Genomic DNA, 72,089 nt, shown 5'->3' with positions numbered 1-72,089 from the left:
AAGCAGAAAAAGCCGGGAGTGGCACTGTGGCTCAAGTGGGAGAGTGTTCCCCTTGAGCTGAAGACCAAAGAGAAAGCGCCCAGACCCAGATTTCAGGCACCATGACCGGCCAAAAAAAAAAATTGCTAACAAACATGAAGGAAAGGGTGGTATGAGAGGAGTGAGAATTTTAAAAGGGATGACATTGAAGAGGTATTGTATGCATAAACTGTTTTGTTGAATGGCAACTCCTTTGTACAACAACCTAAAGGAAATAAAAACCTATTTTTAAAAACTGCTCTTTTGTGTATAGAAAAGTTCAGAAATTGAGAGAGATTCCTAAATTTCTAAAATCTTAATCCTAAATTCCTCAATATCATGGTCACTTTGGCCAAAGTAAATAACCTTAAAAGCAGAGATTTGGAATTTTGTGTAAATAATCACAGGAGTAAAGTAAAGACTTCATTTCCCATTTTGATCATGCTGAGAGTAATCCAGATGATGTCAATCACTTCTGGTCAGTAATAAGTACTGAAGGATTTATCTATGGAGGAATGTATAATTTTTTGGTATTTGCTTACCGTTAGTGAATATTTTGCTCATTAGATCATTTTCACCTGTTTAATATAATCCCTCACATTGAGTTTATGATATAACTTGATGAAGTTTATCTACTTTGGTCCCAGATGTCAAAATAAAATTGTATTTTTAAATTTGATTGTACTTATTATTTTTTAGGCCAGTCTTGGGGCTTGACCTTAGAGCCTGGGCAGTGTTCTTCAGCTTTTTTATTCAAGACTAGTGCTTAAGGACTTGAGACAAAGCTCTATTTCCAGATTTTGGGGTTTAATTGGAGATCAAATTTTCACAGACTTTCCTGCTTAGTTGGCTTCAAACTATGAACCCCACAACTCTGCCACCACCTATATAGATAGAATTATAGTTATGAGTCACTAGTGCCTGGCAAAGAATAGCACTTTAAAGAATATCCATTCCCAGTTGAGCTACATCCTGTCTACCAAATTTTATATTTTCAACATTAGAGGCCATACAGAACTTTCTGTTGTCTCCACTAGAGGTCAACTCCAAAGATCTCAGTTGTATAAGAGGAGTGCAGATCTGTCAGCAGACAACAGGCTTCTCTCTGGATGCTGAAGATCAGCACTAATCGAGGATATGTATCTCTTCCAGAACATGTCTGAACAGCTCAGAGTCAACCATGCTGCACTTTCAAAGGAGCCCTGGGTTCTGAAGTAGCTTCAGACAAACCCATGTTCCCTATATCCAATTTTAAAATAATGTCTAGAACATAGACTTCAATTGACTGCATTGGAACAATCCTGTTTATTTGCAGGCTCCCATTTTGCTGTATGAATACAAACTGATTTTAGAGCACTTGAATTTCATGTGTGAAAACCTCAATTTTGAAAGATACCAGTAGACAGGATCATGTCTATGCATCTGGAACTGAGAAAAAAGGGGTGGGTTAGGATGCAGAAAAGCCTTTCTGGCCCTTGTACCCAAGCCTTGCAGTGACCTTCACAGCCTGGCTGCTTCTAGGAAATACTCTGAGCAGGTAAACAGGAGCAGCTGGGGCAGCCCAGACTCTCACTTCTGCTTCCATGGGAGTTTTAGGTTATGACTTGTATCACTGTGGGAGGAGTATTGTAACCTTGTTGACAGTAATAGGCAGGCTGATGAGGGTGAGAATGAACTCTGTCCTAGATCCATTGTAACTTACCCTAAACTGGGCAGCTGATTCTAAACTGACTGTAAGGTAGATCAGGAACTTAGGAGCTTTCCTGGCTTCTAATGATTCAAGGATAAACTGCTGCTAATGCTTGAATGGTATGGCAAGAGATGGTGACTCTCTCTCTTTCCTGGAGATTAGAAGGGAGGACAGATACTGGGTTATCTGGATGTCACATCTGGCACCTGACAGAGGAAACCTGGAAATAAATACCCTTACTGATAAGCGTGTTGTATGAGAACTTCCATAGAATGCCAGATTGAATTCACCAAACTGTGCTTAACAAATTTCCAGTACTGTCCTTGTTACCTGAAAGCCAGAGCTACAGGAGCCCCCGGATCTGAGCAGAGAAACTCTGTTCATGATATGTGCCGGAGAATAACTCCAGCATAGAATATGACTGGGCTGTGAAGAAATCCTCAAATCAGTGGACTGTGCTTTGGGTATATGCAAATAAGCAGAGCCTGGACAGGGCTGAGCACAGTTGCAGTTCTGTCTTACTTCAGCAATTCAGTAAATGGCCCACTGTCCCCAAGAATCTTCAGTCTTATTTGAATAGATCAGCTTCAAATGCAGAAAACATGATTGTCTCTGGATGCTGAAGAACAGCACCTATCAAGGGTCTGTGGGTAGGATGCCATTTTGATCTCTTCCAGATCCACTTCATTCTGTCCCTGGTCACATTCCATTATGAAATGGCCTGTCTGTTACAGAATAATCCCCAAAATTGCAACCTCTGATACATTCTTCACATCTCCCACAGGTATTACTGATAGCAGAGATGGTTACTCTTTGCTCTGATACCATCATAATACTTTTGTGAAATTAGAGCAATGTAAAAGCAGGAGTGTTGTGACTAATAAGAAAGACCATGACCATTCATCCTTATACAATTAACTTTGGATAATAATTTGCCTTGTTCCATTTGTAATTCCTCTGTATCCCAAGTTGAGAATACTGTCCTTTCCCATCTGAGGCAATGTTCACAATTGTATGTATCTTTGCCTTATCATTCCTGGATGCCAGACATTACTGGCCTGATCTCTACATACACTTTAATTTTTGTTGTTGAGTTTGTGCTAAGACTCTTCAGACTTCAGCTTCCTGTGTAGATAGGATTTTAGGAATAAGCCACTGGCCCCCAAATCTTTACCCACTGTTGATCCCATTTTCTTCAGTAGAAGGCATCCTCTTTCTACCAAGTGTTCATTCATTTGCATGAATTTACTATGATCCCAAATAAGTAAATTCTACCAGGTCCCAATCTTTTAGTGCCTAAAGAAACACTTTTCTCATTGACTGGATTTAAGGCAACAGGGCCCGAGAGTGATGAGGAAAGCATGTAAGGGAGTGAAAGTAAGTCTCCCCATGGGGAGTTTGGCATACTGGAGTCCAAAGTGTATCCTCACATGGGAGCAGTGTTAGTGTTGGCAAAGTGATTAATAATTAAGAAGAATAAGCAACAACATTCACTGTTAGTAGGGGATCCCAGTGTGGGAATCAGACCCAGGCCAGGAGAGGAAGCTACCTTCAATGATGACCACAGAAACATTGCAGAGAGAAGCAGGTGTGTGTTTGTGGATGTTGTCCACAATGGATATATATATATATATATATATATATATATATATATATATATACATATATATATATATACATGATGCTGAAGACTAGGAGTGGTTATCAATGGAAGCATACATCAACCTTGCATTATTCATTAAAATAATTAGTCAGGATATTCACTCATAAATGTTTCCCATTTCTATTGAAAGGCAATTGAAATTAACTGTGGTTTGGAAATGGAATTAAAGGTATTAATGTAAGCTTATGTTTCTCTCATTTCTTCTGCAGAACCATATGTACCCTTGTGCAGATAGAGAAGTATCTACACAGTTCTCCATTGCCTGGAAAATAAAATGACTTTTCAATCCCTAAAATTCACCTGTAGTCTTGGAATTCCTTTATTCACTAATAGGAACTATTAATAGATAGACAAATGTCTATCTCTCCATTGGAGAAGCAAAAACAAATACAAGATGATGCTGATTTAACTTGAAACTAAGGACAAGCTCCGAGAAAGACATCCTAGTACAAAAAATGAGACAACAACTAGTGAATGCCAGAAAAATTTAATTATGAGAATAAGAAAATGATTTAACCTCCTAAGGAAAATATGAGCTAAGGAATTGATAGTGATGTTTTAATGAGGAATAGCTTCTTCATAAGGTATGAAATGGCTTCTCCTCCAAGTCTTGTTTATTATAACGTGGAGAGTGCCAGCTCAGCTGAGAATTCTGACACCTTCTTCATCCTAGTTCAAAGGACACAGAAAAGATACTGCTGGGAGATACTGAGGTACTTTCAAATTGTTCAATGTGAACTTACAATACATATTTACACTTCAGAAGAGTCTGAGTTGGAGGAGTGAATTGTGCACTCTGTTCTATTTAGTATCATGAACATATTTCATGCTCTGACATATGTATGCATATTAATAAAATTTTGAAATTATATGTTCACATTTACTTTTAGTAATTTACTTTTCTGTATTGATGTTGGCTAATTAGAATGATTTAATATAAAGCAATTTTGTATGTATAAAATTAACTGGAGAATACACATCATTAGAGTTTTGATTCTGAAATGTCAGTACTCATAATCAATCCTATTAAGATATGGTATTTTGTCTTTCATCAGTTTAAATCCTCTTGCTCATTGTTAACACACTTTTACTCTCACCCTTTCAGAAGCTTTACACAGGATCCACAGGACCTTGGCTGGATGCTCAGAGCTATGGTTACAGGATTTCCCAAAAGAAGTTTCTGGAGTGATTCAGATGAGTGTGGACATCAAGAAAGTGCCATCACACACATTCCTGTTCATCCTGCTTCTGGGGGTTTAGACTGAAGGCTTCAATGATTGATATCCTGAAGAACTAAAACTTGATTTGGAGTGTATAGAATAAAGCAAATCAGCTATATTAGTCTGAAAGTTGTTTTATTGGAAAAACACTTACCCATACACATTTTAATGCGACCAATGATGCAATGTGTGGCCATTCTCTATTCCTGATGGAAAGTGTCTTTGAGGAATTGATGATTATTCTACCTCTAATCTCTGTGACAGTATGTATAGGAAAGATGGTCACCAGGAACATCAAGTCAAGCCAGTCTTTTAAAGAGCTCAAACCAGAAGAATGGCTTAGCCTAGGACCAGAAGAAAATAGATTGTGCTCCTACAGTGCCCATCTGGTGGCCATTTTCTTGGATATCTGGGTCCCTGGTTGGTTCCATAGAGAGTATTTGGGACAGATTTCATACTGACCATCACCAGCCTCCCTGTGATTTACAAAACCAACTATTACTCTCCACAGTTTTGTAAACTTTCCTCTCAGAACTTCAGCCTCCACCACAAACTTCACAAAGAATGAATCGGAGATTTTGCTGCTCCAGCTGTATCCTCTCTTCTGAGTCCTGCTTTCTCCCATGCTCATTGCTTGCATCAGTGGCTGTGATCCTGCATAATCATGAAAGAATATGTAGTGGCAAGGGAAGATGGCATAGAACAATCTATCTAGAGAATATTTGAAAAAAAGCTTCACCATGAACATTATTATGTGACATGAACCCTTCTCTATCTATTCAGAATGTTTCTCATCTTTGGAACTGTTGCATAACAAGGGAAACTGAGACTTCATATTCTTGTGGAGATAGGGTTAGTGCCCTGACAAACTGTCTTTTCCCTGTGCACAATGAAACAGAAATTCTCATATTCTTATTTTTATTTTCATTGCATTTTCTTCTGATATTCCATAATGACTGTAATATAGGGTAAATACAAGCTGTCCTGCAGTCACCCCATCTTTGCTTATTACCCCAATGGTAATAGACAAGGAGAAGAAAAGTGGGTAAAATGCCCTGGAGGGTGTTCCTACTCATTTAGAAACACAAAGGAATCTGACCTTAGTATCTAGTAGTTTATTTCAAAATTATTTGTTTTGACCTCTACATGTCTCCTGTGTCAATTCACTTTATATCTTTGCGACTTTTAATAGGTGGTCCAAGACTTTCCATTCCTCTCCATTTGTAGAAAATGTAATAAGCAAAGTAATAATTTTGTTTAATGTATAGTTTTTCTGACACTAATTTTTTCTTCATTATCTATACCACTAAAATTTAATTTTAAAAGATTTACTGTAATTTTAAATATTTTGGAGGTACACATATCTCATACATAGGTGATCTTCAACTTACACTGGTTTGCATTCCAATGGATCAATAATTGTTATTCTTTTTTCGTTTCCACTGTCTCCAAAGCAGTATGTGCACAGTAGCAATGTAGATTCATATTTTAAATGCTTATGTTTCCATGGGTGATTGATACATAGTACTAATGTTCTTCCTGATACCAATCAGGGGTACCACACCACATTTTCCAATTAAATATACAATGATTATAAAAATAGGCTTTTTGTTACATGTATTTGCCCAACAGCAGAATCATGGAAGTATTCAGAGAGGCATGTAAGGTATCTAGGATACATAAAATGTTTCTGCAGGATTTTTGTAATAGATGCATTTTTGTCATTTGTTGGGCTTGTACTCGGCATGGGTGCTCTCCCTCAGCTGTTCAGCTCAAGGCTAGCTCTCTACCACTTGAGCCACACTACAACTTGGGTTTTCTGAGTGGTTTATTGGAGAAAAGAGTCTCACACATACTTTCCTGCTTGGGCTGGCTTTGAATCCTGATCCTCAGATCTGAGCCTCCTGAGCAGCTAACGCTACAGGCCATACAGGACATTGTAATACAAGTGTCTGGCACCCAGCTTGTGTTATATGCATTTTTGACAAATAATATACCCAAACTACAATGGATTTATCTGGATGTAATGATAGTGTTTAGCATAATTTTCACTCCATGATTGAATTTTTTAAAACCTTGTAATTAGCATTCTATAATATCTTAATAAACTCTATGTTTGTTTCTGTATATGTATTTTGTATGTGTATGAAAATAGGTGAAGAATTCCTGCTTACGTTGATGACCACCCACAGTGAGCATTATTCCCAATGTTGTCTACTCTTTTTGAATTCATGGCAATTTATTTTTATAAGAGTTCATCTATTTCCTGATCTCTCAGAATTATTTAAAAGTTGCTTATGTCAAATCTTTAATATATTGGTAACTGATTTCCTCCTCACAATGGCAAACTTTGTCTTTCCATTATGTTTTTCTCCATTTTTCCTGAGGTTTATAAGTACTAATCATCTTTTTAAAATATCTATTTTATTGTGATTATAAAGGTGATTTACAGAGGGATTATAATTACATGAATCAGATGAGTACAGTGATAATGGATAATGAGATAATTTTGTATTATCTCTTCTATTCCCTCAATCTCTCCCAGTCCCGCCCTCATGTCTCCACCTATGAAATATATAAAGTTGTACAGTTCATTTCCATCCATGTCCATTGAGCTCCACTAATGCCCTTATTCACCTTGAAATCCATTCAATTCAGTATTCCCTCATCCCTCCTGAGTATGTACACTTGATCACCATATGTAAAGAAAACAGAATCATCAAATATTATAAGAAGAAAGACAGATCTTTTGTTCTGTATCATTGAGTTCATTTAGATATATATGTATATATATATTTAATTTTATATAAATATGAAGAGGCATGTAGACATTCTGCCTAAATGTTTCTCTCCTAAGACTATTCTCCTTTGGTCTGATTTTGTGTAGATATTTAGAATCCTGTATGATTTATCATATCCCAATGCTGTCTTTTCATAAACCATATTTACCTAGATTTTTCTTGGGCATTAACTTAGACCAAACCATGCTGTCCTCATTTTGACCACTCCTTCCAGTAGGTGGCAGGATTTACACACCAGTATCCAGTGAAGAACATTAGGGGTAGGGCTGGCAACCTTGTAACAATAGGCTCTTGATATATTTAGCCAGTGATTTCTCCAGGCACTTCACCTGCAGACCTCTGGAACACCAGAGTCAGCCTGTGGAAGTTCAAGATAGTAGAAATTAATTCTCTTCACAGGTAGAAAAAGCTCTCACACGCCTCTGGCCCAAAGCAATTTTTCTGGTTAAGAGGATGGGCTATCAGTCTGCCTTGCTCTCCTCACTACCTATTACAGACAACTTCTCTGACCTGATATAGTTTTGAGATTGCTAATATTCACAAACAGAAAGGAAGAGTCTGGATATCATCCTATTTATTTGCAAGAGTAAGAACATAATGAAGACCCAGAGAAGATATCATAACACTGGAAGCCCAATGAGAAAGAATCAACATGATATATAAAGCCATTATCTCAATGTCCTTTCCCTTACTTTCTGATTTGGTTCTGACCACCTTCCACGTGCGACTACATGTTTCTTCATTATTAGTGTTCTATGTGAGGAAGCAGATTTTGGATAAATTAGTCTTCTTGCTTTTTTAAATTATTGTATGTCATCATAAGATTGTTAAACATAGCATGTACATTGATAACATGTGGTCTTAAGTCCAAGATTAAAAAGTCTAGTGGAGATAGTGGCATATCACAAATGCTGAGGTAATTTTGGTCTTTTCTGGTAGCAACAAGCTTTTGTTTCAGCCTCCTAGGCATCCAACCATAGGACATGGCTTACTTAGGCCATTGTTATAATTGTTTCCCTTGCTTTAAGTGTTTTTCTGATTTATATATTAAAGCCAAATAAGGGAAAGTTTGCCTCCGTCTTTTATCTGATCTTAAGGAGAATCAACATTTGTGGGGGTAGGGGAGTGGTCCAGGGGCTTAAACTCTGGGCCTGGGCGCTATTCTTGAGCTCTCAGCTCAAGGCTTGTGCTCTAGTACTTGAACCACAGTGCCACTTGTATTTTTCTGGTGGTTAATTGGAGATAGGAATCTCATGGACTTTTTTGCCCAGACTAGTATGAACCATGATCCTCAGATCTCAGTCTCTTGAGTAGCTAGGATTACAGGTGTGAGCCATTGGTGCCCAGTGAGAATCCATATTTTATTTTATGTTTATATTGTGTGTTGGAATAGACTGAGACATAAAAACAGCTTATATCTCTCTTGCTATGGCAGGGAGAATGTTCCAATGCATAAAGATATTAAACCAGTTTAAAATGTCCAGAAACACTATTCTCTCCATATCTTCACTTCCTCCATATACCTATATAAAACACTCATTTTGCCTTTATCTTATCCCTTTCTAGAGTCATTACAGAGAATTGAGATTAGGACACACAGGAAAAGTAGGTCCTCATCCCTGGTAGTACCAACAGATCTATGCACAAGACAGCAGACTGATTGTGACTTGTCCTGCTTGAATGAATCATATTCTCTAGTCTAAAACTAAGACACATGGGCACCATGGACCTATTATGATTTCCTGAGATGAGCCAGCCTTGCAGGAATATCCATCTTTGTCCAGACCTCCTGATTTGCGTTTGCCTAGATCACATCCTACTGCAACAAAGACTTCATAATAAGCTGTTCACACCTGTGCAGCAGCCAGTCCCAGTCAGCATACAGCATGGACATGAGGACCCCAGCTCAGCTCCTGGGGCTTCTGCTGCTCTGCCTCCCTGGTAAGGAAGGACAACACTTCTTTCACCCTGTGTGGTCAGTGATGTCTGTGGCTTCAGGGAAGTCCTGTAATAACATGACTAATAATGTGGATATTTGCTTTTATGTTTCCAAATCCAGGTACCGGATGTGACATCCAGATGACCCTGTCTCCATCCTCCCTGTCTGCCTCTCCAGGAAGACACAATCACCATCTCTTTCAGAGCCAGTCAGGGTATTAGCAGGGTATTAAACTGGTATCAGCAGAAACTAGGGAATTCCCCAAAGCTCCTGATCTATTACACTTCAAGGTTGGAGTTTGGGGTCCCAACCTGGTTCAGTGGCAGTGGATCTGAAAAAGATAATTCTCTCACCATCAGCAACCTCCAGCCTAAAGATTTTGGCACTTATTACTGTCAACAGCATGATAGTTACTCTCCCACAGTGATATAAGCCAAGATAATAACTTCCCAGGAAAGCAGAAGTGAGATGTTGGCCTGCCCCAGCTGCTTTGCTTAGTTCCTCTACCTGTTGACACTACTTCTCTGATGCAGCCAAATTCTGAAGGAAGAATTGTCTGCAATCTAGCGTTCTGTTCTTCTTTGCCCCAGCAAAATACCCATGGCACTGAGTCTGACTTAATAGTTGAAACCAATTGTTAATATGAGGAGTCCCCTTAAATTATTTTGGACATTCCACTTCACTAAATTATAAAATAGCTTATTTTCAATCAATTTTTCGTAGAAACTAAAACAGCTGCCTAAATAAAAATGATCTTTTTAAGCTTTTCTGAATTGATGTATTAAAGAATCTACAACACAATTTTTGCTCACCACTGATCTCCTGCAAGCCAATGTCTTTCTTTCTTCTCCAAGCATATATGTTTTAAGTGATATTTCAATTTCTAACTTCACAAATATCCAGCTTACAGAACAAAATATTTCTGTAGTTGGTCCTTCAACTGTTAGAAATGTTTTAACCCCTGCCTCATTCAAGCTAGCTTGGATCAGAAGCTTAGGAGCTTTCCTAGTTTTGGTTGATGTCAATATACCAGCTGGTATCCACCTGACTCAGGAATCAACTGCATGGATAATAAAGACCTCCAGTTCTATTGGCAAGTCCATCCTCTTCAACTTAATTTACATTTGTGACAAAAGGTGTCTACTACTGTTCCTAAGGAGAAACATAAAAATACAAGAGCAAGATGATCTCAAAGACAAGGAAGAATTGAGATAATTTCAGAAAAGTGAGCATTTAGGGTTTCAAGAAGCTCATGCAGGCTCTAAAGTGTGTGCTCAGAATTGTGAATGTAAAAGTAGGAATTAAGAGGATTCACATCATAGCACAATTCTCAGTCCAGTTTGTTTGTAATTAATAATGGCCTCAGAAAAGAAGATAAAGATGAGTTCTGACACAATGGCCTTCTATTGGCATCCTCACAGAGCCATGAGGGAGAAGGAACCTGGACCAGCACCACATCAGCAGTGTTGAACTTGGGTTCAGAGTACTTCAGAAGCAGAGAGGACTAATTTGGTGCCCTCTCCCATGGCTCAATATAGCAGAATCAAAGGTACAATCCCTTGTGAGGAAAAATCTCATTCCACAGCCCTCATTCACCTATAAAAGGTTTTAGAATTTTTTAAAATATAATTCATATGGATGTAAAGCTTATGAAATGTGGTCTATTTTATGTCAATATTCTTTTAAGCAATATGCTTTCAATGCAAATTCAAAAAGAGAAGCAAACAAAAAAATCATTTAAAACTATACAGATTTTTGGGCTGGGAAGGTGGCTCAGTGGTAGAGTGCTTGCCTTGTGTGCATGAGGCCCTGGGTTCAATTCCTCAGCACCATATAAGCAAAAAGAAAAAAGCCAGAATTGGTGCTGTGGCTCAAGTGGTAGAGTGCTAGCCTTGAGCTAAAGAGCTGAGGGACAGTGCCCAGGCCCAGTGTTCAGGCCCCACAACCGGACCCCCCTCCCAAAAAAAAACTATACAGATTCTTGCAATAAGAGGATGCGATATGTTTAACACATTAAGTGACAAATTTGGATAATATATTTATTTTGTTGAAGCTTCCTGACTCATACACATGAATCATTCCTTATTCATTTTTATTTTTCAGACAGGTAGCATGCTTGTACCTTAATTGGGCTGGCAATGCACTTTCAACTTCAGACTTTATATTCTTATAATACTGAAGGATGAGTTTGGATCTTTTCACTGAAACTTAAAATCCAGGATGAACCTGGATTAGGATGGGTTCAAGATTTCCCTTTCTTCCATGATCATAAACCAGGCACCACTCTGAGCCCCACTGATTGTAAATAGATATAAATTGAGATCTAGATAGAACAATCATTTAAAAGAGAGGTTTCTACAGCATTCCTAATTTATTTATGAAATGTACAGTCAATAGATGTTCACTAATATCACTGGGATTACAAAGAGACTCTAGAAATCTCTTGAGAATGTACAATGCCATTAAGATGTTAGAAAAGAATCAGGTCTTGAGACAAGTTGTACAAACATCCACAGACAAGGCTGGACAGTCGTTAGAGACACATTCACTGGATCTAAACCCGCAGATCATATGGATTCCTCAGAGCCCTGATTCTTTCTTGAATAGAGTACTTGCATGCTGCACAGGGAGGAGTCCAGAACACAGTACCATGGGGCTATGCAACCTGTCCTTAGTCCTGTTTCAAACCGATTCCATATTCCAGTGGATGAAAATCATTGGTCTAAAAACCACAGATCTCATTTTCCTTTTTGTATTATTATTATTAAGTCTTATTATTGTGAAAATACCATACGGAAGGGTTACAATTACATGAGCAAGGTAATAAGTGCATTTCTTTTCAAGCATTGTTGCCTCCTCCTTTGTTTCCCCTTACCATCCCTGCCCTCCCATCTTCCCCCTTGCCAAAGGTGTAAAGTTCGTTTTTCAACATAACGGCATGTACATCTCATGGTTGCAATGGGTCATTTTACTGGCTTGAGAAGAGAACAAGACTCTCTCTCTCCTTCTCTCTCTCTGTTTCTCTCTTTCTCTCTCTTGCTCTCCTCTGTGTCTATGTTTGTCTCTCTTTTTCTGTGTCTCTCTCTTTTGCTCATAGAGGGGCAACTGGATATAATAGTTACCTGTTAAGTGACGATATTTCCACTCATTGGAAAAGGATAAATTCAGAGGCATGTATGGTTGGGTAGCAGTGATTTCTGTTGAAGTAATCATGTCCAGCATCAACATTTATCACTTCATGCTGATAAACAGTGAGAAGTAATATCAAATAGCACAAAGGTATGAGAGGTATGATGCTTTTGCTCTGGGCTCCAGGTGAGGTGGGCGGAAAGGGTTACTCACACTCATCATGGCCATTGCTGCTCTCTGATTTGCAGGATTCTCAAACTGATTGATTCAAGTCTTTGTTGCTCAATTTTCTGTTATTAAAGTGTCTGCCCTGACAAGTTAAAGCTGTCACTAATACAATATGCCTACATTGGGATGGTCTCAGTACATCTGTGGCCATTCTTGAGATATTCTTGATTACCATTCCAGGCTCCACTAGAGACATTGTACTGACTCCAACTCCTGCATCTCTGGTCCTGTCTCCTCAAGACATGGCCATCATCACCTGCAGAGCCAGTGAGAATGCTGATAATGAATTTTGGAGAGTTTCAGATATTGGTATCAACAGAAACCAGGACAGTCTCCAAAACCTCGGAGCTATAGAGGATCCAACAGGGAAAGTGGGGTCCCAAACCAGTTCAGTGGCAGTGAGTCTGAGACAGATTTCAACTTCACCATAAATCCAGTGGAGGCTGAAGATGCTGCAAATTGCTATGGTCAGGAGAATAACACGTTTCCTCTTACAGTGCTCTAGCTGGCTGAAACAAAATGTTCTTCAGACAGCTGCTATCTGAGGTTCACTGTCCCAGGTGTTTCTCTTTCACTGAGCACTTCAACCAACTCTCTAGATTTCTTTGTATAAAGTGATCAAACTATCAGAAAGAAAATTCAACAACTGGAGTGTGTGTGTGTGTATGTGTGTGTGTGTGTGTGTGTGTGTGTGCATATGAAAACAAAATCAGATGATCATTTGGTGTTTTCCTTCCTACCTAAGAACCACTTAGGAATTTTATACTTTGTACTTTTTTCTAGATGAGCAAGGCCCTTGAAAAGGAAAGAATTCTGAATTTTAAGAAATACTTACTCTCAGTGTGATTGATCTTACCTGCAATCACAATCTCAGCTATGTGGAAGACAAAATTAGGAGGACCAGAACTTCAGGACATCCCAGAAAGGTCTCAAGATATATTACTGGACAAAAAGATATGATGGCACATGCCTGGATTCTAATATATGGGAGAAGAATAAGAGGAAGTATGTAGCCTGAGACTGGGCTGGGAAATTGTGTTAGACACAATAACTGAAAAATAAACAATACTTCATAAGAAATGTACTCATTACCTTGCCCATGTAGTTGTAAAACCTCTGTATGGTATTTCACAATAAAAAATAACTTAAACAAATAGGGCGTAAGATATGACTCAAATGATAGAGCATCTGTTTATGACAAGAGTTAAAAAAACATATTGGTAGTAATTTAATTAACTATTTACCCTAGTAGGTGGAAACTCATTTCAAAAACAAAAATCTCTGAATAGACAAAAATCTATCTCTCTTCCATATATAGGTTCATATTCCTATATTAATTTGAATTTTGAGTTTGTATTAAAAGGCCACTGTACTTGCTCAGACACCTTAGAAATGTGAGACAGTATTCCTATATCATGTTATTCAAGTATTCCTATGTTCATGTCATTCTGGAATCGACCTCAACATTGACCCATACCTGTATCAGAAATAGTAAAGTTTAAACTCACTACATAGCAAACACTCATTCTGTTTTTCTATAGGACAGCTGTGTAATCATAAAAGCACTTAGAATCCCATATAAACAGGATAAGCCAACATCAGCCAGCAGTTTCTACTAGCATCAGGCTTTCTCCATACGCACAACTCAGTCATATTTTCTGCATACAGTCAGAGCTCCCAAAGGGTGCTAGGGTCTGCACAATTTAGAATGTCTAGGAAGCACTTTGAAGGGAGGAAGAAACGTAGGGAAGGGAAAATGGTCAGTAAGTACCATAAAAGAAGTTAAACACTTCCTGTTGCTGAAGATGACTGAACCTCAACATCCCATGGAAATGGCGAAAATACCTTCAGGTTATTCTCCATAAGATGAGGGGATGAGGTATGCATGCAACTTTCCTTTCTTCAGCTCTGAGGAAATTCTGAGGGCGCTCATTCCTGATATGTTGTTCATTTTGGTGTATAGGCTGAGGTCTCCTCTCTTGTTTCAAGATGATAGTGAGACACAAAATGTCTAGTAGAAGTGAGCACAAATATATTGAATACCAAGATACCAGCATTGACTAATAATCCAGCTAAAATAGTAAAGAACTTTACATTCTCGCTGCAACAAGACTCTAGTTGGATTCTTTATAGCCAGCCCATGAAAGCACATGAGACACAAACTCACACCTAGAGATGCCTACAGCAAAGCTGGTTCCTGGGTTATCCCCCTACTAGTACACCTGGGAAAAAAACAAATACACACCCAAAAACCTAAAAAACAGGAAAAAGCACAGGCATTTATGGTGAATGGAGAGGATAAGCAGAGGGTATAGAGATGTTTGCTAACGTGGACAGATCTGGTATCAGTAGTAAGACTTTCATTGTGATAACTAGAATCATCACAAATGACAGAGATGGCACAATAAAAACAATTCTGAATTAAGAAAAGTTGAAGCCCATTTATTATGAAATAGCAAAGAAACCTATAGCACTGAAAGATGGTGAGCCTGTGAGTGTGTCACATTGGAAGAATTACGCAGTGTGCTGCCTCTCCTCTATTACTTCTTCGGATAAATGATCATTTTACACAAAAAAGAACAAGACTATTTTAAATGCATAAAAACCTTGTAAAACACAAATTGTAAACTGGAATTGTGTGCAGACTGTGGCAGTGATAGGATCTTGCCTATTTGTCAAATTGATTGACAACATGCAGAATTTTATTTTGGGTGCTATGGAGACTGAAACGCAAAATTGCTGTCTCCTACACAATTGCTCTGTCACATGATTGTTTTTCAGGCAGGGTACCCTGCTTTTACTTTAGTTGGTCTGGCAATGCACTTTCAACTTCAGACTTGGTGTTCATCATAATATGGAAGAATGAGTTTGGATTGTTTTTTTACAAATATTCACTGAATCTTAAATTCAAGGATGAAATTGGTTTGGGAAGAGGTGCAAGATGTCACCTTCTTCTATGACCACTAGCCAGACACCACCCTGAACCACAGAGATTATAAATTGATTTAAGTTGAAATCCAGGTAGAACTGAGACCGCTGTAACTATCATTTGTTTATGAATTATATAGCTCACGAATGTTTATAAATACCATTGGGATTTCCAGAATTTCTCTGGAAGGCACTTGAGAATTTATTTGGCTATTAAAGTGTTATTCAGAGCAACATCAGGTCTTGAAACAAGTTCCTACAAACACCATAATTAAGGAAAGTAAGGCTGAATAGAAATTGAAAATATATTCAATGGTCACATAGGTCACATAGATCTCAACCCCTCCCATATCTGACCCTTTTCTCTTCCCTAGAAACAGAATAAAAGCACAGAACCACAGAGGCTGTGTGTCATTGTTTCTGGTCCTGTCTTCAACTTAATTCCAAATTACAATAAGTGAAAGTCATTAGCATTAAACTAATAGCCCTCATTTTCCAAATTGCTAAATTTAGCGGTCTCATTGAAATAATTACAAATTTCCCTTCATTGTCATCCAGAAGGCCTATCTTCTATCCCAACCACTTCAGGAATTTCACCCAGATATCTGTGCCTAGATCAACTGAGAAACAAAGTGATATTTAAAATGTGTCACTATGTTTTACATCTTTAAAACACCGATTTTTTCTTCACCCTTGAAGTTGCCCAGTCCTGACCAGCTGGATGTAAAAAGTATGGATGAACCTCTCCATTCCCCAGGTAGTAGCAGAAATTTGGATACATGTAACAAGAAAGAGATACATGAGGACTAGGGAGTTTGAAAGTAAGTGTTTTTCCCTGAATTTGATGTGGAATGATCAGAGTGCAATGGATATATGAATGTTCTTTACTTCTTGGATAATATAAAACTGTAAGTCCAAGTAAGAGTTGTACCTGGTGGCATGGCAAATCACAAACACTTAAGAAATTTTGGATTTTTAGTTAGCAACATGCTTTTGCTTCAGCCCTCTAGCCATCTAACCACAGGACATATTTACTAAGACCCTTGATATAGTTGTTTTCCTTTGCTTTGAAAATTTTCCTATGTAGTAAAATTTTCCTTTATGCAGTAAGGTCAATAAGGATGAATTGGACTCAGCCTTTATACCTGCTTGGGAAGAATCACATGTTACTTTTTGAATATGTGTGTTTTAGAAGAGCCTGAAGTATGAATCACTTGAAAATTTAACAGCTTATATATCTCTTGCTATGTCAGTCAGAGGGTTTCAATGCATAGAGATGTTAAACCAGTTAAAAATATCCACAAATTCTATGCTTTCCACATCTTCATTTCTCTGCATGATCTGAATATGAATCACTCAATTATTGCTTTATTCTTCTCCCTTTCAAGTGTTATGACATAAAGATTGAAAAACTCAAGAGAAATGGTCATCATCCCTGATTGTACAGAGAGATCTATTCAAAGGAAAGTAGACTCATCACACCTTTTGCTGTATGGGTGAAACATATTCTCTGGGCTAAACAATGTGGGCACCATGGAAATATGATGATTTTCTGAGTTGAGCTGATTCTATAGCTATTCCCAGCTTCACCCAGCTTTTCTCATTTGCATGTATTCAGAGCACAGCCTACTGCCACAATGACTTCATAATAGGCTGCTCACACCCTGTGCAGCAATCAATCTCAGTCAGCACACAGCATGGACATGAGGACCCCTGCTCAGCTCCTGGGGTTCCTGCTGCTCTGGCTCCCAGGTAAGGAAGGACAGCACTCCTCCCATTCTGTGTTCAGTGGTGCCTGGTTCTTCAGGGAAGGCCTCCTATCACATGACTAACATTGTGGATATTTGCTTTTATTTTTCCAATGGCAGGTTTCAGATGTGACATCCAGATGACCCAGTCTCCATCCTTCCTGTCTGCATCTCCAGGAGACAGAGTCTCCATCACTTGCCGGGCCAGTCAGGGCATTAGCAATTATTTACACTGGTATCAGCAGAAACCAGGGAATGCTCCAAAACTTCTGATCTCTTATGCAAAGAATTTAGCCTCTGGAATTCCATCAAGGTTCAGTGGGAGTCAATCTGGGACAGAGTTCACTCTCACCATCAGCAGCCTGCAGCCTGAGGATTTTGCTACTTATTACTGTCAGCAGGGTAGTAGCTACCCTCCCACAGTGATACAAGCCATAACAAAAACCTCCCAGGGAAGCAGAAGTGAGAGGCTGGGCTGTCCAGCTGCTGCTCATGCCACCACCATCTGCTGATAGAGCTTCTCAGATGTAGCACAGCTATGAATATTTTCGAAGGTTTTCATTGAAATGTGAAGGCTCCTCTGAATCTTTGTCCCTTTTCTCCTCCTCTATATCAGAAGTACACACGTGGCCATGTCTATTCTCATACAAAGTCATCCTTTCTGATTCACACAGTAAAACATAAGCCAGACAAGAATCTCTAAGAAGGAATTGCTTTAATACAGAAAATGAGTCTAATCATCAGAGAAGTTGGAAGGAGGAGTGTGGCATTCTCTGGTTCAGTGAGGCTGTCCTAGGGTTTTGAGCACATAATCCTCTGATACTCCACCCTGTGGAAAAAGCCAGGGTTAGCGGCTGATGCTCTCACCTGACCCAACTGCCTCTCGAGGGGAATTCTCCAGGCCTCACTTCTGATCACATGGCAGCCTGCTTATGTGAAGAATTATACAAGTCTCTCCAATTCAACAAATCTAATCAAAGGATGACCTATGATGAACTCTTCAGGAAACCAGAGAAGGAACAGGGATTTGAGCTTCCACACACAATCATAATGATCATAATGATGTATTGAGATAACTGACTGTCAACAATGGTCACTTTTTCCCAACTGTTAGAAACAGTCCACCTAAGTGATATCATTAAAACTCACTTAAATTTGATTGTAAGTTGTTTCTATCAATCTGGGAAAATGAACTTTTAAAAAAAATAACAAACTTCACTAATTTCTGTGCAGGAAACTATCAGAATCTGTAAACTGTATAAAACATTACAAGTTGTTCATGATCTTACACAGCAACAAAAACTGCAATATTTACTTGATTAAGCAAATCATATGCAAAACAATATTACAATACAAAAAAGAAAATTCCCTACTTTGGTTAAGATTTATTTTCCTTCTATGCCCTGGTGACTCAAACCTGCAAGACTAGCTTTTCAGGAGGCTGAGATCTGAGGTTGTGGTTCAAAGCCAGGCCAGGCATGAAAGTCCTTGAGACTCTTATCTCCAATGAACCACTGGACAACCAGAAGTGGCACAGTGGCTCAAATGGTAGAGTTTTTGCCTTAAGATGAAGAGGTCACGGACAGGGCCCAGGTCCAGAGTTCAAGCACGAGAACAACAAAAAAAGAAAGGAAATGGAAGGAAGGGAAAGGAAGGGAAAGGAAAGGAAAGGACAGCAGAGAAAGTAAGGAAATTTTCAATGAATAAGTACTTCATAAAAAACAGGGATTTTTTTCCAGGAAGAATTCTTGAGAGTGAATAAAAGATGTAAGTAGAAGTGGCGCTGTAGCTCAAGTGGTAGAGCGCTCGCCTTGAGCTGAAGAGCTGAGGGACAGCGCCCAGGCCCAGAGTTCAAGTCCCACGACTGACAAAAAAAAAAGATGTAAGTAGAAACAAGAATATTTTAATATATTTATGAAATACTCTATTACATCTGATGTTTCTGTGCTTTATACATTGTTAAAATAGTCATAAAAGTGACTTCTACAATTAAATCATGTCCACATACTCTGTTCCTCTTTTCTAGTCTAGGAAACCTATGGATGAAAGGCCTGTGGTGATTCACTGAGTTGAGCCAATCCTGCAGATGTGCCCAGCTCTGCCCAGGCCCTCCTGATTTGCAGGTGCCCAGAGCACAGCTCACTGCCCTGAGCACTTCATAATCTGCTCAAACCCTGTGCAGGAGTCAGTTCCAGTCAGCACCCAGCATGGAGATGAAGGTCCCTGCTCAGCTTCTGGGCTCCTGCTGCTCTTGCTCCCAGGTAAGGAATGACAATGCAGGAGTTTACACAGCCTAGTACAGCAGGGGCTCTCTGGTACTTCAAGGAAGGCCTCTTGTAACATGATTATCAAGGAGGGTATTTGTTTTCTGTTTCCACTGCCAGGAGCCAGATGTGACATCCAAATGACCAGTCTCTGTTCTCTGCATCTACATCTCTGGGAGAGAGTTTCCATGGTTTGCAGGGCCAGTGAGGGTATTAGCATGTCTTTAGAATGGTTTCAGCAGAATCAGGGAATCTCCTAAGCTCCTCATGTATGGTGCAAAGTAACTACCATCCTGGTCCCTTCCTGATTCAAGGACAGTGGATGTGGGGCAGAGTTTACTCTCACCACAAACATATGCTGTCAAGAGCATAGTAGCTACCCACACACATTGATAAAAGCCATAAAGTTAAGCTCCCAAGGAAGGAGAGGTGAGAGGCTAAGCTGTCCCACCTGCCCTTCCTGGTGCCTCCACCTGATGACACAGCTTCTCAGATACATCTAGAATCTAAAGGTCACTTGAAGATTTTGGTAGAACTATCTCTGCAGAATTCCCTGTAGTCTACCTCTCTGTCTGCAGCAGTACATACTTGGCAATGCCTCTCCTGATTCCACAGAGCATACAAATCATAACTAGGGAGGAAACTTTGAGAGTGTTATTTGGGATTCTTTTTTAAAATTGAGACATTAGTTAATTCAAGCAAGTAGTGTTTCTTTTTGAATAGAAGAAATTATTAGCCTATAGCCATTCCAAGACTGGCTTATGTTATTGAGAAAAGCTAAACACAGAACTGGAGTATTCTCTGGTGTCCCTCAGACCCACATCATCTGCTTGTGAAACTGGAGGGGCCTTCTTACCTTGGTCCTTTCCCTGTGTAGACACCTAGGGGTGAGTACCAATGCTCTCAACTGCTTGTAGTTCGATCTTGACAGGTGATCCTCCATTTCTCCCATCTGCCCTAGTATATGCCTGCAGGTTTCAGTACATTCTACTGTAGTCTCTTCTAATTGTCCATGTACATTAGGACTCATCATGCAGAAACTCTAAAGGAAATACTGGTGGCTTCCATAAGTAAATGATTAGAAGAATCTACACAGCACAGCAAAACAATAATTACACCAATCTATTCTCCACTCCATTCTTTTGTTAGAAATCACCAGGTTGTACACTGGTGGATCCAGTTCCTTACTCCTTTTCTTTTTGGTTTGTTTTCATTTTGGTTCTGGTCCTTGGGCTTGAACTCAAGGAAAGACCTTGCTTCTTCCTTGAGCTTTTTGTGTTCAAAGCTAGCATTCTACCACTTGATCCATAGCTCCACTTCTGGCTATTTATGTGCTTAATTGGATATAATTGTCTCATAGACTTTCCTATGCAGGCTGGCTTCCAACATCAGTCCTCAGATCTTAGTCTCATTGCTAGCTAGGTTTACAGGAATGAGCCACTAGTATTTGGCTCCTGACATTTTTATTGTTATTATTAAGGAGTTGCACAGAGGGCTTACAATTCCATAAGCCAGAAGAAGTATATTTCTTGTTTGCGCTGTCATCTTGACTATTTTTCTGGTTGCACCTGCTGCATGTACACTGACTTAACCACGATGCCTTAAGACAAAAATAAATAAAGTTGGAAAACATAAGGGCAGATTTCTGAGCTTAATACTTTCTGGGCTGTCCTGAGTGTCTTAAATTGCCATGGAAATTCTAGATTTAATTTTTCTTGATTTACATTTTACTTTAAATATTCTTTTAGGGAATTTTAATTTTGCATTGTCTTGAGTCTATGTTTCAACCTACTGAAAATATAAAATGATGTTGTCCTCCAATTTATAACTGTGGAAATACTTTTAATTAGCTGTGTCTTCTTTCCTCTAAAAGAGATATTTTTTCTATTCACTGTGTTTGCATAGACTCTACTAAGTGATTATTATATCCTATGGTTTATTTTAGTAATTTTTAATATATTTGTACAAATTTCATCAGCAAATCAAGATACCTGGCTACGTCACTTCTCAATTTAATGTGTTCTTGCTTTATAGAATTTGGAGGAGAATATCCTGTATAATTGTGTATGTAAGGATATGATAGTAAATATTTCAACATTTAAAACAATCTGATGGGGAAAATGTTAAAATATTTCACCACTTATTATGATATTTATCATTGACTTTTTACATATGTTTCAAACCACTTTGGTATTTTTTCATTATTTCTGTCTTCCATAGACACTAATACCTTTTGAAATGTCATGAATAGATATTGACTTTTAGAAGTATTTTAATTAATATACTCATATTATCTTATTTCTAATCATGTTAGGATTGGAAATTTACAGATACACCTACTATATTAAAGACAATAGAAGTAGAGCTGATGCTCAAGTGGTAGAGTACTAGCTGAGGGACAACACCCAATCCATGAGTTCAAGACCCAGTTCCAAGAACAACAGTAAAAAATACAATCATGGAGCTGGACACAGGTGGCTCAGTTCTGTAATCCAAGCTACTCAGGAGGCTGAGATTTGAGGATCACAATTCAAAGCCAGTCCAGGCAGGAAAGTCCAGGAGACTCTTATCTACAATATACCAGAAAACAGGAAGTGGTAGAGAGCTCGCCTTAGGCTGAAGAGCTGAATAGCATAGGGACAGTGCCCAGGCCAAGTGTTCAAGCCCCACAACTAACAAAAATAATACAACCATGTAAATTTAAAAGAACTTTCCAATTTAACTTCCTCAAAATATTGTCCTTGAGAGAAGGACGAGGGAGAAAGTGGGAAGGAGGATTAGGAGTAAGAGGTAAAGGAGAGCAGGATGAAATTCTCCCTTTCCAAGAAAAATTTTTGACAATGTGCAGAGGAGACAATAGGCTGAAAAATTTGAGTATGTATGATCAAAGGTCAGAGGAAGTGCTTGTAAAGTAAGCTGAAGATTGGAAGACATGTGAAACATTGAGAAAACAGGACTGTAACCAACCATTGCTATAGGTGAAGTGGCATGAAACTCACACAAATATACTGTGAAGCTGGTAAAATTGGTAGTACTGGGGTTTGAACCTCAAGGTCTTTGATCCATTTGGAGTGGATTCTGGTTCAGGGTGATAGATAAGGCTTTAAATTCAGTTTTCATGTTTCTACACGTTTAGCCAATTCTGACAGCACCATTTATTGAAGAGAGTGTTATTCCTTCATCCTTTGTTTTTGGCTTCTTTACCACAGATTAGGTGGCCATGGGTCTGTGAGTTCCTTTCTGGGTCTTCAATTCTATTCCATTGTTCTACAAGCTTGTTCATGTGCCATCACCAAGCTGTTTTTGTAAGTAAAGCTTTATAATAGAGTTTGAAGTTTGGGATTGCTATTCCTCCAGCAGTGTTCTTCCTGCTAAGAATTGCTTTAGCTATTCAGGTTTTCTATTATTCCACATGAATTTTTGGATTGCTTCTTCTTGTTGCTTGAAAAATGTTGGTGGGATTTTGATGGGGATTGCATTGAATTTTAGATAGATCTTGGCAGTATTGCCATTTTCACAATGTTAATCCTCCCAATCCTCTATTATGAAGAAGAGTGGAGAGAGCAGACCGCCTTGTGATAATCTTTTGAGGACATAGTTTTAACTGTTCACCATTTAGTATAATGCTGACTGTATTTTTGTTGTATATAGCCTGTATTATAGTGAGGAATGTTCCATGAGTTCCTAGTTTGTCCAAAGTTTCCTCCATAAAGGACCATCCACAAGTTTTATGGTTCATTTTCAGCATAGTGTCCATGAGTACCATTGCTACATTTGTTCACCTTTTTTGTCTACATTTCTGTGACTCTCCTTACCCTCCAAAGACATATGAACTAACAAACAAATAAGACAAGAAAACAAAACAGTAATAAAGAAAATATGTGTTATTTCCATTTTTTGATTTCCTTTTGATAAATGTTATTTTGTATGGTCAGAAATAAGGATACAAGAAGATCAAATGTAACAATGAGATGTACAAAACACTATGTTGAAAATTAACTTTACAAGTTTGCTCACTGGGGGGTGGGGAGATTTTGGGGAGGTTGAGAGGTAAGAGATAGTAGGGGAAAAACAAAGAAGGGGGTAAAAATGCTGGATAGGAAATGAGCTCATTATCTTGCTCATGTAACTGTAATCCCTCTGTACAGTATCTTTACAATAAAAATATATGTTTAAAGTAAAAAATAAGTACACAGGCATTGTGTCTTTCTGTTCCTCTTGTTTTTTTTTTTTGTTTGTTTCTGGATGTGGGGCCTGAACTCTGGGGCTGAGCACTGGTCCTCAGCTCTTCCGCTCAAGGCTAGTGCTCTACCACTTGAGCCACAGCATAACTTCCAGCTTTTTTTTCCTTTTTGGTTACGTGGAGCTGAGGATTCGAACCCAGGGCCTCATGCATGCGAGGCAAGTACTCTACAACTGAGTCACCTTCCCAGGCTTCTGTTCCTCTTTAAAGAATATCCTCTTTTAGTCTCACTTTGTGTACATGCTTAGAGACCTATATTTTAGATATAGTCTCCTCACATGGAAGAAAACATGCAGTACTTCTCTGTCTGTGCTTAGCATACCACACAACATGATTTGTCCTAGGTCCATCCATTTCCAGACAAATGACATAATTTTATTTTTTCTAATGATTATGTACAATTCCTTTTTGAATAGGTAACACATTTTTAACTGTTCAACTGTTGTAGGACATCTTGGATCTTTCCACAACTTGGCTATTTTGAATAGTGTGGCAATGAACATGGATATGCAAGTGTCTATATGGTGTGCTGGCTTGTGAAGTTCAGGTTAAATGTGGAGGAGTGGTACGGCTGGGTTTCAAGGAAGATCTATGTTTCATTTTGTGAGGAACCTCCAGACTGTTCCAGAGTTTTTGTTCAGTTTAAATACCACCACCAGTGCAGTAATATTCCTTTTCCTCCACATCCCTGCCAACATTTGTTATTTGAATTCACAATGCTGGCCAATCTTATTGGAGTGAGATGGACTGTATGAGTTGGTTTTATTTTTCATTTCCTCTATGGCCAGGGACAATGAGCATTTCCTTATATGTTCCTTGGCCATTCTTACCTCATCTGCTAAGTCATCTATCCTTAGCTCTTTGCCCATTAACTACTTGATTTATTAGTTTTGGGAAGGGGTAGTTTCTTAAGTTCTTTGTATAGTTTGGATATAGGCTTTGTCTGATGTATTGCTGGTAAAGATATCCTCATAGCCTGTTGGGTATCTTTCTAGTTTAGTAACAATGTCCTTTGCTGTGCAGAAATGTTCTAGTCTGATAAGGTTTTGAAATGATATGTTCACATTTACATACTCTGTTAGTAATTTACTTTTCAATGTTGACATTGGCTACTTATAATGATTTAATATAAAGCTATTTTGTATTTATAAAGATAACTGGAGAATACAGATCATTACAGTTTTGATTCTGAACTTTCAATACTCTTATAATCTATCCTAGTAAGATATGGTATTTTGTCTTTTATCAGTTTAAATCCTCTTGCTCATTGTTAACACATTTTGGCTCTCAACCTTGCTGATGCTTTACACAGGATCCACAGGCCCATGGCTGTATGCTCAAAGCTCTGGTTACAGGATTTCCCAAAAGAAGTTTCTGGAGTGATTCAGATTAGTGAGGACATCAAGAAAGTGCCACTGTACACACTCCTCTTCATCCTGCTTCTGGGGTTTAGACTGGAGGTTTAGATGAGTGATATCCTTAAGAACTAAAACTTGATTTGGGGCATATAGAATAAATCAAATCATCTATATTAGTCTGAACGTTGATACATTGGAAAACCACTTACCCATATACATTTTAATGAGACCAATGATGCAATGTGTGGCCATTCTCTATTCCTGATGGAAAGTGTCTTTAAGGAATTGATGCTTACTCTTCCTCTAATCTCTGTGACTGTATGTATAGGAAAGATGGTCACCAGGAACATCAAGTCAAGCCAGTCTTTTAAAGAGCTCCAACCAGAAGAATGGCTTAGCCTAGACTATAGGTAGAGCTGGTCAGATCTGGTTGAGTCAGTCAGAGTAGCATTTGAAGCATACTTCCTGCTCATAGAGACATGACCCAAAGGCACGTCTGCCTAGGTTGCCAGCCATGAGCTGTTCATGCTACCTACATGTCCCTGGGGTACTAATCAGTGCCCGTCACAAGTGCCTTACATCAACTCCCTGCTAAGTAATTGGCTGAGATTGACTCAGGAGGTTGAAAAGCTGGGGCTATAAAATCCCCCCCCCCTTTTCCAAGCCTTTCTATAAGCCAGGCCCAAAGAAACATAGGTCCCATGGTTTCCCTTATTTGAAATATCTAGTATGTGTCTGAGTCATGCAGAAAAGGTCAGATAGGTGATGTTAGGGAAATGAACCCTAAGATATGTATTCAATATTTTTTCTTTCATGCGATTGTTTCTAACATATTTATAAGATGATTTTTATGTTGCTTTGTATGTCCCTCCCCCACAATATAACCCCTGCTTTCACTGTATTTCATGTCGGTATAATTTGAGGAGGGGAAGGGGAAAAACAAGTCATTTAAATAGGGATACAGGTGGACCCATTGCAACAATGAGATGTACAAGTCGTTATGTCCAAAACGAACTTTACAACTTTAGTGGGGGGGGGGCAGGAGTAGGATGGGAAGGGATGGGAAGGGGAAACAAAGGAGGAGGCTACAATGCTTGATAAGAAATGTACTCATTATCTTGCCCATGTAATTGTAACCCCTCTGTACAGTATTTTCAGTATAAAAAATAAATTTAAAAAATCCCCCCCTTGTACAGAAATAAACGAGACCTGCTTAAGCCTGTTTTCCCGATGTGTGTTCCTTGTGCGAGTCATTCATGCTTACCTCCTGCCAGAGATCTAGCCCTACAAGTGGCGCCCAACCTGGGGCTCGAGCTCTTTGGACAGATGGACAGTCTAGTGCCTCCATGGGCAACCTTCCCCCTGGAGCACGAGAGGCTCAATCATGAGCGCTTATTGCCCTGCTTCAGACTATGTGGATAAAAGTATCACAAAAGGAAGCTAGTTTAATATGGGAAATAGTTAATGAATCGTGCCCCTGGATTGGGATCCAGACAGCTGGACCGCGTCCTTCAGGCGGCTGGTAAAAAAGAAGTCCGCTAAGGCGCTGAACTGCCCCTTCACCTTTTACCCCATTGTAGTAGCTATTCAAGCCTGTCTATCAGGGAAAGAAGAAGGGGAAACTCTGCAGGGGTTTAAAGCCTCGCTGCCAAAACAAACAAAACAAACAGAAAATGGCAAAGCTGTTCAGGCACTTCCATCTCTTGTGAGCAGCAAACAATTCCAGTAAGAACAGGAATGACCAACAACTTCCACCATCATGTGACCCAGGGGGCCTGCCGGCTATGCTTGTAAAGCCGCCTCCCCCACACTATGGGTCCCAGGAAATCTGCCCAACCACTTCTTTTGGCCATTTAGACCAGCCTGGGAACTCCCCTCAGGGAACTTTATATCCTTGGGTGGACATATCCAACTTTGCCCAAGAACAAAAACCCGTTGTTCCCCGTGTAATACAACAGTTGTTCGTGGGCCCCACAACTACTGTGACAATGACAACCAAGCCTATGAATGAACCCCAGTTCATGTTCCCGGTAAACGTCCACCGAACCGCTGCACGATCTAACCAATGGTACCCCCATGACCCAAAAGTACTTGACAAATACCGGTCTGCTGGCAGGGAAGATGGGTTACACTCCCCGTATGCTCAACAAATGCTCGAAACCCTTAGCATTGATCTTAACTGTCCCCATGATTGGAAGAGCTTAATGCCCGCAGCATTATCTTCAGGGGACTTCCTTTTATGGAAGGCTGCTTTTTATGATGAATGTGAACAACAAAGCTCACGAATGTCACTGCTGGGGGCACGCCGCTGGCATGGGGACCCTGATTGCTTAAAAGGGGAGGGAGCTTATGCGTCTCCCGCCACACAAGCAGCAGCATCTCCCAGTACTTTGACCAAGTATGCCTCTGTGCGCGGGCTGTCTCCTCAGTCCCTTCTAAGGAATGGAACAAACAACTAAAAACCCCTCATACAACGTCCCAATGAGCCTTTCACTGAATTCGTTGCTTGTGTTCAAGAAGCAGTGGCTTGAAAAGTATCCCACGCTGGAGCCCGAGATGTGCTAACCAAGACCCTAATATGGAAGGGGCCACACAGGAATGCAGGAAAGCCATTGCCCCTGAACGAAATGGGGAGATCACTGATTGGATCCTAGCCACCAAAGATTTGAGAACATCAACTCTTGCTATGACTACCCTTGTGCAGGCTTTCGCCTCTATGACTGCCAGTGCTCGCGCGCCCCCTATTGGTACGATGGGAAATCGACCTTGTTGGGGATGTGGCTGAACTGGTCATTTCAAAAAAGATTGCCCATCAATCGGGGCTCACCCAAAAGAAAACAACCTCCTTCTGTATGTCCTAAATGCAAAAAGGGTTTTCATTGGGCCTATGAATGCCACTCTAAGACTCAACCTTTAAACTAAATAAGGAGCAGTCCTCAGCCCCGACTCCAAGATGACAAAGGCAACAGCCACCAACTCAAGTGTTATGGACTATTCCTATCCAAAATGGAAAAGCTATAATGAAACTTAAAATCAATGGAACATTATTTAAGGGCATCATTGATACGGGAGCTGACTGTATAGTCCTTAGAAAAGAAGAAATAGAAGGGTTGGGATGGAACCTAATTCCTGGCCCCTGCATACAAGGTGTAGGTGGAAAAACAAATCTCCTCCAGGCCCAATTGCCTGCAAGATGGGAAGAGTGTGATGGGGCCACCAGGGCTTTTAAACCTCTTGTTGCCCCTGGCCTTCCATGCAATCTTTGGGGAAGAGATGTCCTCACTAATATGGGTACTGTGATAACAACAGATGATAGGCTTTTTATGAAGACATTGTAACTGATCGAGCCATTAATCACCCACAGTACTCCCAATTCTAATGGCCACTGTTGCATGACCAGAGCCAGTTCCACTCCAATGGGACACCACCAAACCCATTTGGGTCGAACAGTGGCCTATTTCCCCTGAAAAGCTCCCTCATCTCCAGGTTCTAATGGAGGAACAACTAAAAAAGGGACACATAGAACCTAGCATCAGTCCCCACAATTCTCCCATTTTTATTATCCAAAAAAGGGCTCAAGGAAAGTGGAGACTTCTCCATGACCTACGTTCCATAAATAGTCATATAAAAAAGATGGGAATGCTCCAACCCGGACTTCTGCACCCTTCTGCAATACCCAAATATTGGCACATTGCCATTATTGACATCAAGGACTGCTTTTATTCCATCCCCCTACATCCCAAAGATAAAGAATATTTTGCCTTCTCACTATGGGAACCTAACTGTCAACTACCCACTCGTCGATATCAATGGAAAGTTCTCCCTCAAGGAATGAAAAATAGCCCTACACTATGTCAGATGTATGTTGCCCATGCTATTAGGCCTTTGCTTTCAAAATGCTTTTGTGTCCATTACATGGATGACATTTTAATAGCACATAAAGATGCTACAACCATGCAAACCTGTTTAACAAAACTCAAGGAGAACCTTACAATGCTGGGCCTTCATATTGCCCCTGAAAAAATTCAACTCAAAGCCCCTTACGCCTATCTTGGATACCATCTAAATCAAACAATTACCCCAAATTGGCCTAAGATCATCATTAAGTCCCAATATAGTTTAACTGAATTACAACAATTATGTGGACATATCAACTGGGTAAGCGATTTTATGTGCCTCCCCACCCAACAGCTCCAACCATTGTTTCAATTGCTTCAGGGACCCTCTGACCCAACTTCTCTTCATTTACTTTCACCTGATGCTCAACAAGTTTTACAAGTCACTGAATGATTATGGTCAACCTCCTTGGTATTTTTAGATACCACCAAAGAAATCACCCTAATTATATTAAATAATAATGGCCTAATGGTGGTGCTGACTCAAATCCATGGTGTATTACCTTGTCACTTCCCATTTACCAAAAATTGGCACACCCATTACCATGCTATGCAACCTAGCCATCAAAGGCACAGAACGATGCCGTCAGATTTATGGCCCATTCCACAACCATCATATATGGCCCATTACAAAAGCAATCTTTGATTTCCTAACAACCAAAGAGGAATTAGCCTTACAAATCATCCACTACTATTTTAACATTGATAATCATATGCCCCAAACCCCATTTCAAAAGTTATCCAAGAACTCCCACTTTCATGGAAATTTACTCGTCCCAAGGGACAACCTATCCCTCAAGCCATTGTAATTTTTTACCGATGCTAGCAAAACTGTTTATGGATTTTACAATGCCAATACTAAAAAATACATGCTTCAACAACACTCCATGTCCATTCAAGCTGCTGAGTTACTGGCCATTTTGCTCGCCCTTACATCTTTTCCCAAAGAACTTCTTAATATTTTTTTCTGATAGTTTATATGCAACACAAACTGTTGCCATTCTTCCTGAAGCTTTATTAAAAGATGATGGTCACAATGTAACACAAATAATGTGTAAACTACAAACTGTATTAGACAATCGTGTCCAACCCTGGTACATTCAACACATTAGATCTCATACTAACCTCCCTGGACCCCTAGCTGCTGGAAATGAAGCCATTGATTGTGCTGTCAACTGTATTACTCACCAATATGTCCATGGACCAGGCCCGAACATTACATGGTTGTTTTCATTTATTGGCAGCTACTATCAAACAGTTATTTCCTGATTTAACACACCAACAATACAAGCACATGATTTGGTCCTGCTCCTCCTGTGTGCCTCTTTTACCCTTATGATCACTTCAACCCATGGGAACAAATCTGCAAGGCCTTAGGCCCAATGGCACATGACAAATGGGTATAACACATATCCCTCAATTTGGTAAACAAAAATCTATCTATGCACACATAGATACATTCTCAGGCTTTATATCAGCTTTAGCCTTAACAGGTGAAACAACAAAGCACACTACTAAGTCAGTTCTACATGCCATTAAAATTATTGGTGTTCCTTGGACCCTTAAAACAGATAATGGCCTTGCTTACACCTCCAAACATTTTTGTAAATTTTGTACCCTTTGGAACATTACACACCAAACAAATATTCCATATAACCCAGAAGGCCAAGCCATTGTTGAATGTAGTCAAAGAAATCAAGACCCTCCTATTAAAAGAAAAGGGGGAACTGGAGGGGCTAGTGCTTATAGATCCCCAAACACAATTAAATTATTGCCTTATAGTAAAAAAAACTTTTAACATTCACACCCACTACACGTGGGTCCCCCATGGCCCAGCATTGGGGACTCATGAAAACACCTACTCCGGTCCCTTTGGTTAGATGGAGGGACCCCATCACAAGAAAATGGGAGGGCCCTGCTCCCTTAATGGCACAAGGGAGAGGATTTGCTTGTATCTTTCCAGACATGAGTGATAAGCCTGTTTGGATCCCAGCTCGAGATGTCCAACCAACCGTCACCACCTACGAACCAGATGTATCAACTACACTTGAACAGCCTGAGGAGGAGGAGATGCAGACCTTGAGCTAGAGCCCATGCCATTACTTGGGGAGACCTAAAGGCATCGGTAGAACAAGCCCAGGCTATGGCCCCAGACCTTGACCCGGGGCATGGTACTCTATTCCTCCTAATGTGTGCCATTATTACAGCCAATTCTCAATCTGCTGCAGGCAGGGTAAGATAACATTAGTGCCTAGCCCCTAAATCTTGATGATGGTAGGGGAAGATACCACCATCTTCCCTCAAATGCTTTCTTCAAATGGCATGGTTGGCCTTCCTTTCTTGGCAGACACTCTATGGTATCAAAAAACAAACCTTACTTTTGGATGGAAGGGAGCCATCTCTTTTTGTTTTTCAAATGAGACAGTAAAACAATTTGATGGCTGTACCATCCCCTTTGCAACAGTAACGCATGGGATGGGATGATGGGACACAGGACCCTAAACCATTTGTCCCACCGGAAAAAATTGCACTCAGGCTACTGACATACCTTTTCATATGCAGTTATGCCCGCACAGAGAGTTTGATAGCTTTAGCAATGTTTCTACTCCTCTTGAGGAATTAGTAATTAGCCTTTGTGCCAGTTCCTGGCAAGGCAAAGTATTTGGGGACCTCGCGTTGTCCCTCTACCTGGCTACATACAACAATCTGAAAAAGATCCCAAACCTCAAAATCTAAAGGAGTTTTATAACTCTTCAGGAGGATGATTGGGAGACCTAGGACCCCCCATGCCAATTGTTTGTTCATCACATTCCTGCCTGGATTTGTCCCCTTTCCTGTTGGCCAATACTCCTTGCTGTAATGGATCTGCATGCAACCAGGTGTCAGGAATGGTAGTGGTTAGAGCCCCGTTCTTTTTTTGTCTAGGAGACAACTCCTCCGCTACTTGCACTTTCAGCAATCACTGGCAACCCAATGACTCATATCCTTTTGCAGGTTTGGTATGTGTTCCCCCATTTATTGTTCTGGCTACTATTGACTCTCAGTTTTCCCAGGTTCAACTGATTCATCTGTACCCTAAAAGAGCAGTAGGATTGATCACTGCAATCGTGTCTGCAATCATTGCTACAGTGGCTTCAGCTACCACTGCTGCTATATCGCTGTCCCAAAGCATGTCAACTGTGCATCAGATAAACCAGCTCATCCCTCAACTGTCAACCATAGAATTAAAACATTTGCAAGTTGCCAATCATCTTAAGGGAGGCCTCCTTGTGCTCCAACAACAAATAGACTTGCTCCAAGAACAGATTACATTTCTTCAATTACAACAAGGAGGACTATGTAATGCTATGACTACTCTCTGTCAGCTTTCCACTCTGGCACCCAATGTCATTGAACTTAGTAACTACATCAAAGACCCTTGGTCCCTTAAGTACTTAAACTTAACCCACCACCTGCTGCATGATGTTACCCGCCTAAACCAGACCACCATACAGCTTATTCCCACTGCCTCCTTTTTAGAAGATGTGCATAAAAAGTTACAGCAATGGTTTTCGCCATCCTCTCTGCTCATCTGGGGAGGCCTTGCGCTTGTAGGGCTTACTATCCTAGGAAGTATTAAATGTTTGCACTCCCGGTGAAAACACCTGCAATAAAAAGGAGAATTTGTGGGTAGAGCTGGTCAGATCTGGTTGAGTCAGCTAGAGTAGCAGTTGAAGCACACTTCCTGCTCATAGAGATATAACCCACAGGCACATCTGCCTAGCTTGCCAGCCCTGAGCTGTCCAAGCTCCCTACATGCCCCAGGGGACCAATCAGTGCCTGTCACCAAGCAGTGCCAATCACAAGTGCCTTACATCAACTCCCCACTGAGTAATTGGCCGAGAAGGACTCAGGAGGTTGGGAACGCTGGGGCTATAAAATCCCCCCAGTGTATAGAAATAAATGAGACCCGCTTAAGCCTGTTCTGCTGACATGTGTTCCTTGTGCACCTCATTCACACTTATCTCCTGCCGGAGATCTAGCCCTACATAGGACCAGAAGAAAATAGATCCTGCTCCTACAGGGCTCATCTGGTGGCCATTTTCTTGGATGTCTGGGTCCCTGGTGGGTTCCATAGAGAGTACTTTGGACAGATTTCACACTGACCATCACCAGCCTCCCTGTGATTCACATAACCAACTATTACTCACCACAGTTTTGTAAACTTCCCTCTCAACACTTCAGCCTCCACCACAAACTTCACAGAAAATAAGTCAGAGATTTTGCTGCCACAGCTGTGTACTCTCTGCTCAGTCCTGCTTTCTCCCATGGTCATTGTTTGCATCTGTGGCTGTGATCCTGCATAATCATGGAAGAATATGTAATGGCAAGGGAAGATGGAGTAGAACAATCAATCTAGAGAATAAGCGTCACCATGAACATTATTATGGGACATGATCCCTTCTCTACTCAGAATGTTTCTCATCTTTCGAACTGTTACATAACAGGGAAACTGAGGCTTCAAATCCTTGGAGAGATAGGGTTAGTGCCCTGACAAACTGTCATTTCCCTGTGCCCAATCAAACAGAAATTCTCATATTCTTATTTTTATTTTTATTGCATTTTCTTCTGATATTCCATCATGACTCTAATATAGGCTAAAGACAAGCTGTCCTGCAGTTATCCAATCTTTGCTTATTACTCCAATGGTAATAGACAAGGAGAAGAAAGGTGGGGAAAATGCCCCAGTGTTCCTACTCATTTAGAAACTCAAATTAAGCTGACCTTAGTATCTAGTGGCTTATTTCAAAATTATTTGGTTTGACCCCTACATGTTTTCTGTGTCCATTCACTTTATATCTTTGTGATATTTAACAGGTGGTCCAAAACCTTTCCATCCATTTCTTTTTCTAGAAAATGTAATAAGGTAACTAATAATTTTGTTTGATGTATATATTTTCGGACAATTATTTCTTCTTCATTATCTATACCACTAAATTTTAATTTAAAAAGTTTTACAGTAATTTTAAATAATTTAGAGGTCCACACTTCTTATACATAAGTAATGTTCAACTTATGATGGTTTGCATTTCAATGGATCAATAATTGTAATTCTTTTTTTCTTTCCACTGTCTCCAAAGCAGTGTGTGCTCAGTAGCAATCTAGATTCATATTTTCAATGCTTATCTTTCCATGGGTGATTGATACCTAGTACTAATACTCTTCCTTGATACCAATCAGAGGTACCAAGCAACAATTTCCAATAGCCATATATATATATATATATGCATATATACATATATATATATAGACTAATCACAAGAGAAAACAAACACTACATAACAGTATATCATAAATATACAATTATTATAAAGAAAGGATTTTGTTACATGTAGTTACCCATCAGCAGAATAATGGAAGTGTTCAGAGGAATGTAAGGTAGCATGGCTACCTAAAATGGTTCTGCAGGATATTTGTAAGAGATGCATATTTTTTTGTCATTTGTGGGGCTTGAACTTGGCCAGGGTCCTCTCCCTCAGCTGTTCAGCTCAAGGCTAGCTCTCTACCACTTTAGCCATAGTGCTACTTTGGTTTTCTAAGTGGTTTATTGGAGATGAGAGTCTCACAGACTTTCCTGCCTGGGCTGGCTTTGAACAGTGATCCTCAGATCTGAGCTTCCTGAGTAGCTAACATTATACGCCATTCAGGCCATTGTAATACAAGCCACTGGCACTCAACTTGTATTATACACATTTTTGACCAATAATATCCAACCTACAATGGATTTATCTATATGTAATGATAATGTTTAGCATAATTTTCACTCTGTGCTTGAAATTTTTTAAAACCTTGTAGTCAACCTTCTATAACATCTTAATAGCTTCTGTATATGTTTCTGTATATGTATTTTGTATGTGTATGAAAATAGGTAAAGAATATCTCCTTACAGTAATGACCACCCACAGTGGGCAGCATTCCCAATAATAGCTATTCTTTTTTATATTCATGGCAATTAATTTTTATGACTTTATCTATTTACATATCTCTCAGATTTATTTGAAAAGTTGCTTATGTCAAATATTTAACACATTGGGAAATTGTGTCTTTCCATTATGTTTTTCTCCATTTTTCACAAGGTTTATGAGTATTACTGATCTTTTAAAAATATTTATTTTATTGTGATATTAAGGTGAATTACAGAGGGATTATAATTATAGGAGTCAGATGAGTACAGTGACAATGGATAATGAGATAATTTTGTACTATCTCTTCTGTTCCCTCACTCTCTCCCTGTCCCACCCTCATGTCTCCATCTATGAAATATATAAACTTGTATAATTCACTTCCATGCATGTCAAGTGAGCTCCCCTGCTTCCCCTATTCACAATTATTACCTCAAAATCTATACAATTCTGTATTCCCTCAACACTCCTGAGTATGTACACTTGAATATACCATATATGAATAAAACAGAATCATCAAAAATTACAAGAAGAAAGACAGATCTTTTGTTCTGTATGATTGAGTTCATTTAGAAATATATGAATATTTACATGTATTTTATATAAATATGAAGAGGCATGTAGACATTCTAATTGTTTCTCTCCTAAGAGTATTCTCTTTTGGTCTGATTTTGTGTAGCTATTTAGAATCCTGTATGATTTATCATATCCCAATGCTGTCTTTTCATAAACCATCTATACCTAGATTTCTCTTGGGCTCTGACTTAGACCAAAACCAAGCTGTCCTCATTTTGACCATTCCTTCCAGCAGGTGGCAGGATTTACACACCAGTATCCAGTGAAGATCATTAGGGGTAGGGCTGGCAACCTTGTAACAATAGGCTCTTGATATATTTAGCCAGAGATTTCTCCAGGCCCTTCACCTGCAGACCTCTGAAAACCAGAGTCAGCCTGTGGAAATTCAAGATACTAGAAATTTATTCTTTTCACAGGTAGAAACAGCTCTCACACGCCTCTGGCCCAAAGCAATTTTTTGGTTAGGAGGATGAGCTATCAATCGGCCTTGCTCTCCTCAATACATGTTACAGACAACTTCTCAGACCTGATGTAGCTTCAAGATTACTAATATTCCCAGACAGAAAGGAAGAGTCTGGGTATCATCCTATGTATTTGCAAGGGTGAGAACATAATGAAGACCCAGAAAATATATCATAACACTGGAAGCCCAATGAGAAAGAAACAACATGATATATAAAGCCATTGTCTCAATGTCCTTTCTCTTACTCACTGATTTGGTTCAGACCACCTTTCATGTGAGACTACATGCTTCTTAATTATTAGTATTCCACATGAAGAAGCAGATTTTGGATAAATTAATCGCCTTGCTTTTTTGAATTATTGTATGTCATTGTAAGATTATTAAACATAGCATGTACATTGATAACATGTGGTTGTAAGTCCAAGATTAAAATGTCTAGATGGAGATAGTGGCATATCACAAATACTGAGGTAATTTTGTTTTTTTCTGGTAGCAACAAGCTTTTGATTCAGCCCCTTAGCCATCAAACTACGGGAAATGGCTTACTTAGGACATTGTTGTAATTGCTTCCCTAGCTTTAAATGTTTATATAATTTACATAGTAAAGCCAAATAAGGGAAAGTTTGCCTCAGCTTTATACCTGATCTTAAGGAGAATCCACATTTCTGGGGGTGGGGGGAAAGGCTGGTTGAGGGGCTTGAACTCTCGGCCTAGGTGCTATCCCTGAGCTCCTCAGCTCAAGTCTATTGCATTACTACTTGAGCCACAGTGCCACTTCCGTTCTTCTAGTGGTTAATTGGAGATAGGATTCTCACAGAATTTCCTGTCCAGACTAGCTATGAACCACGATCCTCAGATCTCAGCCTCTTGAGTAGCAAGGATTACAGGTGTGAGCCATTGGCGCCCAATGAGAATCCACATTTTATTTTATGGCTATATGTGTGTGTTGGAACAGACTGAGATATAAAAACAGCTTATATCTCTTGCTGTGGCAGTGAGAATGTTCCAATGCATAAAGTTATTAAACCAGTTTAAAATGTCCAGAAACTCTATTCTCCATATATGGACTATAAAACATTCATTTTGCCTTTATCTTATCCCTTTCTAGTCATTACAGAGAATTGAGGTTAGAACACACAGGAAAAGCAGGTCCTCATCCCTGCAGGCACCAGTATATCTACGCATAAAAGAGCAGACTGATTGTGACTTGTCCTGTTTGAATGAATCATATTCTCTAGTCTAAAACTAAGACACATGGGCACCATGGACCTATGATGATTTCCTGAGAAGAGCCAGCCTTACAGCTATATCATCTTTGCCCAACCCTGCTGATTTGAATTTGCCTAGATCACATCCTACTGCCATAATGACTTCATAATTAGCTGTTCACACCTGTGCAGCAGTCAGTCCCAGTCAGCACACAGCATGGACATGAGGACTGCTACTCATCTCCTGGGGCTTCTGCTGCTCTGCCTCCCAGGTAAGGAAGGATAATACTTCTCTCACCTTGTGTGGTCAGTGATGCCTGCAGCTTCAGTGATGTCCTGTAATAACATGACTAATAATGTGGCTATTTACTTTTATGTTTCTAATGCCAGGTGCCAGATGTGACATCGAGATGTCCCAGTCTCCTTCCTCCCTGTCCGCATCTCCAGGAGACACAATCACCATCTCCTGTAAAGCCAGTCAGGGTATTAGCAGGGTATTAAACTGGTATCAGCAGAAACCAGGGAATTCCCCAAAGCTACTGATCTATTACACTTCAAATTTGGCCTCTGGGGTCCCATCCAGATTCAGTGGAAGTGGATATGAGACAGATTATACTCTCACCATCAGCAGCCTTCAGCCTGAAGATTTTGCCACTTATTACTGTCAACAGAGTATTAATTACCCTCCCACAGTGATACAAGCCATTATCAAAACCTCCCAGGAAAGCAGAAGTGAGATATTGGCCTGCTTTAGCTGCTTTGCCTAGTTGCTCTACCTGTTGACACTGCTACTCAGATGCAGCCAAATTCTAAAGGAAGAATTGTCTGCAATCTAGCAATCTGTTGTTCTTAGCCCCAGCAAAATACCTATGGTACTGAGTCTGATTTAATAGTTGAAACAAATTCTTATATATGAGGAGTGCCCATCAATTATTTTGGACATTCCACTTCACTAAATTATAAAATAGGTCATTTCCAATTAGTTTCTTCATAGAAACTAAAAAAAAACTGCTAAAATAAAAATGATCTTTGTGGTTTTCTGAATTGATGTATTAATTCAATTTCTTACTGCACAAGTATCCAGCTTACAGAACAAAACATTTCTATAGATGGTTCTTCAACTGTTATAAATGTCCTAACCCCTGCCTCATTCAAGCCAGCCTGGATCAGAAGCTTAGGAGCTTTCCTACTTTTGTTTGATGTCAATATACCAGCTGGTATCCACCTGACTCAGGAATCAACTGCATGGATAATAAAGACCTCCAATTCTATTGGCAAATCCATCCTCTTCAACTTAATTTCCATTTGTGACAAAAGGTGTCTACTACTGTTCCTAAGGAGAAACATAAAATACAAGAGCCAGATAATCTCACAGACAAGGAAGAAATGAGATAATATAAAAAAAGTGAGCAAACTTTTGAGAGTTAGTGTTTCAATAAGCTCATGCAGGCTCTGAAGTGTGTGCTCAGAATTATGAATTTAAAAGTAGGAATGAAGAGGCCTCACATCATAGCACAATTCTCAGTCCAATTTATTTGTAATTAATAATGGCCTGAGAAAAGAAGATAAAGAGGAGTTCTGACACAATGGCCTTCTATTGGCATCCTCACAGAGCCAAAGTCCAGGAGGAAGAAGGACCCAGGACCAGCACCACATCAGCAGGTTGAACTTGGGTTCAGAGTACTTCAGAAGCAGAGAGGACTAATTTGGTGCCCTCTCCCATGGCTCAATATAGCAGAATCAAAGGTACAAACCCTTGTGAGGAAAAATCTCGTTCCACAGCCCTCATTCACCTATAAAAGGTTTTAGAATTTTAAAAAATGTAATTCATATAAATGTAAAGCTTATGATTTTATGGTCTATATTTGTCAATATTCTTTTAATCAATATGCTTTCAATGCAAATTCAAAAAGAGAAGCAGACAAAAAATCCACTTAAAACTACACAGATACTTGCAATAACAGAATGGGACTTGTTTAATACATTGAGTGACAAAGTAGAGAATATATTTATTTTGTTGAAGCTTCCTGACTCCTACCCATCAGTCATTTCTCATCCATTTTTAATTTTCAGACAGGTGTCATGCTTGTACCTTAATAGGGCTGGCAATGCACTTTCAACTTCAGATTTTGTATTCTCATAATACGGAAGAATGAGTTTGGATCTTTTCACAAATATTCACTGAAACTTAAAATCCAGGATGAACTTGGGTTAGGAAGGGTTCAAGATTTCCCTTTCTTCCATGATCATAAACCAGGCACCACTTTGAGCCCCACCTCTTGTAAACAGATATAAGTTAAGATCTAGCTAGACTTAAAAGAGAGGTTTCTACTGCAGTCCTAATTTCTTTATGAATTGTGCAGTTAATAGATGTTTACAAATATCACTGGGTTTGCAAAGAGACTCTCTCTAGAAAGTTCTTGAGAATGTACAAGGCCATTAAGATATTAGAAAAGAATCAGGTCTTGAGACAAGTTCTACAAACACCCACACGCAAAGTTGCACAGTAGTTAGAGACACATTCACTGGATCTAAACCGCAGGTCACATGGATTCCCCAGAGCTCTGAATCTTTCTTGAATAGAGTATCTGCATCCTCCACAGGGAGGAGAGGAGAACACAGTTCCCTGGGACTATGCAACCTGTCCTTAGTCCTGTTTCAATTGGATTCCATATTCCAATGGATGAAAATCATTGGTCTTCAAATTAACAGAACTTATTTCCTTTTTTGTTATTATTAAATTTTTATTGTGAAAATACCGTACAGAGCATGGTAATGAGTATATTTCTTATCAAGCATTGTTGCCTCCTCCTTTCTTTCCCCTTCCCATCCTTTCCCATCTCTCCCCCTTCCCCCCTCCTCCCCTCCCCCTCATCCAAAGTTGTAAAATTCATCTTTCAACATAATGTCTTGTACATATGATTGTTGCAATGGGTCCACCTGTATCCCCATTTAAACAATTTTTTATTTACCTTCCCCTCCACAAATTATACCAACATCAAAAACAGTGAAAACTGGGGTTATACCATGGGGGAGGGACACACAAACAACAAAGAAATCATCTTATAAATATGTTAGAAACAATAGCAAGAAAGAAAAACAATTTGAGTCCTTATCATGGGGTTCATTGAGCCTAATATCAACTTATCTGACAATTTCTGCTTGTGTCAGACATAACTAGTAATTGCAAATAAGGAAACCATGGTACATATGTTTCTTTGGGCCTGGCTTACTTCACTTAATATATTGTTTTCCAAGTCTTTCCATTTCCTAACGAATGGGGCAATGTCATTCTTTCTGATGGAGGCATAGAATTCCATAGTGTGTATATACTCCATTTTCTTGATCCATTCATCTACTGAGTGGCATCCATATCTTAGCTATGGTAAATAACGCTGCAATAAACATAGTTGTGCTGGTAGCTTTAGTATGGACATATTTGTGATCATTTGGTAAATGCCCAAAAGTGGGATTGCTGGGTTATAGGGGAGCTCTATGTGGAGTCTTTTGAGGAACCTCCATACTACTTTCCAAAGTGGTTGAACAAGTTTACACTGCCACCAACAATGAAGTAAGGTTCTCTTTTGTCCACATCCCCTCCAGCATCTGGTGTTCTTAGAGTTCTTGATTATAACCATTCTAACTGCGGTGAGGTGGTATCTCAATGTTGTTTTGATTTGCATTTCTTTTATAGCTAGAGGGGTTGAACATTTTTTAATGTGTCTATTGGCCATCCTTCTTTCCTCTTCAGAGAAGTTTCTCTTTAATTCTTTAGCCCACTTATTTATTGGGCAGTAGTTTCTTTGAAAATTTGTTGTTGGGGGGATTTAATTTTTAGAGTTCCAAGTGTATTTTAGATATGAGACCCTTTTCTGTTGTATGGCTAGAAAAGATCTTCTCCCAATTCATGGGCTTTCTATTGATCTTGCTTGCTATGTTCTTTACCATCCAGAAGCTCTGCAATTTCATACAATTCCATTTGTCCAACCATTCTTTGATTTGTTGTGTTTCTGGGTCTCTATAAGAAAATTTCGGGGTGTGCCAAAGAAATCTAGGGTTTCTCCTATTCCATCCTGTATAGTTTTCAGAGTGTCTGCTTTGACTTCCAGGTCTTTAATCCATTTGGAGTTGATTCTGGTACAGGGTGATATATAAGGATCTAGCTTTTGTTTTCTACAAGTGATTAACCTTTTTTGCCAGCAGCATTTACTGAAGAGGCTGTCTTTCTTCCATTCTATTTTTTTAGCTACCTTATTGAAGATTACATGGCTATAGGTCTGTGGGTTCATTTCTGGGTTTTCAATTCTATTCCATTGGTCTTCAGGTCTGTTCATGTGTCAGTACCAAGCTATTTTGATTACTATGGTTTTGTAGTAGAGTTTGAAATTTGGTATTGATATTTCTTCAGCACTGTTCTTCCTGTTAAGGATCATTTTTGCTATTCGGGGTCTTTTATTGTTCCATATGAATTTTTGGATTGCCTCTTCTATTTCCTTGAAGAATGAGGTTGGAATATTGATAGGTGTTGCATTCAATTTGTAGATAGCCTTGGGAAGTATTGCCATTTTCAAGATGTTGATTCTTCCTATCCAGGAGCATGGGAGGTTTTTCCACTTTCTAAGTTCTGTTTTGATTTCCTTTCCCAGGTTTTTAAAGTTTTCATCATAGAGGTCCTTCACTTCTTTGGTTAAGTTAATTCCAAGTATTTTATTATTTGTGAGGTTATAATGAATGGAGTTGCTTTCCTGATTTCAACCACACTTTTCTCATTGTTGGCGTGCAGAAAAGCCATTGATTTTTGAGGGTTAATTATATACCCTTCTACTTTGCCAAAGTTTTGAATTAGCTTGAGTATTTTGGAAGTGGAATCTGTGGGATTATTTAATAAAGTTCTTTTTTCTACATAACGCCTTATACATGTCATTGTTGCAATGGGTCATTTTACTGGCTTGAGAAGAGATCACGACTCTCTCTCTTTGTGTGTCTATGTCTATCTCTCTTTTTCTGTGTGTCTCTCTCTCATACAGATGCAACTGGATATACTAGTTATATGTTAAGGGATGATGTTTCCCCTCATTGGGAAAGGATAAGACAAAGGCATGTATGGTTGGGTAGCAGTGATTTTTGTTGAAGTAATCATGTCCAGCATCAACACTTACCACTTCATGCTGATGAACAGTGAAAAGTATTATCAAATGGCACAAAGGTAGCAAAATATGAGAGGTCTCAATATAGGAAAAGTACTGAGGATAGAAGACACCTAATGTTTCAATGGGGGCAAATTTATGAGTCATCCAGAGATCAGAATAAACATGTGTCTACAAAATATGCTTCAACTATAGCATCATGATCATCATCAAACTAAAGTAAAATAGCTTTCAGTATATTCAATATGTTTCATATTATCTTTTTACTTAAAGAAATTAAATGCCTGGGCACCTGTGCCTCACATGTGTAATCCTAGTTACTCAGTAAGCTGAGATGCAAGGATTGACATTTGAAACCAGCCCAGGCAGGAAAGTCCATGAGGCTATTATTCAACTGTGTGCATCAGGGAAGTTGGTCTGTAGTTCTCTTTTTTGTTGAGGTTTCTCTTGGTTTGGGATAGCTCCCTCTGTTTCTATTTCTTGGAAGAATCTGAGTAGTATGGGTACTAGTTCCTCTTTAAAGGTCTTATAGAATTTCAAGGTGAATCCAGCTGGTCCTGGGCTTTTCTTTGTTGGGAGATTTCTGATTGCTTTCTATATCTCATTGTAAGATATTGGCATGTTTAATTGATTTATTTCTTCTTGGGTCAGTTTGGGCAATTTGTTTTTATGTAAATATTCATCCATTTATGCTAAATTTTCTTTCCTTAGTGAGTATAGATTCTTCAAATAATTTTTTATAATTGTGTGGTTGTTTGGGTATTTGTTGTAATTTTTCCCATGGCATCCCTGATCATATTGATTTGGGTTTCCTTTCAATTTTTTTAGATGATATTTCCAGAGGTCGATCAAATTTATTGATTTGTTCTAAAACATCAGTTTTTTGGTACATTTTTCATTATAGAAATACTGTACAGAGTGTTACAATTAGGTGACCAAGGTAATGAGCATTGTTGCTTCCTCCTGTCTTTTCCCCCTACCGGCCCTTCCTTCATACTTCCACTACTACCCTCCTTCTCCCCACCAAAGTTGTACAGTTCGTGTTCAAGTTAGTGTCTTGTACATCTCATTGTGACAATGTGTTAACCTGTATACTTAATTAAGTATTTTGTTTTTTCCTTTCGCCTCCCCAAATTACAGAAGTGTATACACAATATGCAGGGTCCCCATATCAAATACAGGAAAAACCAGGGGTTATAATATGGGAGAGGAACATAGAAAGAAACAGAAAAATCACATGTTACATACGCAAGAAAGAAAAAAAATATGTGTCCATATCTTGGGGTTCATTTCACTTAACATCAATTCATATGATTTTATGTACATAGCTTTTGACCTTTTCTGCTTGTCCTACACATGTACTAGTTATTGGACATAATGGAAACCAAGGAACCTATGTTTCTTTGGGCCTGGCTTACTTCACTTGATAAAACTTTTTCCATCTTTCCATTTCTTAACAAATTGGTCGATGTCATTCTTTCTGGTGGAGGCATAAAAACTCCTATGACCCAGCAATCCCACTTTTGGACATTTATCCAAACAATCACAAACAAGGCCATAGCTACCTACAGAACTACGTTTATTGCAGCATTATTTACCATAGCTAAGACTTGGAACCAACCCAGATGTTTCTTAATAGATGAATGGATCAAGAAAATGTGATATATATATATATATATATGTATATATGTATATATGTATATATGTATATATGTATATATGTAGATCTATATAATGGAATTCTATGCCATCATCAGAACAATGACAGCTTTTTGTTTTATTAATTTTATTTGCAGTTTTCTGTGTCTCTATCTTGTTAATTTCAGCTATAATTTGGTTATCTTGCTCCATCTTGTAAATTTAGGTTCAATTTTTTCATGCTTTTCTAGTAGTTTTAATTGCAACATGAGATTAATTACTTGGTCTTTCTCTAATTTTTTTATGTGTGCACTGACAGCAATAAATTTGCCCCTCAAGACTGCTTTTGCCATGTCCCACAGGTTTCTTGGTGATGTGTATTCATTTTCATTGAATTACAGGTAATTTTTTTAAAAATAAGTTTTTATTGTGAGAATACTGTACAAAGAAGGGTTACAGTTACATGAGCAGGATAATGAGTACATTTCTGATCAAGCATTGTAGCCTCCTCTTTTGTTTTTCCCCTACCATCCCTTCTCTCCCATCACCTGAACTACACTCCCACACACACCCCAAACTCACCTCCCCACCCACCGCCTAAATTGTAAAGTTCGCTTGTCAACATAGCATCTTGTACATTGCATTGTTGAAATTGGTCAACCTGTATACTTGTTTTAAAAATTTGTTTTAAGTCTTCCCATCCCCAAATTATATAAATATCAAATATAGTGAAAACAGGTTATAACATGGGGGAGGGACATACAAAGCAACAAAAAAAACCAGAGGGTACCTTATAAATGTGAGAAGCAATAGCAAGAAAGAAAAAACTACTTGTGTCCATACGTTGAGGGTTATTTTGCTTATCATCTTATCTGATCTTTTCTACTTGTCTCAGACATATACTAGTAATTGCAAATAAGGGAAACCAAGGGACCTATGTATATTTGTGCCTGGCTTACTTCACTTAGTATAATTTTTTGAAGTCTTTTCATTTCCTAACATATGGGGCAATGTCATCATTTCTGAGGGAAGCATAGAATTCCATTGAGTATATATACCACATTCTGTTGATCCATTCATCTACTGAGGGGTATTTGCGTTGGTTCCATATCTTAGTTATGGAAATAATGCTGCAGTAAACATAGTTATACTGGTAGATTTAGTATGGTTTTGTTTGTGATCATTTGGTAAATGCCCAAAAGTGGGATTGCTGGGTCATAGGGAAGCTCTATGTGGAGTCTTTTGAGGAACATCCACACTACTTTCCAAAGTGGTTGAACAAGTTTACACTCCGACCAACAATGCAGTAGGGATCTGTTTTGTCCACATCCCCTAAAGCATCTATTGTTATTGGAGTTCTTGATTTCAGCCATGACCCGGAAAAGCAAAAATGACACTTAACAGAAAGAACAGTGATGGAGGAATATCAATACCAAATTTAAACTCTACTAAAAAGCCATAGTAATCAAAACAGTTTGGTTACTGAAGAGACCTTGGTTTCAAGAAAAGACCTGAGGACCAATAGGATAGAATGAAAATCCAGAAATGAACCCACAGACCTGTAGCCATCTAATCTTCGATAAGAGATCTAAAAAAATACAATGGAAGAAAGAGATCCTATTCAGTAAATGGTGTTGGCAAAAATGGTTAATCACTTGTGGAAAAATAAAGCTAGATCCTTATATATTACCCTGTACCAGAATCAACTCCAAATGGATCAAAGACCGCAGAGTCATAGCAGACATTCTGAAAACATTACAGGACAGAATAGGTCTCATTGGCACAGGCCAAAATTTTCTAATAGAGACCCAGAAGCACAACAAATAAAAGAAAAGTTGGACAAATGGGATTGCATCAAATTGCAGAGCTTCTGCATAGCAAAGGACATAGCTATCAAGATCGATAGAAAGCCCACGGATTGGGAGAAGATCTTCACTAGCCATACAAGGGACAAGGGTCTCGTATTTAAAATATAATTGGAACTCAAAAAATTAAATCCCCCAACAACAAATCCTCAAAGAAACAACTGCCCAATAAATAAGTGGGTTAAAGACTTACAAAGAAACTTTTCTGAAGAGGAAATAAGGATGGCCCCTATACACATGAAGAAATGTTCAACTTCTCTAGCCATAAAAAAATGCAAATCAAAACAACATTGAGATACCACCTCACCCCAGTTAGAATGGCTATAAACAAGAGCTTTTGTTCTGTCCCTAAGTTTTATGCTAAAGCTAGCATTCTCCACTTCTGGTTTTTGGCATTTTATTGGATATAAGAATCTCAGGTTCATTTTGGGTCTGGTTTCAAACATAATCCCTCAGATTGCAGCCTCATGAATAGCTAGAAATTCATTCATTCTAGAGTCACAAACACCTTACAATGAAATACTCCATAACGTTTGTAGTTGAATGAAATATTTCCCATGAATTTATTAAGTAAGCTACATATTTCCCATTAAACAGACAAATACTATTGTCCACAAGTATAATGTATAATTGATTCTTGGTGAATTTGTTGTATCCTTTAACCTCCAAATCATATTTCTAGATATAACTTTTCATTAACTCCTTGGTCTAAAATAAATCTCCTTGTTTGTATCATCTTATCATTCTATAGGAGAACCTGAGGTTCCTCAGTTAACTCCACCATTGGTAAGAACAAAGATCTGCCTAAAAGAATAGATCTGATTTTTTCTCACTCGAATTAAGAACCACAGCAATGATTCCACTATCATTGGAAAACTAGGGGCAAAATACATCTTGTTTCAAATCTGAACAGATAGGAAAGTCTGCTTTACCCAGAGGAAGGTAAAGTAAGTTCATGCAGATTGGGAACCTACCTGTCTCATTGTGTAACCCAGGCTGGTCTAACTGTTTGAATAACATGGCAACCCAGAAAGGCTTCCTTGTTCATTGGTAACACCAGCTCATTGACTACTGTAGCACAATCGCACATCCCAACCTTTCCATCTCTGGATGGCATTTGCAGACATGCTGTTCTGGAGATTTATTCAGGAAGACAACCTCCCTCTCCTTCCTCCAGCTGAGTGATTTCACTATTCTATAAACTCTACTTACTTCCTTTTGGAATGTGCTGCTGTTTGAGATGTTGTGACAACTTCAATTTGGGGAATACGAAGCATTTCTTAATGACATATGTGTGGAAGGGCAACCATGGCATGGTCTCCCCAAGGCATCTTAGGTAGAAATAAAATTTCAACAGAGAAATTCACAAGTTCCTGGAAAGACTCGAGCTACACTAGAAAATATTCAATATTATTTTTGTCTTGTCTAGCCACGACTCCCATTGAGTGAAGGAAAACCTATGTCTCCTTTAAACATCAAGGTAAGCCTTTCTGAATTAATTTGCACATTGTGTCATTACATAACATTTCAAGTTGCTCAAAGCTTCTTTAGAGGCAGTTTCTGAGACCTGAAAAGCATTGTCAAATCTTGATGTTGGACATGGGATCACAGGTTTCCTTGGTATGGCTGTTCTGCTCTGGGCTCCAGGTGAGGTGGGAGGAAAGGGTTAGTCACATTCATCACGGCCATTGTTGGTCTCTGCCCTGATAAGTTATAGCTGTCACTAATGCAATATGCCTACTTTGGGTTTGGTCTCAGTACATCTGTGGCCATTCTTGACATATGATTTCCATTCCAGGCTCCACTGGAGACATTGTACTGACTCCAACTCCTACATCTCTGGCCCTGTCTCTTCAAGACATGGCCACCATCACCTGCGGAGCCAGGGAGAATGTTGATAATAAATTTTGGAGAGTTTCATATATTGGTACCAACAGAAACCAGGACAGCCTCCAAAACTTCTGACCTATACAGGATCCAACAGGGAAAGTGGGTACCGAAATGAGTTCAGTGGCAGTGAGTCTGAGACAGATTTCAACTTCACCATAAATCCAGTGGAGGCTGAAGATGCTGCAAATTGCTATGGTCAGGAGACTAACAAGTTTCCTCTCACAGTGCTCTAGCTCAAACAAAATATTCTTCAGACAGCTGCTCACTGAGGTTCACTGTCTCAGATGTGTCTCTTCCACTGTTCACTTCAATCAACACTTTCTAGATTTGTTTGTAAAAAGTGGTCAAACTATAAGAACAAATTCAACAACTGGAGTGAGTTTGTGTGTGTGTGTGTCTGTCTATCTGTCTATCTGTGCATGTGTACAGCAAAATCAGATGGATCATTTGGTGTTTTCCTTCTTAGCTAAGAACCACTCAGGAATTTCATACTTTTCACTTTTTTTCTAGATGAATAAGGCTATTGCCAAGAAAATAATTCTGAATTTTAAGAAATACTTTCAGTGTGATTGATCTTACCTGAAGTCATAATCTCAGCTATGTGGAGGACAAAATTAGGAGGACCAGAGTTTCATGATATCCCAGAAAGGTCACAAGATATATTTCTGGAATAAAAGACATGATGGCACATGCCTGGATTCTAATATATGGGAGAAGCATAAGAGGAAGTGTGTAGCCTGAGACTGCGCTGGGAAATTTTGTGAGACCCAATAACTGAAAAATCACTTAAACAAATAGGATGGAAAATATGTCTCAAATAATAGAACATCTGTTTACAACATCAAGAATTTAAAACATATTGGTGTTAATTTAATTAATTAATTATTTACACTAGTAGCTGGAAACATGTCAAAAATAAAAGAATCTTAATAGACAAAAATCTCTCTCTTCCATATGTAGACTGATATTCCTATATTAATTTGAATTTTGACTTTACATTAAAAGGCCACTGTGCTTGCTCAAAGTCCAAAGAAATGTGAGACCGTATTCCTACATTATGTTATTCAGGTATGCCTATGTTCATATCATTCTGGAATCTAGATTCTCAGTTCAATCAGAACTAATATACTCTATCCTCAAGGTACAGAGGCCATGTCCTCTTTCTATCATACTTTCTGTATTCCTGTTCACCAGCTTCTCTCAGCAACTCTCAGCTTCTTTTTACTAGTTCATGAGTCACTCCAATATTGCAGGTACAATTTTTACAGAGAAAGTCACATGATCAAGGATAGCCTGGAAATAATAGTAATATAATGTCAAAAAAGAAAGAAACATCAGAAAGAAAGGAAAAAAGAAGCAAGGAAGGAAGAGAGAAAAAGGAAAGAGAAAAGTAACAGAATGGACTCTAGAAACATAACAGCATTTACATAGAATTTATAAAACCAAGATTACTTAAGATAACACCTGGAAACTACCTTAGTATTTCGATTTACTTGTAAATACTTTTCCATTAAATGTATTATTAATAAATCATGTCTTTAATAACTTCACTTTGAACACATGCTATTTGATTACTTATAAAATTTAAACCACCTGACAAATATAGGGAAGACTAAAGTTATTCCTTTGTCAATGGAAGGACTCTGCACTTGAGATATGGTACAAGAAAGAGCAATGTGGTAATGGAAGATTTCTAAAAATATACATTCATTTAAGCTAAATATTTATGAAAACCTAAAACATGCAAAGGTCCCTTGTTTAAATGATTAAACTTTAATATTTGCAAGCCAAATAAGGCCTAAAACAAATTTTTATAGAGCAATAATTTGTTTTTTCTTAATTTTTATTTTTGGTTTGTTTTCTTAATCTCAAAGTATAATCTCAGCTACTTACTTTTATTTCTGTTTTCATTTAGTAGTGGCTAAAACAATTCACTAAAATATTGTTAATGACAAATTATCTTAGCAGCAAAAAATGAAAAGATTCTTAAAAAAAAAAAAGCTCCAAGCAAGTACAAGCTTAACAAAACAGAAAATTATTTTAAGCAGACAAAACCAAAAAGTTACCTCACCAAAAACAAACAAAAATCATAAACTCAAAAACCAAAAGCCATCATTGATAATCTCACAGTGCTTCTGGGAAAACAGTCACCTACAATATTCAGGACCACAACAAGAAAGTCAATTTCCCTAGGGAGCTCCAAAATAGAATGAGCACTTCCCATTCTCATGCAAACTACAACAGAAATTTCCAAATACACCTACTTTTCTCAGCTTCTCAGAGTCTTAGAAACTAGTACCCAAATCACAGTAACGGTGATATTTTTTGGTCAAGTGTTTCAAAGACAACATCAGTTTTGTTTCAGGAAAGAGCCTTAAAAGGCTGACAAGTCACAAATGGCAAGGAAACACTGGAAGAACAAGGCCAAGTATACAAGCAGCAAACTTTAATAGAGGGACAAATTTTGAATTCATAGAAAACAAACCATTCCATTTTCCAGTCCCTCACAAATAGCAAAAGGCTCTAGGCCCTGTTTAAAAAGAAAGACAGGGTGGCTGGGGGTTTAGCCCAGAAGAAGGGCGCCCACCTGGCATGTGCAAGGCCCTGGGTTCAGGCCTCAGCCCTGTAAAAAAATAAATAAAGAAAAAAGAAAAAGAAAGAGAAGGGAAGGAAGAAGTAGGGGAGGTGAGAGACGGAAGTAATAGTAGGAAAAAAAAACAAAAGAAGGGATAACAATCTTCAAAAAAATATACTCATTACCTTACTCATATACAGCATCTTTATAGTAAAATAAAATTTTTAAAAAAGGAAGAAAGGAAAAATCTTAACAGAAAACTAGGCTTGAAAATAACAGAGAGGATCTTTGTTCTCATATTTCATGCAGATCTGGTGGTACATAAGCAAAACTTCTGAGTGTCTCACATCCAAAGAATGAGCTTCCATAACATCCCTATATTATCAACTGAGTTCTGAATTGTGTCTAATTTTTTTTTGGATTAAGAAGTATACAATTATAGATGGATAGATAGAGAGAGATAGATAGATAGATAGATAGATAGATAGATAGATAGATAGATAGATAGATAGATAGACAGACAGACAGACAGATAGATAGACAGACAGACAGACAGACAGACAGACAGACAGACAGAGAGACAGGCAGACAGACAGACAGACAGACAGACAGACAGACAGACAGACAGACAGACAGACAGACAGATAGATAGATAGATAGATAGATAGATAGATAGATAGATAGATAGATAGATAGATAGATAGATAGATAAATAGATGAAAAAAACTGAATTAGCCTCAACATTGGCCCATATCTGTATCAGAAATACTAGAGTATAAACTCACTACATAGCAAACACTCATTCTGTTTTTCTATAGGACAGCTGTGTAATCATAAAAGCACTTAGAATCCCATATAAACAGGATAAGCCAACACACAGGCCAGCAGTTTGCTACTAGCATCAGGCTTTCTCCATTCACACAACTCAGTCACACTTTCTATACACAGTCAGAGTTCCCAAGGGGTTCTAGGGTCTGCACAATTTAGGATGTTTAGGAAGCAATGCAAAGGGAGGAAGAAACGTAGGGAAGGGGAAAAGGACAGTAAAGAACATACAACAAACTAAACACTTCCTGTTGTTGAAGATGACTGAACCTCAATGTCCCATGGAAACGTGCAAAATACCTTTATGTTATTCTCTGTAACATGAGAGGATGAGGTATACATGCAACTCTCCTCTCATCAGCTATGAGGAAATTCTGAGAGTGCTCATTCCTGATATGGTGTTCATTTTGGTATACAGGCAGAGGTCTCCTCTCTTGCTTCAAGATGACAGTGAGACACAAAATGTCTGGTAGAAGTGAGCACATCTATATTGAATACCAAGATACCAGCATTGCCTGATAAACCAGCTAAAAATAGTATAGTACTTTACATTCCCCCTGCAACAAGATTCTGGCTGGATTCTTCATAGCCAGATAATATCAAAGCACAAGAGACCAAACTCACACCTACAGATGCCTACAGGAAAGATGGGACCTGGGTCAACTCCTTACTAGTACACAGGAACAAACAAATAAACTCCAAAAAACCTAAACAACAAGGAAAATGCCTAGGCATGTATGGTGAATGGAGAGATTAAGCAGAGTGTATAGAGAAGTTTGCTAACGTGAACAGATCTGGTCTAACAAGTCAGACTTTCATCGTGATAACTAGAATCATCAGAATTGACAGACATGACACAATAGGAACAATTCCAAATCAAGAAAAATTGTAGCCCATTTATTATGGAATAGCAAAGAAACCCTGAGCACTGAAAGCTGGTGAGTGTGGGAGTGAGTGACATTGGAATAATTATGCAGTGTGCTGCCTCCCCTCTATTACTTCTTCTGATGAATTATCATTTTACATAAAAAAGAACAAGACTATTTTAAATGCATAAAATCTTTGTAAATGGTCTGGGAAGGTGGCTCAGTGGTAGAGCGCTTGCCTTGCATGCATGAGGCCCTGGGTTTGATTACTCAGCACCACATAAGCAAAAAGAAAAAAGCCGGAAGTGGCACTGTGGCTCAAGTGGTAGAGCACTACCCTTGAGTTGAAGGGCTGAGGGACAGCATCCAGGCCCAGAGTTCAGGCCCCACTACCAGACCCCCACCAAAAAAAGTCTTTGTAAAACGCAAACTGGAAACTGGAATTATGTGGAGACTGTGGCAGGGATATGATATTGCCTATTTGCCAAATTGATTGACAACATGCAGAATTTTATTTTGGGTGCTATGGAGACTGAAACTCAAAACTTGCTGTCTGCTACACAATTACTCTGTCCCTTCAGTCATTCCTCATTGGCTTTTGTTTTTCAGGCAGGGTAGCATGCTTTTACTTTAGTTGGTCTGGCAATGCACTTTCAACTTCTGACTTTGAGTCCATCATAATATGGAAGAATGAGTTTGGATTTTTTTTACAAATATTCACTTACTTTTAAAATCAAGGATTACTTTGGTTTGGGAAGGGGTACAATGGTCCCCTTCCTCCATGACCACTACCCAGACAACACCCTGAACCCCAGAGATTATAAACTGATTTATGTTGAAATCCAGATAGAACGGAGACCGCTGTAACTATCATTTGTTTTGCACTATACAGCCCGTGGAGGTCTACAAACACCACTGGGATTTCAAGGCTTTCTTTGGAAAGCCCTTGAGAATTTATTTGGCCATTAAGATGTTCTTCAGAGAAACATCAGGTCCAGAAACAAGTTTCTACAAACACCACAAGTAAGACAAGTAAGGCTGAGTAGCAGTTGAAAATAAATTTAATGGTCACTTAGGTCACATAGATCTTAACCGCTCTAACATCTTATCCTTTTCTCTTTCCCTGGGCCAGAACAAAAGCACAGTACCAATGAGGCAGTGTAACATTGTTTTTGGTCCTGTCTTCAACTTGATTGCAAATTACAATAAGTAAAAGTCATTAGCATTAAAATAATAGCCCTCATTTTCCAAATTGCCAAATTTAGTAGTCTCATTGAAATAACTACAAATTTGCCTTCATTGTCATCCAGAAGGCCTATCTTCTATCCAAACCACTTCAGGAATGTCACACAGATATCTGTGCCTCCTACACTAGAGTGTTTGAAAGTAAGTGACTGGCCCAGAATTTGATGTGGAATGATTAAGGGCAATGGATATATGAATGTGCTATAGTTCTTGGATAATATGAAACTGTAAGTCCAAGTAAAAATTGTACATGGTGATGTGGCAAATCACAAAAACTTAAGAAATTTTGGACTTTTCTGGTAGCAATATGTTTTGCTTCATCTAACCACAGGACATGTTTATTAAACCCTTGATATAGTTGTTTTCCTTTGTATTGAAATTTTTCCTATGTAGCCAAAATTTTCCTTTATGCAGTAAAGTCAATAAGGAAGAGTTGGAGGCAGTCTTTATACCTTCTCTTGGAAAGAATCACATGTTACCTTTTGTATATGTGTGTTTTAGAAGAGCCTTAAGCTTGAATTTCTTTGAAAACATAAGAGCTTATATATCTCTTGTTATGTCAGTGATAAGGCTTCAATGCATAGAGATATTTAACCAGTTAAAAATATCCACAAATTGTATTCTTTCCATATCTTCACTTCTCTGCATGATCTGAATATGAAGCACTCAATTATTGCTTTCCTCTTTTCCCTTTCAAGTGTTATGACATGAAGATTGAAAAACTCATGAGAAATAGTCATCATCCCTGATTGCACCAAGAGATCTATTCAAAGGACAGTAGGCTCATCACAGCTTCTGCTGTATGGGGAAACATATTCTATGGGCTAAACTATGTGGACACGGTGGAAATATGATTTCATGAGTTGAGCTGATCCTATAGTTGTTCCCAGCTTTACCCAGCTTTTCTCATTTGCATATGCTCAGAGCACTGACTACTGCCCCAATGACTATATAATAGGCTGCTCATACCCTGTGCAGCAGTCTGTACCATCAGCACACAGCATGGACATGAGGGCCCCTGCTCAGCTCCTGGGGCTCCTGCTGCTCTGGCTCCCAGGTATGGAAGGACAGCATTCTTCCCATCATTTGTGTTCAGTGCTGCCTGGGTCTTCATAGAAGGCCTCCTATAACATGACTAACAGCGTGGATATTTGTGTTTATGTTTCCAATGCTAGGTTTCAGATGTGACATCCAGATGACCCAGTCTCCATCCTTCCTGTCTGCATCTCCAGGAGACAGAGTCTCCATCACTTGCCGTGCCAGTCAGGACATTAGCAACTATTTATACTGGTATCAGCAGAAACCAGGGAATGCTCCCAAGCTTCTGATCTATTATGCCAAGAATTTAGCCTCTGGAATTCCATCAAGGTTCAGTGGGAGTCAATCTGGGACAGAGTTCACTCTCACCATCAGCAGCCTGCAGCCTGAGGATTTTGCCACTTACTACTGTCAACAGGGTAGAAGTTACCCTTCCACAGTGATACAAGCCATAACATAAACCTCCCAGGGAAGCAGAAGTGAGAGGCTGGGCTGACCAGCTGCTGCTCCTGGTGACTCCATCTGCTGATAGAGTTTCTCAGATGTAGCAAGGCTATTAACACTTTCAAAGCTTTTCATTGACATATGAAGGCTCCTCTGAATCTTTGTCCATTTTCTCTTCCTCTGTCCCAGAAGCACAAGACATGGTCATGTCTCTTCTCATATAAAGTCATCCTTTCTGATTCACACAGTAAAACAGAAGCCAGACAAGAATCTCTAAGAAGGAATTGCTTTAATACAGGAAATGAGTTTAATCAGTAGGTTCTTAACTCCTAGGACATCAAAGAAGTTGGAAGGAGGAGTGTAGCATTCTCTGGTTCTGCAAGGTTGCCCTAGAGTTTTGAGCACCTAATCTTGTGGTTCTCCACCTGGTGGAAAAAGCCAGGGTGAGTTACTGATGCTCTCAACTGACCCAACTGCCTCTCCAGGGGAATTCTCCAGGCCTCATTCTGATCACATGTCAGCCTGCTTATGTCAAGAATTATACCAGTCTCTCCAGTTCACCAAATCTCATCAAAGGATGAACTAATGATGAACTCTCTAAGAAACCAGAAAAGGACCAGGGATTTGAGTTTCCACACACAATCATAATCATAATGATGGATTGAGATAGCTGACTGTCAAAGATGGTCACTTTTCCGCAACTGTCAGAAATAGTCCACCTAAGTGATAGCATTAAAACTCACCTAAATTTGATTGTAAGTTCTTTCTACCAATCTGGGAATATGAACTTTTTTCTTCAAAGGAACAAACTTCATTAATTCTTTTTCAGGAAACTATCAGAATCTGTAAATTGTATGAAACATCACAAGTTGTTCATGATCTTACACAGCAACAAACAACTGCAATAATTACTTGATAAAGCAAATCATATACAAAATAATATTACAATACAAAAAAGAATATACATTATTCAGGTTAAGATTTCTTTTCCTTCTATGCATTAGTGACTCAAACCTGCAATCCTAGATACTCAGGAGCTTTGGATCTGAGTTTGGAGTTCCAAGTCAGCACGGGCAGGAAAGTCCTTGAGACACTTACCTCCAATAAATCACGGGATAACCAGAAGTGGTACTGTGGCTCAAGTGGTAGAGTGTTTGACTTGAGCTGAAGAGCTGAGGGAGAGTGCCCAGGCCATGAGTTCAAGCCCAACAACAACAAAAAAAGGCAAGGCAATGAAAGGAAAGGAAATGTGAAAAGGATAGCAGAGAAAGTAAGGAAATTTTCAATGCATATTTCATAAAGAAAACACAGGGATTTTTTTCCAGGAAGAATTATTGACAGTGAAGAAAAGATCTAATAGAACCAAGAATGTTTCAATATGTTTATGAAATACTCTATTACCACTTTTGCTTCTGTGCATTATACATTTTGAAAATAGTCACAAAAGTGTCTTCTAACATCAAATCATCTCCACATACTCTGCAGGCAAATTCAGGTTCCTCTTTTCTAGTCTAGGAAACCTGTGGATTCAAGGCCTGTGGTGATTCACTGAGTTGAGCCAATCCTGCAGATGTGCCCAAATCTGCCCAACCCCTGCTGATTTGCATGTGCCCAGAGCACAACCCACTGCCCTGAGAACTTCATAGTCTGCTCACACTCTGTACAGGAGTCAGTACCAGTCAGCACCCAGCATGGACATGAAGGTCCCTGCTCAGCTTCTGGGGCTCCTGCTGCTCTTGCTCCCAGGTAAGGAAGAACAATGCTGGAGATTTACTCAGCCTAGTACAGCAGGGGCTCTCTGGTACTTCAAGGAAGGCCGCTTGAGGTTATTTTTTTCTGTTTCCACTGCCAGGTGCCAGATGTGACATCCAAATGACCAGTCTCTATTCTCTCTGTCTACATCTCTGGGAGACAGAGTTTTTATGGCCAGTGAGGGCCTTAATATTTCTTTACACGGGTTTCAGCAGTAACCAGGGAAAGCTGCTAAGCTCCTCATGTATGGTGCAAAGTAATTACCATCCTGATCCTTTCCAGTAACAAGAACAGTGGCTCTGGGGTAGAGTTTACTCACACCATATGAATATGCTGTCAACAGCATAGTAGTTACTCACTCACAGTGATACAAGCCATAACATTAAGCTCCCAGGGAATTAGAGGTGAGAGGCTACGCTGTCCCAACTGTCCTTCCTGGTGCCTCCACCTGATATCACAGCTTCTCAGATACATCTAGAATCTGAAGGTCACTTGAAGATTTTGGTAGAATCATCTGGGCAGAATTCCCTGTCATCTACCTCTCTTTCTGCAGCAGTACACACTTGGCAATGCCTCACCATAGTCAATAGAGCACACAAATCATAACAAGGGAGGAAATTTTGAGAGTATTATTTGGGGTTCTTTTGTAAAATTGAGACATGTTAGTTAATTGAAGCAAGTAGTTTTTCTTTTTGAATAGAAGAAATTATTAGCCTATGGCCATTCCAAGACTGACATGTTATTGAGTGAAGCTAAACCCAGAACTGGAGTATTCTCTGGTGTCCCTCAGACCCAGATCATCTACTTGTGAAACTGGAGGCCTTCTTACCTATGTGCTTTCCTGTCTAGAAACCTAGGGGTGAGTACCAATGCTCTCAACTGCTTGTAGATCTTGACAGGTGATCCTCCATTCCTCCCCTCTGCCCTAGCATATGCCTGCAAGTTTCAGTACATTGTAATGTAGCCTCTTCTAACTGTCCATGTTCAGTAGGATTCATAATGCAAAAACTCTACAGGAAATACTGGTGGCTTTCACAAGTAAATGATTAGATGAATCTGCACAGCACAGCAAAACAATAATTACACCAATCTATTCTCTACTCAATTCTTTTGTTAGAAATCACCAGGTTGTACACTGGTGGATCCAGTTCCTTCCTCCTTTTCTTTTTGGTTTGTTATCATTTTGGTTCTGGTCCTTGGGCTTGAACTTAAGGAAATGCCTTGCTTCTTCCTTGAGCTTTTTGTGTGCAAAGCTAGCATTTTACCACTTGATCCACAGCTTTTTATGTGCTTAATTGGATATAATTGTCTCATAGGCTTTCCTATATGCGAGCTGGCTTCCAATATCAGTCCTCAGCAATTACCCTCATTACTAGCTAGGATTACAGGAATGAGCCACTAGTACTTGTCTCCTGACATTTTTATTGTTATTATTAAAGAGTTGTTCAGAGGGCTTACAATTCCATGAACCTGAAGATGTGTATTTCCTGTTTGAGCTGTCAACTTGACTACTTTTCTGTTTGCACCTACAGTATGTACACTGACTTAATCATGATGCTCTAAGACAAAAAAGGAAAATAAATTTGGAAAACATAACTGAGCTTAATACTTTCTGGGCTATCTTGAGTGTCTTAAATTGCTATGGAAATTCTAGACTTACATTTTCTACTTAAAATATTCTTTTAGGGAATTTTAATTCTGCATTGTTTTAATTCTATGTTTTAAACTAGAGAAAATTTAAAATGATGTTGTACTCCAATTTATGACTGTGGAAATACTTTTGAGTAGCTGTGTCCTTTTTACTCTAAAACAGGTTTTTTTTCTATTCACTATATTGCCATAGATTCTACTAAGTTATAATTATGTCCTATGATTTAATTTACTAATTTTTAATATATTTGTACAAATTTCATCAGCAAATCAAAAAACCTGGCTGCTTCACTTCTCAATTTAATGTCTTCTTTTACCTCTTGCATTATAGAATTTGGAGGAGAACATCCTGTATACTATTGTATGTGAGGATATGATAGTAAATATTTCAACATTTAAAACAATGTGATGGGAAAATGTTAAAATATTTCACCATTTATTATGATACTTATCATTGATTTTTTACATATGTTTCAGACTGCTATGGTATTTTTTCATAATTTCTGTCTTCCTTAGACACTAATAACTTTTGAAGTATTGTGACTAGATAATTGACTTTCAGAAGTATTTTAACTAGTATACTCATCTTGATTCTACTCATGTTAGGATTGTGAATTTTATAGATAAATCTACTATATTAAAGTCAATAGAAGTGGAGCTGATGCGCAAGTGGTAGAGTACTAGCTGAGGGACAACACCCCGTCCCTGAGTTCAAGACCCACTTCCAACAACAACAGCAAAAAATACAATCATGGTGCTGTGTGCAGGTGGCTCAGGTCTATAATCAAAGCTACTCTGGAGGTTGAGATTACAGGATCACTGTTTAAAGGCAGTCCAGGACACTCTTATTTCCAATCAATGAAAAAACAGGAAGTGGTAGAGTGCTTGCCTTGAGCTGAAGACCTGAAGAGCACAGGGACAGTGCCCAGACCAAGTGTTTAAGCCCCACAACTAATAAAAATAATACAATCATGTATTTTTAAAAAACTTTCCAATTTAACTTCCTCAAAATATTGTCCTTGAGAGAAGGACGAGGGAGAAAGTGGGAAGCAGGATTAGGAGTAAGAGGTAGAGTAAGAGTAAGAGGTAGAGGAGAGCAGGATGAAATTCTCCCTTTCCTAAGACAAATTTTGACAATGTGCAGAGGAGACCATAGGCTGAAAATTTTGAGTATGTAGGATCAAAGGTCAGAGGAAGTGCTTGTAAAGTAAGCTGAAGATTGGAAGACATGTGAAACATTGCAAAAATACGACTGTAACCAACCGTTGCTATAGGTGAAGTGACATGAATCTCACACAAATATACTGTGAAGCTGTTTAGATTGGTAGTACTGGGGTTTGAACCTCAAGGTCTTTGATCCATTTGGAGTGGATTCTGGTTCAGGGTGATATATAAGGATTTAAATTTAGTTTTCATGTTTCAACACATGTATAGCCAATTCTGACAGCACAGTTTGTTGAAGAGACTGTCATTCTTCTATCCTTTGTTTTTGGCTACCTTACCAAAGATTAGATGACCATGGGTATGTGAGTTCCTTTGTTGGTCTTCAATTCTATTCTAGTGTTCTACAAGCCTATTCATGTGCCAGTACCAAGTTGTTTTTGTAAGTACAGCTTTATAATGGAGTTTAAAGTTTGGGATTGATATTCCTCCAGCAGTGTTCTTCTTGCTAAAAATTCCTTTAGCTATTAGGCTTTTCTATTATTCCACATGACTTTTAGGATTGCTTCTTCTTCTTGATTGAAAAATGTTGTTGGGATTTTGATGGGTTTTGCTTGAATTTTAGATAGATCTAGGCAAAATTGCCATTTTCACAATGTTAATCATCCATTATGAAGAGGAGTGGAGAGAGCAGACCACCTTATCATAATCGTTGGAGGAAATAGTTTTAACTTTTAACCATTTAGTATTATTCTGGCTGTAGGTTTGTTACATACAACCTTTATTATATTGAGGAATGTTCCATGGGTTCCTAGTTTCTCCAAACTTTCTCCATAAAGACCCATTCACAAGTTTTATGGTTCATTTTCAACATAGTGTCCATGAGTACCATGGCTTCAATTGTTCACCTTTTGTGCCTACATTTCTGTGACTCTCCTTACCGTCTCTAGACATATGAACAAACGAACAAACAAGACAAGAAAAGAAACACAGTAATAAATAAAATATGTCTTATTTCCATTTTTTGAGTTCCTTTTGATAAATGTTATTTTGTATGGTCAGAAATAAGGATACAGAATGACCTATTGTAACACTGAGATGTACAAGACACTTTGTTGAAAATGAATTTTACAATTGTGCTCGGGGGTGGGCATGCAGGGGGTGGGAGGATTTGGGGAGGTGGTGAGGAAAGGGATGGTAGGGGAAAACAAAGAAGGGGTAACAATGATGGATAGTAAATGAGCTCATTACCTTGCTCATGTAACTGTAATTGCTCTGTACAATATTTTTACAATAAAATATATTTAAAGTAAAAAATAAGTACACAGGCATTGTGTCTTTCTGTTCCTCTTTTAAGAATATCATCCTTTGGCCTCACTTTGTGTACATGCCTACAGACCTATATTTTAGATATAGAATCCTCACATGAAAGAAAACATGTACTTCTCCTTCTCTGAGCTTGGCATACCACACAACAGGATTTGTCCTAGGTCCATTCATTTCCAGGCAAATGACATAATTTTAAGTTTCCTAATGATTATGTACAATTCCTTTGTGAATAGGTAACACATTTTTAACTGTTCATCTATTGTAGGGCATCTCGGCTCTTTCCACAACTTGGCTATTTTGAATAGTGTGGCAATGAACATGGATGTGCAAGTGTCTATATGGTATCCTGGATTTTGAGGTTCAGGGTACATGTGGAGGAGTGGAATGGCTTAGTTTCAAGGAAGATCTATGTTTCATTTTGTGAGGAACCTCCAGACAGTTCCATAGTTGTCGTGTCACTTTACATTCACACCAACAGGGCAATAAGATTCCTTTTCCTCCACATCCTTGCCAACATGTTATTTGAATTCACAATGTTGGCCAATCTTACTGGAGTGAGATGGAATCTAGGAATTGGTTTTATTTTTCATTTCGTCTATGGCCAGGTATGCTGAGAATTTCCTTATGTGTTCCTTTGCCATTCTTACCTTATCATCTAAGTCATCTATCCTCAGCTCTTTGTCCATTGACTACTTAGTTCATTAGTTTTGGGAGAGAGTAGTTTCTTAAGTTCATTGTATAGTTTGAATATTATGCTTTGTCTGATATATTGTTGGTAAAAACCTTCTCATAGTCTGTTGGCTATCTTTTTAGTTTAGTAACAATGTCCTTTACTGTGCAGAAACTTTTTAGTCGGATACAATCCCATTTGTCAAGTTTCTCTCCTAGCTGGTATGCCTTTGAAACTCTATCCTAAAACTTTCTGCCTATGTCAATGAGTTCTAGTATTTCTCCTACTCTCTCTTGTAGTAATTTCAAACTTTGATACTCTATGAGTTGATATTTGTACATGGTGATAAATAAGAATCGATTTTTATTTTCCTGCATATGGATACCCAGTTTTCTCAAAATCAAATATTGAAGAAGCTATATTTTCACAGTGTATATTTTGACTCCAAATCAAGCCATATCAAATATATGTATTTATTTCTAGATCTTCTAGTCTGTTCTATTCATATTTGGGATTATTTTTGTGCCAGTACAATGATTTTTTTTACTATAGTTCATAGTAGAACTGGAGTCTTGGGATTGAGATTATATCAGCATTCCTTTTTATGCCTAGAATTGTTTGGCTATTTATTCTACCTTGAAATCCTAAATCTTAATCCATCAGGTGACTGAGATTTGAGGATCATGGCTCAAAGCCAGCCCAGGAAAGAAAGTACATGAGATTTTTATCTCCAATTAATCAACAAAAATAATAGTTGTGGAGCTGTGGCTCAAGTGGTAGTACACTGGTTTTGAACACAAAAATGCAGGGACCGTGTCCAGGTCTTCATTTCCATACCATCAATAGAAGCAAAGACACACACACACACACACACACACACACACACACACACACACACACACACACACAAATACAAAATCACCCAAAGTATGGAAATTATTATTTCTACTAATTTTATTTCATCTTTGTTAGGCAAAATTATGAAACTGTTAGAAATGTTTTGAAATATATAAAAAAGTGCTTTTCTGAGAACATGTCAACAAGGTGTAAAAAAATGAGTACTAGGAAATGTACTAGCAAGAGGGTTTGAGATAAGGAGGAAAGAGGTAGAAGAATAAATGGAGGAAATGTGTAGAATGCAGGTAAGAATGCACTACACATGTCAGAAAACTGAGAAAAATAAGGGAAAGGGTAGGTCGAAGGAGGGCTGACATATCTCAAAATGCATTGTATGCATGAATCACTTCATTGTAATGGCAAACATATCAAAACATAACTTAAAAATTCACAAACATGGGGTAGGAAGGTGGCTTAGTAGTAAAGTGCTTGCCTTGCATGCATGAGGCCCTGTGTTAGATTTCTCAGCACCACATAAGCAGAAAAATCCAGGAGTGGGACTGTGGCTCAAATGGAAGAATGTTCCCCTTGAGCTGAAGAGTTGGGGGACAGCGCTTGGACCCAGAGGTCAGGCCCCATTACTGGCAAAAAACAAAACAAAACTGTTAACAAACATGAAGGAAAGTGTGGTGTGAGAGGAGTGAGAATTTTAAAAGGGATAACACTGAAGAGGTATAGTATGCATAAACTGGTTTGTGGAATGGCAACTCCTTTGTACAATGACCTAAAGAAAATAAAAACCTGTTAAAAACAGGTTTTTATGGAAAAGCTCAGAAATTGAGAGACATTCCTAAATTTCTAAAATCCTAATCCTAAATCTCTCAATATAATGGTTACTTTGGCCAAAGTAAATAGCCCTATAAGCAGAGCTTTTGAATTTTGTAAATAATCACAGGTAAAATGTACAGACTTCATTTCCCATTTTGATCATGCTGAGAGTAATCTAGATGATGTCAATGGCTTCTGGTCAGTTATGATTACTGAAGAATTTATCTATTGAGGAATGTATAATTTTTTTGTATTTGCTTACTTTTAATGAATATATTGGGTATTAGATAATTTTTACCTGTTTAATATAATCCCTCACATTTTGTTTATGATATAATTTGATGAAGTTTATCTACTTTGGTCCCAGAGGTTAAAATAAAATTTTATTTTCAATTTTATTGTACTTATTTTTTAGACAGTCTTGGGCCTTGACCTTAGAGCCTGGACACTGTTCTTGAGCTTTTTTACTCAAGGCTAGTATTTGAAGACTTCAGGCAAAGCTCTATTCCCAGATTTTGGGGTTTAATTGGAGATCAGAGTTTCACAGACTTTCCTGTATTAGTTACCTTCAAACTATGATCCCCACATCTCTGCCGCCACCTATATAGCTAGAATTATAGTTATGAGTCACCAGTGCCTGGCAAAGATTAACATTTTAAAGAATATCCATTCCTAGTTGAAATACATCGCATCTACCAAATTTTATACTTTCAACATTAGAGGCCATACAGAACTTTCTATTGTCACCTCTCCAGGACAACTCCAAAGATCTCAGTTGTATAAGAGGAGTGCAGATTTGTCAGCAGACAACAAGCTTCTTCCTGGATGCTGAAGATCAGCCCTAATCCAGGATATGTATCCCATGATCTCTTCCAGAACAAGTCTGAACAGCTCAGAGTCAACCAGGCTACATTTTCAAAGGAGCCCCGGGTTCTGAAGAAGCTTCAGACAAACCTATGTACCATATATCCAATTTCAAGATAATGGATCTAGTGTAGACTACAATTGACTTCATTGGAACAATCCTGCTTATCTGCAGAGACTCCTATTTTGCTGTATGAATACTAACTGATGTCAGGACACGTGAACTTCATGTGTGAAAACCTCAATTTTTGAAGGATACAACTAGACAGAATAATGTCTCTGCCTGTGGAGCTCAGGAAAAAGGAGAGAGTTAGGATGCAGAAAAGCCTTTCTGGCCCTTGTACTCAAGCCTTGCAGTGACCTTCCGTGTGTGGCTGCTTTTAGGAAATACTCTCAGCAGGGAAAGAGGAGCAGTGGGGGAACCCCAGCGTCTCATTTCTGTTTATGTGGCAGTTTTAGGTTATGACTTGTATCATTTTGGGAGGAGTATTATATAACCTTGTTGACAGTAATAGGCAGGCTGCTGAGTGTGAGAATGAACTCTGTCCTAGATCCATTGTACCTCAACCTAAACTGGGCACCTGATTCTAAACTGACTGCTAAGTAGATCAGGACCTTAGGAGCTTTCCTGATTTCTGCTGATTCTAGGATAAGCTGCTGCTAATGCTTGAATGCTATGGCAAGAGATGGTGACTCTCTCTCCTTCCTGGAGATTATAAGGGAGGACAGAGACTGGGTCTTCTGGATGTCACATCTGGCACCTGACAGAGGAAACATGTAAATAAATACCCTTACTGATAAGTGTATTGTAGGAGAACTTCCCTAGAATGACAGTATGAATTCACAACACTGTGCTTAATTTTCCAGTTCTGTATTTGTTACCTGAAAGTCAGAGCAACAGGAGCCCCTGGAACTGAGCAAAGAATAATTCCTGCATAGAATATGACTGGACTGTGAAGAAATTCTCAAGTCAGTGGACTGTGCTTTGGGTATATGCACAAAAGCAGATCCAGGACTGGGCTGAGCACAGTTGCAGTTCTTTCTTTCTTCAGCAATTCAGTAAAGGCCCATTATCCCCATGAATTGTCAGCCTTATTTGAGTAGATCTCATTCAAATGCAGAAAACATGATTGTCCTTGGATGCTGAAGACCAGCACCTATCAATATCTGTGGGTAGAATGCCATTTTGAGCCCATCCAGATCAACTTCATTCTGTCCCTGCTCACATTCCATTATGAAAGGGCCTTTCTGTTACAGTATAATCCCCAAAATTGCAACCTCTGACACATTCTTCACCTCTACCACGGATATTACTGATACCACAGATGATGACTTTTTGCTCTGATTCCATCATTTGTGTGAAATTAGAGCAATGTAAAAGCATGAGTGTTCTGACTTATAACAAAGACCATGAGCATTCTTCCTTATACCATTAATTCTGGATAAGTATTTGACTTGCTCCATTTATAATTCCTCTGTATTCCAAAGTTGAGAATACTGTCCTTTCCCATCTGAGGCAATGTTCACAATTGTATGTAACTTTGCCATCAGGATGCCCGAGATTTCTGGCCTAATCTCTATATACACTTTCATGTTTGTTGTTGAGTTTGGGGTAAGACTCTTCAGACCTCAGCCTCCTGTGTAGATAGGATTATAGGAATAGGCCACTGTCCCCCAAATCTTTACTCACTGTTGATCCCATTTTCTTCAGTAGCAGGCATCCTGTTTCTACCAAGTGTTCATTCATTTGCCTGAATTTACTATGATCCCAAATCAGCAAATTCTGCCAGGTCCTAATTGACTGGATGTAAGGCAATGGGGCCCAAGATTGAGGAGAAAAGCATGTAAGGGAGTGAAATTAAGTCTCCTTATGGGGAGTTTGGCCATACTAGAGTGCAAAGGGTATCCTCACATGGGAGCAGTGTTACTGTTGGCAAAGTGATTCTAACTAAGAAGAATAAGCAACAATATTCACTGTTAGTAGGGGATCCCAGTGTGGGAATCAGACCCAGGCCTGGAGAGGAAATTACCTTCAATGGGGCAGATGAACAATGATGACCACAGAAACATTGCAGAGAGAAGCAAGGGTGTGTGTTTGTGGATGTTGTCTGCATTGGAAATATATATGATGGTGAAGACTAGAAGTGGTTATCAATGGAAGCATACATCAACCTTGAATTATTCATTAAAATAATTAGAGTCAAGATATTTACTCATACATGTTTTTCATTTCTATTGAAAGGCAATTGATGTTAATTGTGGTTTGGAAATGCAATTAAAGGTATTAATGTAAGCTTATGTCTCTCTCATTCCATCTGTAGAAACATATGTACCCTGTGCAGATAAAGAAGTATCTACACATTTATCCATTGCCTGGAAAATAAAATGACTTTTCAATCCCCAAAATTTACCTGTAGTGTTGGAATATGAATATTCACTAATAGGAACTATTAATAGATAGACAAATATCTATCTCCCCATTGGAGAACCACAAAAAAAATGCAAGATGATGCTGATTTAACTTGATACTAAGGACAAGCGCCAAGAAAGAGATCCTAGTATAATAAAATGAGACAACAACTAGTCAATTTCAGAAAATTTTAATTATTTTTCATTGATGATTATGTTTATTTAAATATTCTTAAATTGTATGTTTCAGATTAATTTACTTCATAGATTCTTTGAGCACAACTGCATTCACAGGTTCCAACTTCGTGATTACTTGTTTGCCCATTCTTCTCTCTCTTTTCTTTCCCGAATAACCTCCTTCGGGTATGGTTCAAGGTAGAATTTAGCCTCTTCTTATTTTCTCCACTGCTTCTTAGGCAAGATTCATTGCCTCATGGTCAGGTCCAGAGCTCTCTTGATCAGAAACATCCTGTCATTATAAAGTTTCTCAGGAAGCCTTCTTATGGCTTCTTTTACATCTTCAGTCTCGTGTATGGTATAATCGCTTTGCTCATTAACCCCAGTTTGTTAAATCCTGCAGCACTGTAATACTGTTTTTGAACACCATCCAGCCACCATCCAGAGGCTGAAACAGCCGACCTGCCCGCCATTGTGACCTGAGCAGAAAAATTTAATTATGAGAAAAAGATAAATGATTTAACCTACTGAGGAAAATATGAGCTAAGGACCTTTACATCCCTTTCTATTTGTAGAAAATGTAATAAGCAAACTAATAATTTTTAATGTATATTTTTTCTGACACTATTTTTTCTTCATTATCTATACCACTAAATTTTAATTTAAAATATTTTATGGTAATTTTAAGTAATTTGGAGGTCCACACTTCTTATACATAGGTAATCTTCAACTTACAATGGTTTGCATTCCAATGGATCAATAACTGTTATTCTTTTTTCCTTTCCACTGTCTCCAAAGCAGTGTGTGCTCAGTAGCAATCTAGATTCATATTTTAATGATTACCTTTCCATGGGTGATTGATACATAGTACTAATACTATTCCTTGATGCCATCAGGGATACCAAGCGACAGTTTCCAGTAAAATATAAAATGATTATAAAAATAGGCTTTTTGTATTTGTATTTGTATTTGGCCAACAGCAGAATAATGGAAGTGTTTAGAGAGGCATGTAACGTAGCTTGGTTATCTAAAATGGTTCTGCAGGATATTTGTAATAGATGCATTTTTTTGTCATTTGTGGGGCTTGTACTTGGCCTGGGTGCTCTCCCTCACCTGTTCAGCTCAAGGCTAGCTCTCTACCATTTGAGGCACAGTGTCACTTTGGCTTTCTGAGTGGTTTATTGGAAATAAGAGTCTCACAGACTTTCCTGTCCAGGCTGGCTTTGAACCATGATCCTCAGATCTGAGCCTCCTGAGTAGCTAACCTTACAGGCCATTCAGGCCATTGTAATACAAGCCACTGGTGCCCAGATTTTATTATATGCATTTTTTTTTAAATATTTTTTATTGTAGAGATACTATACAGAGGGTTACAGCTACATGAGTGAGGCAATGAGTACACTTCCACTTCCTCTTGAACATTGTTACCCCCTCCACCGTTTTCCCCCCACCATCCCCTCCCTCCCTCCCTTCCCCAAGGTTCTTTTTTTTTTTTTTTTTTTTGATCGTGATTAAGTGATTACTTAATTTCCGGAAATTCACAGTATTGTGGAATAATGATGCTCATTTAAAGTCACAAGTTCATTCTAACTTTCCTGGAGCAAATTGTCTATCACAGTCTGTAATATATAACGGTGCTCATATGTTATATACCATATATGTGATCAGCAGCATGGGGATATTTAGTAGTGGTTCAACCAGATGAGTGGGAGTTCTTTGTTTCTTAAGTCCTGTTAGTTTTGTCATATCACCTAACATTTTGGATTCATCATCCACTTATCAGGGAGACCATGTACTGTTTGTCTCTTCGTTCTTGGCTTACCTCGCTCAACATGATTCCTTCTAGCTCCATCCATTTCCCTGCAAATGCCATTATTTTGTCATTTCTAATGGCTGCATAATATTCCATTGTGTATAGATACCACAATTTTTGGATCCATTCATCTGTGGTGGGGCATCTAGGTTGTTTCCATATCCTAGCTATTGCGAACAGTGCTGCAATAAACATGGAGGTGCACGTGTCCTTGTATATTGGTTCCTGTTGTTCAGGGTAGATGCCTAGAAGTGGTATGACTGGGTCGTAAGGGAGGTCAATCTTTAGCTTTCTAAGGACCCTCCAGACTGCTTTCCAAAGTGGTTGTATGAGTGTACATTCCCACCAGCAGTGTAATAGCGTTCCTCGTTCTCCACATCCCCTCCAGCATTTGTCGTTGGCTGATTTGTGGATGTGGGACATTCTGACTGGGGTAAGGTGGTATCTCAGGGTTGTCTTTATTTGCATTTCCTTCACCACCAGGGATGATGAACATTTCCTCATGTGTTTCTTTGCCATTTTTATTTCTTCATTTGAGAAGTCCCTCTTTAGTTCCCTTGCCCATTTAGTAATTGGTGTGTTGGGTTTGGGAGGGATTAGTTTCTTGAGTTCCCTGTATATACAGGATGTTAGCCCCTTGTCTGATATATTGCTGGTAAATATTTTTTCCCAATTAGTTGGTTGTCTTTCTAGCTTGGTTGCGATAGCTTTATCTGTGCAGAAGCTTTTTATTTTAAGGTAGTCCCATTTGTCGAGTCTCTCTCCAATTTGTTGTGACCCTGGGACTCTGTTCAGGAAGTTCCTTTCTGTGCCTATTAGTTCAAGTGTCTCTCCTACTCTGTCCTGCAGTAGTTTCAGAGATTCAGGTTTAATGTTAAGGTCTTTAATCCATTTTGAGTTGATGTTGGTGCATGGTGATAGGCTGGGGTCCACTTTTAGTTTTCTGCATGTGGCTGCCCAGTTTTCCCAGCACCAACGGTTGAAGAGGCTGTGTTTCTTCCATTGTATGTCTTTGGCTCCTTTGTCGAATATCAGCTGGCTGTAGGCCTGTGGATTTATTTCTGGATCTTCTATTCTGTTCCATTGGTCTTCGGGTCTGTTTTTGTGCCAGTACCATGCTGTCTTTGTTATTATAGCTCTGTAGTAGAGTTTGAAGTTCGGCATGGATAGCCCTCCCATATTGTCTTTATCCCCTAGAATTGTTTTGGCTATTCTAGGTCTTTTGTTGTTCCATATGAATTTTTGGACTGTTTTCTGTATTTCAGTGATGTACGTCATTGGGATTTTAATAGGAATTGCGTTGAATTTGTATATTAGTTTTGGAAGTATTACCATCTTTACTATATTAAGTCGGCCTATCCAGGAGCATGGGAGGTCTTTCCATTTCCTAGTGTCTTCTGCAATTTCTTTCTTTAACTTTTTATAGTTCTCATTAAATAGTTCTTTTACATCTTTGGTTAGGTTAATTCCTAAATATTTTATTTTTCGGGAGGTTATTGTGAATGGGGTTGCTCCCTTTATTTCCCTCTCTTCCTGTACATTATCAGTGTATAGGAAGGCAACTGATTTTTGTGGGTTTATTTTGTATCCTGCTATTTTGCCGAAGTGATTTATGATTTCTAAGAGTTTGGGGATGGAGTTTTTGGGATCGTGGAGGTATAGTATCATGTCGTCTGCAAAAAGGGATAGTTTAACTTCTTCTTTTCCTATGAGGATCCCTTTAATGTCTTTTTCTTGCCTTATTGCCCTGGCTAAGGGTTCTAGGACTATATTGAAGAGGAGTGGAGACAGTGGGCATCCTTGCCTTGTTCCTGATTTTAGGAGAATTGGTTGTAGCTTTTCCCCATTAAGTATAATATTGGCTATTGGTCTGTCATAAATGGCTTTTATTGTTTTTAGAAATGTTCCTTCTATTCCTATTTTCTCCAGAGCTTTTAGCATGAATGAATGTTGAATTTTGTCAAAGGCCTTTTCTGCATCTGTAGCGATAATCATGTGATTCTTGACCTTGGCTCTGTTGATATGTTGGATTACATTTATTGACTTACGTATGTTAAACCATCCCTGTGTCTCTGGGATGAAGCCTACCTGGTCATAGTGAATTATTTTTTTTATGTGTTTCTGGATTCTGTTAGCTAGAATCTTGTTAAGGATCTTTGCATCTGTGTTCATCAAGGAGATTGGCCTGTAATTCTCCTTTTTGGTTGGGTCTTTGCCTGGTTTGGGGATGAGTGTGATATTGGCTTCGTAGAATGAGTTTGGGATAGCTCCTTCCTTCTCTGTTTCTCTGAAGAGCTTGAGGAGTATGGGTATTAGTTCTTGTTTAAAGGTCTTATAGAATTCTGCTGTGAATCCATCTGGTCCTGGGCTTTTTTTTGTTGGAAGACTTTTGATAGCTTCCTGTATCTCATTATAGGATATTGGCTTATTTAATTGGTTAACTTCTTCTTTGCTCAGTTTGGGCAACTTGTATTTCTCTAAAAATGCATCCATTTCTGCCCGATTTTCTTCCTTTAGAGAGTATAGCTTTTGAAAGTAGTCTGTTAGAATTGTTTGGATATCTTGGGTACGTGTTGTGATGTTTCCCGTGGCATCCCTAATCCTATTAATATGGGTTTCCTCTCTTCTTTTTTTAATTAATCTAGCCAATGGGCCATCAATTTTGTTTATTTTTTCAAAGAACCAGCTTTTTGTTTGGTTTATTTTGGTTATGGTTTTCTGATTTTCTAATTGGTTAATCTCTGCTTTTAATTTGGTTATCTGGCTTCTTCTAGTAGCTTTAGGTTCCATTTTTTCCTGTTTTTCTAGCTGTTTTAATTGCAACATGAGATTATTTACTTGGTCTGTCTCCATTCTCTTGATGTGGGCACTGAGGGCAATAAATTTGCCCCTCAGGACTGCTTTTGCTGTGTCCCACAAGTTTCTTTGTGAGGTGTTTTCATTTTCATTGAGTTGTAGGAAATGCTTTATTTCTTCTCTGATCTCTTCTGTTATCCAGGCATTGTTAAGGAGTGTGCTGTTCAATTTCCATGTATTGGAGAAATTTCTGCTGTATGCTTTGTTATTGAGAGCTAGCTTGATTCCACTGTGGTCAGATAGGATACAGGGGATTATGTCGATCCCTTTGTATTTGCTTAAGTTCCTTGCATGAACTATGATATGGTCTATTTTGGAGAAAGTTCCATGAGCTGCTGAGAAGAATGTGTACTGTGTTGTTTTAGGGTGAAATACTCGGTAGATGTCAGTTAATTCCGCTTGCAGTATGGCCTCTCTTAATTCGGTAGCTTCTTTGCCAATCCTCTGGTTGGTAGACCTGTCCTTTGGTGAGAGTGGTGTGTTAAAGTCTCCTAGTATTATCGTATTGGGATCTATTTTATTCTGTAAGTTTGAGAGCATTTGTTTGACATATCTAGGTGCACCAATATTTGGGGCATATAAGTTGATGATGGTTATATCCTCCTCTTGGATTGTTCCCTTTATTAATATGTAGTGTCCGTCCTTGTCTTTCTGTACTGATTTTAATGAAAAGTTTATTTTGTCAGATATCAGGATAGCTACACCTGCTTTCTTACTGGGGGCGTTTGATTGGTAGATCCTTTTCCACCCCTTCACTCTGAGTTTGTTTGTATGTTTGGCTGAGAGGTGGGTCTCCTGAAGGCAACAGATGGATGGGTCTTGTTTTCTTATCCAGTCCTCAGTTCGTTTTCTTTTAATTGGCGAATTCAGCCCATTTATATTAAGAGAAAGTATAG

The 72,089-nt window shown here is 38.7% G+C and overlaps 1 protein-coding gene, 2 pseudogenes and 2 gene segments (V, D, J or C); all 5 read left to right on the top strand.

Annotated features, from left to right (window-relative positions):
• The first annotated feature begins 9,278 nt into the window (after positions 1-9,278).
• Positions 9,279-9,763, top strand: LOC138825172 (immunoglobulin kappa variable 1D-13-like; annotated as a pseudogene).
• A 7,504-nt stretch (positions 9,764-17,267) lies between these two features.
• LOC138825197 (immunoglobulin kappa variable 1-9-like) lies at positions 17,268-17,895 on the top strand (annotated as a pseudogene).
• Positions 17,896-28,249: 10,354 nt separating this feature from the next.
• LOC138825196 (endogenous retrovirus group K member 10 Pro protein-like) lies at positions 28,250-28,567 on the top strand. Its single transcript, XM_070019578.1, has one exon. The coding sequence runs from the start codon at positions 28,250-28,252 to the stop codon at positions 28,565-28,567; it is 318 nt and encodes a 105-aa protein (XP_069875679.1).
• Positions 28,568-37,485: 8,918 nt separating this feature from the next.
• On the top strand, positions 37,486-48,087 carry LOC138825195 (immunoglobulin kappa variable 1-16-like). The segment is given in 4 exon segments: positions 37,486-37,586; positions 37,705-38,046; positions 46,716-46,750; positions 47,902-48,087. Coding segments are annotated over 4 exon segments (618 nt in total).
• Positions 48,088-54,355: 6,268 nt separating this feature from the next.
• Positions 54,356-54,863, top strand: LOC138825171 (immunoglobulin kappa variable 1-9-like). The segment is given in 2 exon segments: positions 54,356-54,422; positions 54,541-54,863. Coding segments are annotated over 2 exon segments (378 nt in total).
• The last annotated feature ends 17,226 nt before the right edge of the window (positions 54,864-72,089 follow it).

This window comes from Dipodomys merriami, unplaced genomic scaffold, assembly GCF_024711535.1.
Source record: "Dipodomys merriami isolate MVZ:Mamm:240054 unplaced genomic scaffold, mDipMer1.0.p SCAF_136, whole genome shotgun sequence".
Taxonomy (NCBI): domain Eukaryota; kingdom Metazoa; phylum Chordata; class Mammalia; order Rodentia; family Heteromyidae; genus Dipodomys; species Dipodomys merriami.
Note: the sequence above shows the minus strand (reverse complement) of the source record. Positions and strands in the feature narration are given on the sequence as shown.

Excerpts from the sequence above, each read along its gene's own strand:
- LOC138825196 (XM_070019578.1), top strand. The coding sequence starts at position 28,250 with ATGAAACTTAAAATCAATGGAACATTATTTAAGGGCATCATTGATACG.